The sequence below is a fragment of the Oncorhynchus gorbuscha genome, linkage group LG13, assembly GCF_021184085.1.
Source record: "Oncorhynchus gorbuscha isolate QuinsamMale2020 ecotype Even-year linkage group LG13, OgorEven_v1.0, whole genome shotgun sequence".
NCBI lineage: Eukaryota > Metazoa > Chordata > Actinopteri > Salmoniformes > Salmonidae > Oncorhynchus > Oncorhynchus gorbuscha.
In genome coordinates, this window is record NC_060185.1 from 27,326,606 (window position 1) to 27,398,694 (window position 72,089).

A 72,089-nucleotide genomic window follows, 5' to 3' on the forward strand; every position below is an offset into this window, starting at 1 on the left:
TTTTTAATTGGCAAGATTAGTAAACTTCGGCATGACATGCCAGCAACAAATCCTGACACTACACATCCAAGTAGAACTGACCAAATTATGAAAGACAAGTCATTTTGAAATCCGTAAAGTGAGTGTTAAAGAGGTGAAAAAATTGTTGTCTATCAACAATGACAAGCCACCGGGGTCTGACAATCTGGATGGAAAATTACTGAAGATAATAGCGGACGATATTGCCACTCCTATTTGCCATATCTTCAGTCTAAGCCTACTAGAAAGTGTGTGCCCGCAGACCTGGAGGGCAGCAAAAGTCATTCCACTACCCAACAATAGCAAAGCTGCCTTTACTGGCTCAAATAGACAACCAATTACCAACACTTAGTAAACATTTAGAAAAAAATTGTGTTTGACCAGATACAATGCTATTTTACAGTAAACAAACTGACAACAGTCTTTCAGCATGCTTATAGGTAAGGACATTCAATAAGCACAGCAGTTACACAAATGACTCATGGTTGGCTGAGAGAAATTGATGATAAAAAGATTGTGGGGGCTGTTTTCTTAGACTACAGTGCGGCTTTTGACATTATCAATCATAGGCTGCTGCTGGAAAAGCGTGTGTTATGGCTTTACACTTCCTGCAAAATTGTGGATAAAGAGTTACCTGTCGAACTGAACAGAGGTTGTTCTTTAATAGAAGCCTCTCCAACATAATCCAGGTAGAATCAGGAATTCCCCAGGGCAGCTGTCTAGGCTCCTTACTCTTTAAAATCTTTACTAACGACATGACATTTTGAGTAAAGCCAGTATGTCTATGTATGCGGGTGACTCAACACTATACACATCAGTGAAGAATTACTGCAACACTTAAAGAGCTGCAGTTTGTTTCAGAATGGGTGGCAAGGAATAAATTAGTCAAATATTTAAAAAACTAAAAGCATTGTATTTTGGACTAATCATTCACTAAACCCTTAACTAAATATTCTAATGAATAATGTGGAAATTGAGCAAGTTGAGGTAACTAAACTGCTTGGAGTAATTCTGGATTGTAAACTGTCATGGTCATAACATGTTGATACAACAGTAGCTAAGATGGGGAGAAGTCTGTCCATAATAAAGCGCTGCTCTGCCCTAACAACACTATCAACAAGGCAGGTCCTACAGGCCCTAGTCTTGTAGCACCTGGACTACTGTTCAGTCTTGTGGTCAGATGCCACAAAGAGGGATTACATTACAATTGGCTCAGAATAGGGCAGCACGGCTGGCCCTTAATAAATGTACACAGAGAGCAAACATTAATATGCATGTCAATCTCTCATGGCTCAAAGTGGAGGAGAGATTGACTTCATCAATACTTGTTTTTGTAAGAAGTGTTGACAAGCTGAATGCCCCGGACACCCATGCATAGCCCACAAGACATGCCTACAGAGGTCTCTTCACAATCCCCAAGTTCAGAACAGACTATGGAAGGCGCACAGTACTACATAGAGCAACGACTACATGGAACTCTATTCCACATAAGCAGTAGAATCATAAAAAATAAAAATGCACAATTTATGGAACAGCGGGTACTATGGACACACACACACATTGTAATGTTATATAATGCAATGTTGTATCCTTTGTTTTATATGTGATTTAAGTGCCTTAATGTGTCTGGACCCCAGGAAGAGTAGCTGCGCTGCCTTGGCAGCAGCTAATGGGGATCCCTAATAAATACAAAATACCTCTAGGCTACATTTTCCATATACTTTTAGAAGGAATAAAATAGTGATAGATTCCATTAGTGACGGACTCATGTTGTTGACAGCTCATTCTGACAGGTAGACCACTGCAATAAAACAATAGGGATTAAACAAATCAAAGTGTATTTGTCACGTGCGCCCAATACAACAGTGAAATGCTTACTTACAGGCTCTAACCAATAGTGCAGAAAAAGGTATTAGGTGAACAATAGGTAAGTAAAGAAATAAAACAAGACATTGAATAGACTCAGACGCATACAAGGATCCTGAAATAGTTAGAAAACACAAACATATCCTCAGACACATTGTCTACCTTTACTTACAAGCTAACTAGGCTACACTATAGAGCAAATAAGAAAGAAATGCCTCTAAGATTGACTGAAGCAGGCTGCTAACACGTATTGGAGGTGAAAACGTTGTGGTGATCTCCACATGTAGCAGAGAAATAACAAATAGGGCACTGAGTGACAGCTGTCATTGTAACTAGCTAGCATTATAACCTTTGTCAGCTAATGAAAGTTATTTGTGCAGCATTTCAGTTAAAACGAAATGCTGAAATAATTATTTCATTAAAAGTCTACCAGCCTACCGGTCACGAGATGACTTTACGAGCTGTTGACATTTGACTCTTGCCATTAGATAATTAGGGTGAAACTGTGTCCGATTCCAGACATCATTAATATTTGGACATGCACACAGATATTCTGAAATAGCTATATTCTTTGATATCTCTTATTTCAGCAGGCTAGCCAATATAGCTATAAAAATTCAAATCAAATTTTGTCACATGCGCCGAATACAACAAGTGTAGACCTTGCCGTGAAATGCGTACTTACAAGCCCTTCACCAACAGTGCAGTTCAAGAAGAAAGTATTTACCAAGTAGACTAAAGTTAAAAATTATAATAAAAAGTACCAGAATAACAATAACAAGGCTATATACAGGGGGCACCGGTACCGAGTCAGTGTGCGGGGTACAGGTTAGTTGAGGTAATTTGTAAATGTAGGTAGGGATGAAGTGACTATGCATAGATGATACACAACAAGTAGCAGCAGTGTACAAAAGGGGGGGGGGCCAATGTAAATTGTCCGATGGCGATTTTATTAATTGTTCAGCTGTCTAATGGCTTGGGGGTAGAAGCTGTTGAGGAGCCTTTTGGTCCTAGACTTGTCGCTCCGGGTACAGCTTGCCGTGCGGTAGCAGAGAAAATAGTTTATAACTTGGTGACTGGAGTCTCTGACAATTGTATGGGCTTTCCTCTGACACCACCTATTATATAGGTCCTGGATGACAGGAAGCTTAGCCCCAGTGATGTACTGGGCCGTTCACACTACCCTCTGTAGCACCTTGCCGTGCAGTTGCCATACCAGGTGGTGATGCAACCAGTCAGGATGCTCTCGATGGTGCAGCTGTAGAACCTTTTGAGGATCTGGGGACTCATGCCAAATCTTGTCAGTCTCCAGAGAGGGAAAAGGTTTTGTCATGCCCTCTTCACCGTCTTGGTATGTTTGGACCATGATAGTTTGTTGGTGATGTGGACACCAAGGAACGTGAAACTCTCGACCCGGTCTACTAAAGCCCCGTCAATGTTAATTGGGGCCTGTTAGGCCCACCCTTTTCCTGTAGTGCACAATCAGCTCCTTTGTCTTTCTACATTGAGGAAGAGGATGTTGTCCTGGCACCACAATGACAGTTCTCTGACCTCCCCCTATAGGCCGTCTCATTGTCGGGGATCAGGCCTACTGCTGTTGTGTCGTCAGCAAATGGTGTTGGAGTCGTCTTTGACCCCGCAGTCATGGGTGAACAGGGAGTACAGGAGGGGGACTGATTACACACCTCTGAGGGGCCCCAGTGTTAACGATCAGCGTGGCAAACGTGTTGTTGCCATACATTTTGTTATATATCAAATCAAATGTATTTATAAAGCCCTTCTTACATCAGCTGATATCTCAAAGTGCTGTACAGAAACCCAGCCTAAAACCCCAAACAACAAGCAATGCAGGTGTAGAAGCATGGTGGCTCGGAAAAACTCCCAAGAAAGGAACCTAGGGAGAAACCTAGAGAGGAACCAGCCTATGAGGGGTGGCCAGTCCTCTTCTGTCTGTGCTGGGTGGAGATTATAACAGTACATGGCCAAGATGTTCAAATGTTCATAGATGACCAGCAGAGTCAAATAATAATAATCACAGTGGTTGTCGAGGGTGCAACAGGTGAGCACCTCGGGAGTAAATGTCAGTTGGCTTTTCATAGCTGATCATTCAGAGTATCTCTACCACTCCTGCTGTCTCTAGAGTTGAAAACAGCAGGTCTGGGACAGGTAGCATGACTGGTGAACAGGTCAGGGTTCCATAGCCACAGGCAGAACAGTTGAAACTGGAGCAGCAGCACGGCTGGGACCCAGACAGGAAGATCACATCAGTGACTCAACCCACTCAAGTGACACACCCCTCCTAGGGACGGCATGTAAGAGCACCAATAAGCCAGTGAATCAGCCCCTGTAATAGGGGTAGAGGCAGAGAATCCCAGTGGAGAGAGGGGAACTGGCCAGGCAGAGATGGCAAAGGCGGTTCGTTGCTCCAGTACCTTTTTGTTCACCTTCACACTACACCAGACTACACTCAATAATAGGACCTACTGAAGAGATGAGTCTTCAATAAAGACTTAAAGGTTGAGACCGAATCTGCGTCTCTCACATGGGTAGGCAGACCATTCCATAAAAATGGAGCTCTACAGGAGAAGCCATCCTCTCTTGGGGAATACTGCTTTTTAGTTAGCTTTGCAACAGAATCAAAAATACATTTTGGATTTGTTCTTATTTTCCTCAATTAAGTTGGAAAAATAGGATGATCGAGCAGCAGTGAGGGCTCTTCGATACTGCACGGTACTGTCTTTCCAAGCTAGTCGGAAGATTAGCATTAGAGTCTTTCTATAAATAAGTGGGGCCAATGTGTGACATTGGGATCAACATTTCAAAATGGTTTGAAACAATAATACAAATAATGTTTATGCAGTTTCACATGTCATGTGTACTTAGAGGAATATGTAAATTGGCCCATAATTCCACCCTTACAACATAGGCCTAAGGCTATACATCCTTTAAGCAGGGTTCATACAGACATTGACAATTCAAATTCAAGGCCTTAATTGTAATTTAAGGGTCTTCATGTTATACAATTGTATAACATATATAATTATACATATAGGGGCTAATATAGAAGCCAAGACACCCTTGATACAAATCAGTATTCAACGTCCATCCATGTCTGAGAAATTTGGGAGATAAACCACTGTAACAAGTTGTCCAGCATAGGAAATCCTCACTCGTACCCTAGTTTATAGAAAGACTCATCATCTAAATTGTGCAGCTAAATATCAATGCATTACCTAAATTGTGGTGATTGGTTTTGTAGATAATTAGAGAATTCAAAGATGCACATACTGAAATATTGCCAGCAGTTTCACACTGATGACTCAAGAGGAAACCAGGGTTCCGGTCTAGATGTTCGGTTTCGACTGCTCATACAGTTTTGCTTCGGTACTGCAGTTGAACTTACGCGGACCCAGAAATAAGAACTCCATTGCTGGAACAACAACAATCAGGACTCACATGATATTCTCCAAACACCCCACAGGGCAGACATCCCAATTATTCGCAAAAGGAAGCGACGCAGAGGACGAAGAGCCGGATGACTCGTCCGGACCTGCAGAAGGCAAGTAGGAAAGCTGCCTTTACCGTCAATATTACTCACAAACATGCAATCATTGGACAATACACTAGACTAGAGGTACGATCACGAATATCCTACCAATGGGACATCAAAAACTGTAATATCCTCTGTTTCACGGAAACGTGGCTGAATGATGACATGGATATTCAGATATTCAGGGGGGGGGGGGGTATGTGCATATTTGTAAACAACAGCTGGGGCAGGAAATCTAAGGGATTCTCTAGATTTTTGAGATTAATTGCAGGCCACACTACTTGCCTAGAGAGTTCTCAGCTATACTTTCCGTGGCTGTTTATTTACCACCACAAACAGATGCTGGTACAAAGGCCGCACTCAGTCAGCTGTATAAGGGAATAAGCAAACAGGAAACCACTCACACAGAGGCGGCGCTCCTAGTAGCAGGAGACTTTAATGCAGGGAAACTTAATAAATCAGTTCTACCAAATCTCTATCAACATGTTAAATGTGCAACCAGAGGGAAAACAATTGTAGATCACATGTACTCCACAAACAGAGACTCGTACAAAGCTCTCCCTCGCCCTCCCTTTGGTAAATCCGACCACAACTCTATCCTCCTGATTCCTGCTTACAAGCTAAAATTAAAGCAGGAAGCACCAGTGACTCGGTCTATAAAAAAAATAGTCAGATGAAGCAGATGCTAGGACTGTTTTGCTATCAGAGACTGGAACATGTTCCGGGATTCTTCTGATGACATTGAGGAATACACCACATCAGTCACTGGATTTATCAATAAGTGCATTGAGGACGTCGTCCCCGCAGTGACTGTACGTACATACCCCAACCAGAAGTCATGGATTCCAAGCAATATTCGCACTGAGCTAAAGGGTAGAGAAGCCGCTTTCAAGGTGCGGGACTCTAACCCGGAAGATTACAAGAAATCCGGCTATGCTCTGCGATGAACCATCAAACAGGCAAAGCGTCAATACAGGGCTAAGATTGAATCATACTACACCGGCTTCGACACTCGTCGGATGTGGCAGGGCTTGCAAACTATTACAGACTACAAAGGGAAGCACAGCCGCAAGCTGCTCAGTGACACGAGCTACAGTAAATCACTTCTATGCTTGCTTCGGGGCAAGCAACACTGAGGCATGCATGAGAGCATCAGCTGTTCCGGACGACTGTGTGATCCCGCTCTCCGTAGCCGACGTGAGTAAGACCTTTAAACAGGTCAACATACACAAGGCTGCGGGGCCAGATGGATTACCAGGACGTGTGCTCCGGGCATGTGCTGACCAACTGACAGGTGTCTTGACTGACATTTTCAACATGTCCCTGATTGAGTCTGTAATACCAACATGCTTCAAGCAGACCACTATAGTCCCTGTGCCCAAGAACACAAAGGCAACCTGTCTAAATAACTACAGACCCGTAGCCATGAAGTACTTTGAAAGGTTGGTAATGGCTCACAACACCATTATCCCAGAAACCCTAGACCCACTCCAATTTGCATACTGCCCAAACAGATCCACAGATGATGCAATCTCTATTGCACTCCACACCGCCCTTTCCCACCTGGACAAATGGAACACCTATGTGAGAATGCTATTCATTGACTACAGCTCAGCATTCAGCACCATAGTACCCTCAAAGCTCATCACTAAACTAAGGAACCTGGGACTGAACACCTCCCTCTGCAACTGGATCCTGGACTTCCTGACGGGCCGCCCCCAGGTGGTGAGGGTAGGTAGCAACACATCTGCCACACTGATCCTCAGCATTGGAGCTTCCCAGGGGTGGTTGCTCAGTCCCCTATTGTACTCCCTGTTCACCCATGACTGCATGGCCAGGCACAACTCCAACACCATCATTAAGTTTGCAAACGACACAACAGTGGTAGGCCTGATCACCGACAACGATGAGACAGCCTATAGGGAGGAGGTCAGAGACCTGGCCGGGTGATGTCAGAATAACAACCTGTCCCTCAACGTAACCAAGACTAAGGAGATGATTGTGGACTACAGGAAAAGGAGCACCGAGCACATACCCAGTCTCATCGACGGGGCTGTAGTGGAGCAGGTTGAGAGCTTCAAATTCCTTGGTGTCCACATCAACACCAAACTGGAATGGTCTAAACACACCAAGACAGTCATGAAGAGGGCACGACAACACCTATTCCCCCTCAGGAAACTAAAAGATTTGGCATGGGTCCTGAGATCCTCAAAAGTGTCTATAGCTACAGCATTGAGAGCATCCTGACCGGTTGCATCACTGCCTGGTAAGTCAATTGCTCGGCCTCCGACCGTAAGGCATTTCACAGCAGAAGATATTAAAATGTTATATTCATCCAATGTCTGCCATCTTTTTGGATAATGTGATGATGTCATCGCTGCTTGTGCTGCTCCCTGTGCTATAGCCCAGTACGGACTTGAATTTTAAGCCCGAGCCCTACCCACAATGTTTAGAGCCTACCCTACCCAGGCCCGATTGCTTCTGACAAATTTAAGGCTGGAAGACAAAGCTGGAGATCACTCTGTCATGCTGATTGAGTTTGAATAAAAGACTGGAAGCTTCAAAAGGAGGGTGGTGTTTGGAATCATTGTTCTTCCTCTGTCAACCATGGTTACCTGCAAGGAAACACGTGCTGTCATCATTGCTTTGCACAAAAAGGGCTTTACCAGTAATATTGAACATAAACCAACCATTTATCGGATCATAAAGAACTTCAAGGAGAGTGGTTTAATTGTTGTGAAGAAGGCTTCAGGGCACCCAAAAATGTCCAACAAGCGCCAGGACCGTCTCTTAAAGCAAAGAAGCCATTTTTCTCCAGGAAAAACATCAGGGACAGACTGATATTCTGCAAAAGGTACAGGGATTGGACTGCTGAGGACTTGGGTAAAGTCATTTTCTCTGATGAATCCCCTTTCCATTTGTTTGGGGCATCCGGAAAAAAGCTTGTCCGGAGAAGACAAGGTGAACGCTACCATCAGTCCTGTGTCATGCCAACCGTAAAGCATCCTGAGACCATTCATGTGTGGGGTTGCTTCTCAGCCAAGGGAGTGGGCTCACTCACAATTTTGCATAAGAACACAGCCATGAATAAAGAATGGTACCAACACATCCTCCGAGAGCAGTTTCTCCCAACCATCCAGGAACAGTTTGGTGACCAATAATGCCTTTTCCAGCATGATGGAGCACCTTGCCATAAGGAAAAAGGAACTAAGCGGCTCGGGGAACAAAACATCGATATTTTGGGTCAATGGTCAGGAAACTCCCCAGACCTTAATCCCATTGACAACTTGTGGTCAATCCTCAAGAGGCGGGTGGACAAACAAAAACCCACAAATTCTGACAAACTCCAAGCATTGATTATGCAAGAATGGGCTGCCATCAGGCAGGATGTGTCCCAGAAGTTAATTGACAGCATGCCAGGGCGGATTGCAGAGGTCCTGAAAAAGAAGGGTCAACACTGAAAATATTGACTCTTTGCATCAAATTCATATAATTGTCAATAAAAGCCTTTGACACTTATGAAATGCTTGTAATTATACTTAAGTATATCATAGTAACTGACAATATCTAAAGACACTGAAGCTGCAATGTTTGTGGAATTAATATGTGTCATTCTCAAAACTTTTGGCCATGACTGTACTCTGCTCATGTGGGCTATAAAAATGTGAGTATCCATAGTAACAGGTCCACTTAGGCTGCACTGCTCAATGAAAAGACAGGAGAGAGAAGTTAGCTGTATGCTACTTTGTCACTCCAACAAAACTCAAGGAGCAATATTATGGTCTGTGAAATCTCAGTTTTTTCAGTGCCTTCAGAAAGTATTCCTACCCTTTGACTTATTCCACATTTTGTTGTGATACATCCTGAATTCAGAATGGATTTAATAGATTTTTATCTCACTCATCTATCATGTTTTTAAATGTTTTTATACATTTTTTGAAAATGAATAACAGAAATTGAAGTATTCACAACCCTGAGTCAATACATGTTAGAATCACCTTTGGCTGCGATTACAGCTGTGAGCTGTAAGTCTTTAAGAGCTTTGCACACCTGGATTGTACAATATTTTCACATTATTATTTAAAGAATTCTTCAAGCTGTCAAATTGATTGTTTATCATTGCTAGACAGCCTGTTTTGGAATTTATAATAGTAACTTAGAGCACCTATTAAAACTGACCAAATTAAAACTTGTAATTTAAATTAATTGTTATAGTATTAATGTTTTTCTAAAATGTTGGGTTTCAGGTTCTCCAAATCAGCTCTAACTTCAGACAAGTTATGAATAATGTGAGAACATAAGGCTACATTCCAATATTGATATTAGCATACCACTTAGGATGCATGCATTGCTTCATTCTAAGTGGTATGCTTGTGTGGGTTTTGGAATGTGGAAAAAGAAGTTTACAAGTGACTTTATGTTCCAGAATCCATCCTTGGGACAAGCAGGATGAGGCCTACAGACTTTCTCTAGGGGAGAGAGCTGTGGCTTATGGGGAGAAGGGTGTCTCACTCAATTCACATATCATTGAGGTAAGTCTGATCGCTGTAGTTGTAATGTTTACTTATGTATAGTGTAGCGGTTTTACAGCTCAGGAACTGCATGGGCTGAATGTTGAAATATTTAATTTGTTATTGTGTCAACAGCTTGGAATGTTGTCATGCAGGCTTTTACACCTTGCTTAAGAGAAATGTAATGTAGTAAAAAAATAAAAAAAGGCAACGCCTACTCATTTGTTAGAATCACACAATGCAGACCATTGAGGTCATTGGAAACACTTATCTTTCTCTATCTTTATTGCTATAAAACAGACACGTGCCATTTTCACATATGAATTTGAAATAGATTTGTTCCCCCTTTTAAAGGGATAGTTTGTCAATGAGGCACTTTATCTACTTTCCTAAAGTCAGATGAACTCGTGGATACAATTTTTATGTATCTGCGTCCAGCATGAAGAGGTAGCTTTGCGACTCAATGCTAACTAGCATTGGCGCAATGACTGAAAGTCTGAAGGAACAGATGCTGAAGCTAGTTAGCAAATTTCTTTAAACTGCACATTTTTTATCCACGAGTTCATCTGACTCAGGGGAAGTAGTTATAAAGGATGTCATTGCCAAAATCCCAAACTACCCCTTTAAGCAAGGTGTAAAAGCCTGCATGACAACATGCTGAGTTGTTGACACAAGAACAAATAATTCAACAGATCCAGTACATCAAGCCCTTCCAGTTCATGGTCGGTAGAAATGCTACACTATACCCAAGTACACATTCCAACTACACATTGGCATGTATTCATGGTTGCCAACGGAAGTCAGGCTTCCCCCCAAAAAATGTACCAAGAAAGAAATTGAAATATACAATCTCTTTCGTCTGTGTTTCATAATTTTCCATTTGCAAGAGGCACAGGAGAAAGCATCTGAGCAAGAAAAACAAAGCCCCTCTATCTCTGTATGTGTAGCCCATCTATGTGATGTTGTGTGGTCAAAAAGAGAGAAATTATTGCGAAGAAAGCCAGCGAGGATTTGGTCTCACTTGATAATAAAATGTTTTATAATAAATAGCTAATCAGCTAAGTAAGCTGAGTGAGCTCAACTGTGAATGGTCCTGACGCACCACAAAAAGTGTCAAGGGAAGACAGTTTGGATTTGGCTTCACATCAATCACATGCCAAACGTCATTGACAGAAAATACTTAAATTGTTGCATCGTTGTCCTCCCGTGGATAATAGCTAGCTAAAATTGTCCTTCGTCTAAATTATCCATGGATGGAAATATGGATTTGGACTTTAAATTAATTCTCTGTACTGACCAATGACTATAACGGCAGTTTTGATCCAACCATAGATTCATACATTGTGCCCCTAGCCTGAGAGGATGGAAATTCAATGTAGCTAGATGTTGTAGGCTAATGTTAACTAGCTGGCTCGTCGTTGCCCATGGAAGGAAGTTAGGCTAGCGAGCAAGCATTTCAGCCAGGTACTGTAGCCTAGGACAACAACTACTAAAAGCGTGTTCCTGGAATGCCGCAGGTATTGCAGGATTTTATTCCAACTAGGCACTACATCTGACCAACTGAGCTTGATCAATTGATCAGTTCAGTGATTGCCTAAATACAACATACCTGGTCTTCCGGGTCAGTTAAATCAAAAACATGAAGTGCCTGCGGCACTACAGGACCATGATTGCCTACCCCTGGTGTACTGCATGACAGAGTCATAGACTGTTTCGGCAACATGAAAGAGAGAAGGTTGTCATTGGCATTTCTCCACAAGTAGGGTGAGTCAACATGTTTTAAAAAAAACTTGAAAGCACACACACACACACACACAATCCAGTACCATGGACATCAACATCAAATTTAGCTTACGTTGAATGGACGACATCGTTTTGGTATCTTTTAGTTCTCACTGTATTAGACTAAGCATAGGTGATTTGATGACGTTGAAGTTGAAATGGTGCTGGAATAGTGAAGGTAACTCCTGTTTTCTTTGTGACTTGCAGTAACTCTTCGTGGGTCTAAATCAAAATGACTAGTTATTTAGTCGTTCGAAAATATTGGAACCATTAATTTGCTTTACCATGCTATAGGTAATGTAACTGTTTGTTACATGCAATATGCTTTGTGGACTTCACCGGAGAGATGTTAATCTCCGGTTTTGTGATGAAACAAAGGTGAGGTTGAATTCATTCTACCAGTCTTTTTTGTTGTCTTGGCCTTAGTTCATATGCCTTGTCACTGTGATATCAGCCTAACATATTACACAATTATTACAATCCATAGGTTATAATAGGGCTTCTTATAAAAGTTGTAATATGGCATTTATTTCTGGCTTGGCTTCTCCTGTGATTTTACCCACGCACCGCAAGTACAATCATCAGACTTACCTCAAAGATACACTACCATTCAAAAGTTTGGGTCACTTAGAAATGTCCTTGTTTTTCATGAAAACGTACATGAAATGAATAGGAAATATAGTAAAGACGTTGACAAGGTTATAAATAATGGTTTTTAATTTAAATAAAGTGTCCTTCAAAGAAACCTCCGTTTGCAGCAATGTCAGCCTTGCAGACCTTTGGCATTCTAGTTGTCAATTTGTTGAGGTAATCTGAAGAGATTTCACCCCATGCTTCCTGAAGCTTGATGGGCACTTCTTATGTACCATACGGTCAAGCTGATCCCACAACAGCTCAATAGGGTTAAGGTCCGGTGACTGTGCTGGCCACTCCATTATAGACAGAATACCAGCTGATTGCTTCTTCCCTAAATAGTTCTTATAGTTTGGAGCTGTGCTTTGGGTCATTGTCCTGTTGTAGGAGGAAACTAGCTCCAATTAAGCGCTGTCCACAGGGTATATGGCATGGCGTTGCAAAATGGATTGATAGCCTTCCTTCTTCAAGATCCCTTTTACCCTGTACAAATCTCCCACTTGACCACCACCAAAGCACCCCCAGACCATCTCATTGCTTCCACCATGATTGACTGATGGTATCAAGCACTCCTCCAGCATCTTTTCTGCATCTCACGCATGTTCTTCTTTGTGATCTGAACACCTCAAACTTAGATTTGTCTGTCCATAAAACCTTTTTCCAATCTTCCTCTGTCCAGTGTCTGTGGTCTTTTGCCCATTTTAATATTTTATTTTTATTGGCCAGTCTGAGATATGTCTTTTTCTTTGCAACTCTGCCTAGAAGGCCAGCATCCCGGAGTCGCCTCTTCACTATCGATGTTGAGACTGCCGTTTTGCGGGTACTATTTGAAGAAGCTGCCAGTTAAGAACTTGAGGCGTCGGTTTAACAAACTAGACACACTAATAAAACTCAGCAAAAAAGAAATGTCCCTTTTTCAGGAACCTGTCTTTGAGAGATAATTCGTAAAAATCCAAATAACTTCACAGATCTTCATTGTAAAAGGGTTCAAACACTGTTTCCAATGCTTGTTCAATGAACCATAAACAATTAATTAACATGCACATGCGGAACGGTCGTTAAGACACTAACAGCTTAGAGATGGTAGGTAATTAAGGTCACAGTTATGAAAACTTAGGACACTAAAAAGAGGCCTTTCTATGGACTCTGAAAAACACCAAAAGAAAGATGGCCAGGGTCCCTGCTCATCTGCGTAAATGTGCCTTAGGCATGCTTCAAGGTGGCATGAGGACTGCAGATGTGATCTGGGCAATACATTTCAATGTCCCTACTGTGAGACACATAATACAGGGCTACAGGCCAGACAGCTGATCATCCTCGCAGTGGCAGACTGTGTAACAACACCTGCACAGGATCGGTACATCCGAACATCACACCTGCGGGACAGGTACAGGATGGCAACAACAACTGCCCGAGCTACACCAGGAATGCACAATCCCTCCATCAGTGCTCAGAGAGGGCTTGTAGGCCTGTTGTAAGGCAGGTCCTCACCAGACATCACCCGCAACAACGTTGCCTATGGGCACAAACCCACCGTCGATGGACTAGACAGGACTGGCAAAAAGTCGAGTCGAGGGTTTGTCTCACCAGGGGTGATGGTTGGGATTCGTGAAGGAATGAGCGTTACACCGAGGCCTGTAACTCTGGAGCGGGATCGATTTTGAGGTGGAGGGTCCGTCATGGTCTGGGGCGATATATCACAGCATCATCTGACTGAGCTTGTTGTCTTTGCAGGCAATCTCAATGCTGTGCGTTATAGGGAAGACATTGTCCTCCCTCATGTGGTACTCTTCCTGCAGGCTCATCCTGACATGACCCTCCAGCATGACAATGCCACCAGCCATACTGCTCATTCTGTGCATGATTTCCTGCAAGACAGGAATGTCAGTGTTCTGCCACGGCCAGCAAAGAGCTCAGATCCCAATCCCATTGAGTACGTCTGGGACCTTTTGGATCAGAGGGTGAGGGCTAGGGCCATTCCCCCCCAAAAAATCTGGGAACTTGCAGGTGCCTTAGTGGAAGAGTGGGGTAACATCTCACAACATGAATTGGCAAATCTGGTGCAGTCCATGAGGAGATGCACTGCAGTACTTAATGCAGCTGGTACCGACTATTACTTTTGATTTTGACCCACCTTTGTTCAGGGACACATTAATCCATTTGTTATTCACATGTCTGTGGAACTTGTTCAGTTTGTTTCAGTTGTTGAATCTTTTGTTCATACAAATATTTACATATGTTAAGTTGGCTGAAAAGAAACGCAGTTGACAGTGAGAGGGTGTTTTTTGTTGTTCAGTTTACTTGTCCTTACTTGTTTATTTTCTCAGTTGTGCACCAGGGCCTCCCACTCTTTCTATTCTGGTTAGGGACAGTTTGAGCTGTTCTGTGAACGGAGCAGTCCCTCTCCTCGTTCTATTAGAGCCACTTTGCTCTGTTCTGTGAAAGGAGTAGTACACAGCATGGTATGAGATTTTCAGTTTCTTGGCAATTTCCTCGCATGAAATAACCTTCATTTCTCAGAACAAGAATAGACTTTTGAGTTTCAGAAGAAAGTCTTTGTCCCTTTTCAGCCTGTAATCGAACCCACAAATGCTGATGCTCCAGATCCTCAACTCATGTAAAGACCAGTTTCATTGAGTCTTTGAAATCAGAACAGTTTTCAGCTGTGCTAGATTAATTGCAAAAGGGTTTACTAATGATCAAATAGCCTTTTAAAACGATAAATTTGGATTAGCTAACACAACGTGCCAGTTGCTGATTTTTTTATTTATCCGTTATTTTACCGGGTAAATTGACTGAGAACACGTTCTCATTTGCAGCAACGACCTGGGGAATAGTTACAGGGGAGAGGGGGATTAATGAGCCAATTGTAAACCGGGGATTAGGTGACCGTGATGGTTTGAGGGCCAGATTGGGAATTTAGCCAGGACATCAGGGTTGACACCCCTACTCTTACGATAAGTGCCATGGGATCTTTAATGACCTCAGAGAGTCAGGACAATGGACCTCTGTACAAGGAAGTAGATATTCCATCAGAAAAAAATAATAAAAAAAAAAAAATCAGCAATTTCCAGCTACAACAGTCATTTACAATGTCTACACACTATTTCTGATCAATTTCATGTTATTTTAATGGACAATGCTTTTCTAAGTGACCCCAAACCTTTGAACGGTAGTATTTACATATGTGGCTTGAGTGACAAACTCTCTGATCATGGGTAACGGACTAGGGAAAGGCCCCTGGAATAAGACGCCTTCCTCCCCATAAGCCACAGTTCTCACCTAGAGAGTCTGTTGGCCACGTTCTGCTCGTCTCGGGGATGGATACTGGAACAAAGTCACTGGTAAACATTCTAATACAGTCATTAGTTTACCACATTGTTGCTAGCATGTGAAAGAAACAGTTAATCTGATCTCCCTCTTCAGGTCTCTTTGTGTAGAGCATCTTCAAGTTGACCCGTGTAGATAGAAGTATAGTTGATTTGGTGGACAATATAGATGGACCACGCCTGGCATTTCAATAAAAACCCCACTAACTTGTTTATTTATTTGATGATCAATGATAGAATGAAACAAGGCAAGGCAATAGTGATTGTTCATATTGTATCATTCAACAAGGCAACAGTGATTGTTCATATTGTATCATTCAACAAGGCAACAGTGATTGTTCATATTGTATCATTCAACAAGGCAACAGTGATTGTTCATATTGTATCATTCAACAAGGCAACAGTGATTGTTCATATTGTATCATTCAAAACACATTTCCCACTGCGTAAATAAACATAGAATGCAATATGAAAAATTATAGAACGATTCAGCTTCAGTGCAATTGTAAACAAGCCAAAGAGGTGATTGTTTTTTGTAGATAAATTATGTTCAAGACAATTCAAAGAAACACACCGAAAGACTGCAATCAGTTTAATTTCAGTAATTTCCAGTCTTGACACAAGTGCATCTTGTTAACCACCACACCATTATTGGGTGGAATAATCGATTCCTAGCAGAGGGGGGGTTCTCGTCTCACTGCTTGTCCGGCCAGCGGTTGAGAGTGAAGGGAGGTGCAGGTAGAACCCCATCAGCACTGTAAACAGGACATGCCTTAAAGTCACAAGGCCAGTCCCTCCATGCGTAGCGCAGGCCGGCTACATTGTTCAGGGAACAGTAATTCGTGGACACTTGGATGGCGCTAAGGCCCCACTGCATTATGGGAGCTGGGACCCACAGTGACAGAGAGTCACAGGGTGCCCTCACCACTGAGCAGCAAATCTGAGGAAGAAACAGTTTTGTTAAGAAATGGTTTCCCCTGACACTTTTTTTTTAGCAAGGTGGAAAATCCTGCATGACAACATGCCAAGCTGCTGACAATGACAAATAAAGAATTCAGACCCAGTTCATCCAGCCCAACATGATCATGGTTGGTAGAAACACTAATGATAATAATATTATTGTACTGTCACATACACCAGATAGGTGCAGTGAAATGTGTTGTTTTACAGGGTCATCCATAGTAGTATGGCGCCTCTGGGGCAAATGAGGGCTTATTGCCTTGCTCATGGGCAGATCACATTTTTCACATTGTCGAATCAGGTATTCAAACAGGCAACATTTTGGTTACCAGCCAAGCACTCTAACCACTAGGTTAATTGCTACCCCATACCTTAGAACTCATTACAACTACAGCAATCACACTTACCTGAAATATATCTTTGGATTGAGTGACAGACACTCTCTGGTCATAGGTTACATTGATATACTGGTCGTTGACCAGGACCCGTTTAGGGAAAGGCCCCTGGAATGAGACGCCCTCCTCCCCATAAGCCACAGCTCTCGCCCCTAGAGACAGTCTATAGGCCACGTCCTGCTTATCCCGGGGATGGATACTGGAACAAAGTCACTGGTAAACAGCTTGTTCCATATTCTAATACCCTCATTAGCATACCACTTAGAATGATGCAATGCTGATATTGAAACGTAGCCTTGTATTATCACAGTATTCAAATGTGAACTGCTTAAAGTTTTTACAAGAGTACAGGCTTATCAAATACTGTGGTATCCATTCTATGATTGTTACTTACCTGCCAAAAGGAGACATTTCATCTCCTAAGTCCATAGCAACAGCCATGAATGTGTTCTTCATACGCAGGTTGGGAGCAAAGCCATAGTCTGCAGTCTGGTGCCAGCGTATGTTTGGAAATCCCTCACTTAAGGAAGCCTTTCTAGACGTAGAGACCTCAGGATAAATATATAGACAGAATCAACAGTGGATAACATCCTGGAGTGATATTGTCAAAGCAATGTAGTGATTCTTATGATGCTATATAGTGGCAAGAAAAAGGTATGTGAACCATTTGGAAATACCTGGGTTCCTGCATAAATTGGTCATACAATTTGATCTGATCTTCATCTAGGTCACAACAAGACACAGTCTGCTTAAACTAATAAACAATTATACGTTTTGTCTTTATTGAACACACCTTGTAAACATTCACCGTGCAGGGTGGGAAAAGTATGTGAACCCTTGGATTTAGTAACTGGTTGACCGTCCTTCGGCAGCAATAACCTCAACCAAACGTTTCCTGTAGTTGCGGCTCAGACCTGCACAACGGTCAGGAGGAATTTTGGAGGTCATGCCAAAGCATCTCAAGCAGGTTGAGTTCAGGATTCTGACCGGGCCACTTATTTTAAAACCATTCTGTTGTTTAATTTCTGTTTGGGTTATTGTCTTGCTGCATCACCCAACTTCTATTGAGTTTCAATTGGTGGACATTCTCCTGAAAAATGTCTTGATAAACTTGGGAATTCATTTTTCCAGAGATAATAGCAAGCTGTCCAGGCCCGGAGGCAGCCCCAAACTATGATGCTCCCTCCACCATACTTTACAGTTGGGATGAGGTTTTGATGTTTGTGTGCTGTGCCTTTTTTTCTCCTTCCAAACAACTCAACTGTAGTTTCATCTGTCCACAGAATATTTTGACAGGAGTGGCTTCTCCCATGGAGTCCTCCCATGGAGTCCTCCCATGGACACCATTCTTATTTGGTGTTTTATGTATTGTAGACTCATCAACAGAGATGTTAGCATGTTCCAGAGATTTCTGTAAGTCTTTAGCTCAAACTCTAGGAATCTTCTTAACCTCATTTTACATTCTGCACTGTGCTCTTGAAGTCATCTTTGAAGGATGGCCACTCTTAGGGAGAATAGATAGCAACTGTGCTGAACCTTCTCCATTCATAGACAATTTGTCCTACTGTGGACTGATGAACATCAAGGCTTTTAAAAATAAAGTTGGAAATGGTTACAAAAGTATGAAAGTCAACAATTGTTAATCTTAGGTCTTCTGACATATGTTGTTCGAGGCATGGTTAACATCAGGCAATGCTTCTTGTGAATAGCACTCACATTTTGTGAGTTTTGTTATCAGCAAGGCAGCGCTAACCAACATCTCCAATCTCGTCCCATTGATTGGACTTCCAGGTCAGTGGGTTCCTGACTCCAGGAACCAGCCTAGGTTGTCACATACTTTTTCAACCTTCCTAGATGTAGAGACCGCAGGACAAATATATAGACAGAATCAAATATAACAGCATAAGCAGTAGTTTATAACATCCCAGTATAATACATTGACAAAGCAATGTAGTGATTGCTACTATGCTAGGTAAAGGGACATTGCTTTTTTTGCTGAGATTTAGGACCCTGTCCTTAAAAGATCATTCGTAAAAATCCAAATAACTTCACAGATCTTCATTGTAAAGGGTTTAAACACTTTCTCATGCTTGTTCAATGATCTATAAAACAATTAATGAACATGCACCTGTGGAATGGTCATTAAGACACTAACAGACGGTAGGCAATTAAGGTCACAGTTATGAAAACTTAGGACATTAGGCCTTTCTACGGAATCTGAAAAAAAATAAAAATGCCCAGGATCCCTGCTCATCTCTGCAAATGTGCCTTAGGCATGCTTCAAGGAGGCATGAGGACTGCAGATGTGGCCAGAGCAATAAATTGCAATGTCCATACAGTGAGACGCCGAAAGACAGCACTACAGGGAGACTGGACAAACATCTGATCGTCCTCCCAGTGGCAGACCACGTGTAACAACACCTACACAGGATGGATACATCCAAACATCACACCTGCGGGACAGGTACAGGATGGCAACAACTGCCCGAATTACACCAAGAATGCACAATCACTCAATGCTCAAACTATCTGCAATAGGCTTGTAGGCCCATGGTAAGGTAGGTCCTCACCGGCAACAACGTCACCTACGGGCATAAACCCAGTCGCTGGACCAGACAGGACTGGCAAGAAGTGGTCTTCACTGACGAGTTGCAGTTGTCTCACCAGGGGTGACAGTCGGATTCACGTTTATCGTCGAAGGAATGAGCATTACACTGAGGCCTTTACTCTGGAGAGGGATCGATTTGGAGGTGGAGGGTCCATCATGGTCTGGGGCGGTGTCTCACAGCATCATCTGACTGAGCTTGTTGTCATTGCAGGCAATCAACGCTGTGTGTTATAGGGAAGACATCCTCCTCCCTCATGTGGTACCCTTCCTGCAGGCTCATCCTGACATGACAATGCCACCAGCCATATTGCTCGTTCTGTGTGTGATTTCCTGCAAGACAGGAATGTCAGTGTTCTGCCATGGCCAGCGAAGAGCCAAGATCTCAATCCCATTGAACACGTCTGGGACCTGTTGGATCGGACGGTGAGGGCCATTGCTATTCCCCACAGAAATGTGCCTTGGTAGAAGAGTGGGGTAAAATCTCACAGCAAGAACTGGCAAATTTGGTGCAGTCCATGAGGAGGAGATGCACTGCAGTACTTAATGCAGCTGGTGGCCACACCAGATACTGACTTACTTTTGATTTTGACACCCCCCTTTGATCAGGAACACATTATTCCATTTGTTAGTCACATGTCTGTGGAATCTGTAGAGTTTGTCTCAGTTGTTGAATCTTTTGTTCATACAAATATTTACATGTTAAGTTTGCTGAAAAGAAACGCAGTTGGCAGTGAGAGGATGTTTATTTTTTTGCATTCACAGGGGATTAGTTTACATTCACAGGGGATTAGGTGTTGTCACGATAAGGGCCTTATCACACAGCACTGAATGTTCTGCAAACACCAGCCGAGAGGCTTGTAGGACGTCTCAACATCAGCTGCTACAGAATCACAGATATGTTATCGGCGTCAAACTTTAACCATAACATTTAGTCAGTACCTGTACAAATCCAAAGGGGAAATCTGGTGCAGTCTGTCCCCCTGAGCTCTGGTGGAAAGCCATCCTCCAGTCATCAATCATGGAGGGAAAGGAACAGGAGTATTTCTTCTGATGGTAGTCTGTGTTGGACTCACCTATCACAGGGGTCAAGTCAAGATGTTTTCAGTTTCTATGCTGTTATTGTATGCTAAAAGATGGGAGAAAACAGATGTGACCCCATGCCGTTTTACCTTGGTACCAGATAGCTCCTTTGATGGTCATGTTGAGAAGTGGATGGATCATGGCATTCCACAACAAAGAGTTAGTCCACACAGACAAATACATTGAAGGTGTAAATGGCATGGGGAACCTGGATGAAAAGAAAATAACAGTCCAACTGATATCAAGTACCATAGGTGAGAGGATATTTTAAGGTGCATGCTACCTGTATATTTCTGTAACAATGCTCACATTAACGCAGTCCAAAAGAAACAAGACAGAACTATCCACTAGTCTACTCATCTACAATCCTTAAGAAAATGTATATAATTGCTGACGTAAGATGTTCGGTCGGTATGCTACTTTACATCTCTATTGCAAGAGTATAGCTCCAAGGTCCCTGTACCCTTACCCGTTAATCCTGTCCAGGTCACAGTGTTGGAGTGCTCGTGGGGAGGACCATGTCTCTACAGGTGTGCCTCCCCAGCAGGACGTCACTAGGCCGATGGGGTACTTCAGCGCCTTGTACAAGTGGCGCCCAAACATCCAGCACACTGCAGAGTAGTGCTTGAAATCCCCACCACCCAACAACTCTGTTCAGGAGGTTTAAGATTAATTCTCATTATCAACTAAATGTATGAATACCATTTCACTTTGTCAGTTGGCTGACAGCTATCATTTGCATGACATTTCACATGTAATTGAGCTAATAGACTGTATGAGCCTGTCCATACCTGCTGTGGGGACAGACCAGGGCACCTCCACTCCAGCCAGGTCAGTCAGCTCAGTGTCGCTCTGCTCCAAGGCAGCCATAAAGATCCGCACCTGAGGGAACTTGGAGGCCAGAGCTAGCTCCTCTGATGCATTGAACACCTTGGAGGACAAGACATAATAATGGTTATTATTACAACTATGCAAACTCAAGACTTATTTGAACATTGCAGAGTATACCTGAGAAGTTGTGAAAGCCATGTTGCTCTGTCCCCCACACAGCCAGACATCCCCAAATAGCACGTCTGTGAGAGTGATACTGTGGTTGTTCTGGAGGACTGCAGTCACATTGTAGGGACCGCCAGCTTCCATTGGGACAAGGGTTACCCTCCATATCCCTGGGAAGAGATCCAAAACCGTGGATCAGTGAAGGTTACACTAATCTCTTCATATACAGCGCATTCGGAAAGTATTCAGAACCCTTCCCTTGTTCCACATTGTTACAGCCTTATTCTAAAATGGATTAAATAAACACAATTCCTCAATCTACACGCAATACCCCATAATGACAAAGCAAATTACATTTGCAAACATTTCTAAAAACCCATTTTCGCTTTGTCGTTATAGGGTATTGTGTTGATTGAGTACATTTTTATTTAATCAATTTTAGAATAAAGGCTATAACGTAACAAAATGTGGAAAGAGTCAAGGTGTCTGAATATTTCCAAATACACTGTACAGTACAAGGCATAAAAAGTGGGACACTGAGCACAATTAACTTCAAACATGCTTTTTTTGTCCCTCACACTTCCTCAGCTTTTTCCTCATTCTGACAGACATGTCACAGTCACCTTTACAGTACGATGTTAACATTTGTTAGGAAAATAACTTGACACGAGCTTAGGGTTTTATCAACTGTCCTTGAAATGACAGTTCTGCTACTTCATCCTCAACTTCATGACATGACTGGATAGGCACACTAAACTAAAGGAATTGTTGGGATCAGATAACTCACCGGCAGCCACACTGACAGTAGGTGTATTGTTAGTGACTGGTCCTCCTGATAGAAAGACTGTGACCTCGGCATCATCGGGTCCATAGCCCCACAACACAGCCCTTTCTGGGGCCTTCTGCAGAACCATGTGATCGCCATAATAGGAGGCAAATTGGAACCTACCACCTGGAAACAAAAAACAATATTATTAAATCTACTGTATTAGAAAATATTTATCCAAGTCAATATTGAAGGCAATTAAACAATCAATACACATATTCAAAGTTACCTTTTCAAATGTTATTTGACAGTATACATAAAGCCCAATAAAATATAATCTTGACACATTTACCTGTTCAGTTGCCTTGACAGTAAAATGCATAATTCAATGTACAGTGCATTCAAAAAGTATTCAGACCCCTTGACCTTTTGCTACATTACATCCTTATTCTAAAATTGATTAAATAAAAACATAATTCCTCAACCTACACACACACACACACACACACAACCCCATAATGACAAAGCGAAAACAGGTTTAGAAAAACATTTACGTAAGTATTCAGACCCTTTGCTATGAGACTCGAAATTGAGCTCAGGTGCATCCTTTCCATTGATTATCCTTAAGATGTTACCACAACTTAGAGTCCACCTGTGGTAAATTCAACTGACTGGACATGATTTGGAAAGGCACACACGTCGATATAAGGTCCTACAGCTGACAGCGCATGTCAGAGAGAGAACAAACAAGCCTCGAGGTCAAAGGAATTGTCTGTCGAGCTCCGAGACAGGATTGTGTCAAAGCACAGATCTGGGGAAGGGTATTATGCAGCATTGAAAGTCCCCAAGAACATAGTTCATCATGAGTTGCCCAAAGACACCTAAAGGATTCTCAGACCACGAGAAATTAGATTCTCTGGTCTGATGAAACCAAGATTGAAGTCTTTGGCCTGAATGCCAAGTCGCTCTGGATACGAGCGTCTGCTAAATGACTTAAATGTAAATGGCACATCTGGAGGAAACCTGGCACCATCCTTACGGTGAAGCATGATGGTGGTAGCATCATGCTGTGGGGATGGTTTTTCAGCGGCATGCCCTGGGAGACAAGTCAGGATCGAGGGAAAGATGAACGGAGCAAAGTACAGAGACATCCTTGATGAAATCTGGGGTGAAGGTTCACCTTCCAACAGGACAACAATTCTAAGCACACAGCCAAGACAACACAGGAGTGGCTTCAGGAAAAGTCTCTAAATGTCCTTGAGTGGTCCTGCCAGAGCCCGGACTTAAAGCCCGGACCTGAAAATAGCTGTGCAGCGAGGCTCCCCATCCATCCTGACAGAGGATTGTCGGAACTAGAAGCACAAGCATTTCGCTACACTCGCATTAACATCTGCTAACCATGTGTATGTGACAAATAAAATTTGATTTGATTTGACAGAGCTAGAGAGGATCTGCAGAGAATAAATGGGAGAAACTCCCCAAATACAGGTGTGCCAAGCTTGCAGCATCATACCCAACAAGTCGAGGCTGTAATCACTGTCAAAGTTCTGAGTCAAGGGTCTGAATACTTACAGTAAATCAAAAGTTTGTACACACACCTAATCATTCCAGGGTTTCTTTATTTTTTAGTAATTTCTACATTGTAGATCAATAGTGAAGACAGAAGACAAACTATAAAATAACACATATGGAATCATGTAGTAACAAAAAATACAAAAAGTGTTCAAGTCAAAATATACATTTGAGATTCTTCAAAATAGCCACCTTTTAACTTGATGACAGCTTTGCATACTCTTGGCATTCTCTCAACCAGATTCATGGAAAGCAGTTTAATTAACAGGTGTGCCTTGTTAAAAAGTTAATTTGTTGAATTCTTTCCTTCTTAATGCATTTGAGCCAATCTGTTGTGCTGTGACAAGGTAGGGGTGGTATACAGAAGATTGTCCTATTTGGTAAAAGACCAAGTCCATATTATGGCAAGAACAGCATAAATAAGCAAAGGGAAATGACAGTCCATCTTTACTGGCTCTAATGAGTCCCGCCAAAGGAAAGGAAGACCCAGAGTTACCTCTGCTGCAGAGGATAAGTTCATTTGAGATAACTGCACCTCAGATTGCAGCCCCTGCACTGCAGTACTTAATGCAGCTGGCTGTCACACCAAATACTGACTGTTACTTTTGACCCCCCTTTAATCCATTTCTGTGGAACTTGTTCAGTTTGTCACAGTTGTTGAATCTTATGTTCATAAGAATATTTAAAACATGTTAAATTTGCTGAAAATAAAACACAGTTGACAGTGAGAGGACATTGTATTTTTGCTGAGTTTACATATATACACAGTGCTGTGAAAAAGTATGACCCCTTCCTGATTTTCTCCATTTGTTCATATTTTTGATACGGAATGTTATAAGATCAACTAAAACCTAATATTAGATAAAAGGGAACCAAATAATTTTAAAATACTTAACGTAAAATTAACAAACTCATGCAACACCCAATTCCCTTATGAAAAAGTAATTTCCCCCTTACACACAATAACAGATTGTGCCACCTTCAGCTGCAATGACCGCAACCAAATACTTCCTCCTCGCTGTCGAGGAATTTTGGCCCACTCTTGCAGTCATAACTGCTTTAGCTCAACGACTGTTCATTTCAAGTCCTGCCACAACATCAAATTGTTCCAAAACTTCAAATGTGTTGCTTTTTAACCATTTTCATTTAGACTGGATTGTTTGTTTTAGATCATTGTCTTGCTGCATGACCCAGCTGCGCTTCAGTTTCAGCTCACATATGGATGGCCTGACATCCTCCTGTAGAATTCTCTTATACAGAGCATAATTCATGGTTCCTTCTATTAAAGGCAAGTCATCCAGATCCCGAGGAAGCAAAGCATCCCCAAACCATCACACTACCACCACCATGCTTGACAGTTGGTATCTGGTTCTTACTGTGGAATGCAGAGTTTGGTTTTCGCCAGACATAATGGAACCCATGTCATCCAAAAAGTTGACTCAAGTTTGCCAAAAAGCACCTGGATGACCATCAAAACTCTTGAAAGAATGTTCTATAGACAGATGGACACTTCATTAAGTCAGGACTCGTATTGGATTACCCATGCCTCCTTGCCTGTCCAACATTTCCTCACCTCTCACCCCTTCTAATGCGACTAGCCCCGACGCTCCTCCCTCTTTTTCCCCTGCCCTGCTACGAAGCTTCTCCCTGAGTCAGAGGTGCTAAAGGAGCTCTTTAAACGTGACCCCCAAAAAACATCTGGGTCAGATGGTTTAGACCCTTTTTTCTTTAAGGTTGCTGCCCCTATCATCTCCATGCTTATCTCTGACCCTTTTAACCGGCCTCTCCTCTCCGGGGAGGTTCCCATTGCTTGGAAGGCAGCCACAGCTCCCCCTTTAAATGAAGGACGAAATCAAAAGACTGCAGTGTATAAAGTCAGAACAACTGCTGTCTCAGCCATTGCCTGTCAGCAAGGAAGTACACCAAGGCTCGATCCTAGGCCCCACATTTGTCTCAATTTACATCAACTTATCTTCCTACTGCTTGAGCTCTCTCATCCATTTATATGCAAATGATAGTCTTATACTCAGCTGGCCCCTCCCCGGATTTTGTGTTAAACGCTCTACAACAAAGCTTTCTTAGCATCCAACAAGCTTTCTCTGCCCTTAACTTTGTTCTGAACACCTCCAAAACAAAAGGTAATTTGGTTTGGTAAGAAGAATGCCCCTCTCCCCACAGAGATTACTACCTCGGAGGGTTTAGAGCTTGAGGTAGTCCTCATACAAGTACTTGGGAGTATGGCTAGAAAGCACACCATCCTTCTCTCAGCACATAAAAACTGCAGGCTAAAGTTAAATCTAGACTTGGTTTCCTCTATTGTAAATCGTTCCTCTTTCACCCCAGCTGCCAAACGAACAATGATTCAGTTGACCATCCTACCCATGCTAGATTATGGAGAGGATTAATAGATCGGCAGGTAAGGGTGCTCTCGAGTGGCTAGATGTTCTTTTCCATTCGGCCATCAGATTTGCCACCAATGCTCCTTATAGGACACTGCACTCTATACTTCTCTGTAAACTGGGCATCTCTGTATACCTGTCGCAAGACCCACTGGTTGATGCTTATTTATAAAAAACTCTTAGGCCTCACTCCCCCCTATCTACTGCATCCTTCATCCTCCACATACAACACCCATTCTGCCAGTCACATTCTGTTAAAGGTTCCCAAAGCACACGCATCCCTGGGTCGCTCGTCTTTTCAGTTCACTGCAGCTAGCGACTGGAACGAGCTGCACAAACACTCAAACAGGACAGTTCTCTCCATCTCTTAATTCAAAGACTCAATCGTGAACACTCTTACTGACAGTTGTGGCTGCTTCGTGTGATGTATTGTTGTCTCTACCTTCTTTCCCTTTGTGCTGTTGTCTGTGCCCAATAATGTCTGTACCATGTTTTGCGCTGCTACCATGTTGTGTTGCTACCATGTTGTCATGTTGCTACCATGCTGTGTTGTCATGTGTTGCTGCTTTGGTAATATGTGTAATCCCAGCCCCCGTAGGAGGCATTTCGGTAGGCTGTCATTGTAAATAAGAATGTTCTTAACTGACTTAAAAAGGTAAAACAAATAATAAATGTCAAAATTATAACTTTTTGGATGACATGGGTCCCTATCAACTGATTTGAGCCAGTAACGTAAACTCACCCCATTCCATACAAATGTGCGTAATCGCGACATTCAAACAAGGCTACAAAGAAAACTAATGGGACTGTAGCGACTGTGTTGACTTCAAAATCTGGGATGTGAACTAGGTTTCTATTCAAGTGTTGATCAACATGGTAATGGAGCTATAGTATTGGAAAAAAGTTGGGGGAAAAAAATAAAATAAAATGGACCCTCCATTACATCTTGATGTGTCATAGCATAACGTACAGCAGGCATAAAATAACTAATGTCTTACAATCTCTCTCCACCAGGTGTAGCACTTCTATCATCGTTTAAAAACAAGAAATGGACAGTGGCGGGGTAAGGGGGGATACCTAGTAATTTTTCCCGTCATCATTGCATGCAATCATCATTCTCAAAGCCGCTGTTTACGTCTAAGATCACTTTAGCAACGCCCTAAAACCACGATTCAAATTAGACAAACAGGTATGTACTGACACATATAAACTCTTTAGTGTTTTAGTTACATTAGTGAGGCGATAAGGTGATTGCTTTTTTTCACTCCATCTGTTCAAACCAATTTTCCCACACAACATCTCCTTCTTACTATCACGCATTAGTTTAGCTTCCCCAACCGCCATTTAAAAAAAGACCCGACGGGGCTCATTGCTTGTTTGAATTATGCAGAAACGGGCAGTGTTTAGGTTATGTAATTGATTTTGTTGGAAAGTGGAGAAATTATGCTTTACAATGGTATTGACATTACAGTTGATCTGGAAGTATTACGTTTTTGGGGCGCTAAAATAAGGGCAATTGTACGGACCAAGGCGATGTATGAGTTTACGTTATATGGCTGTGGATTGACTGCATTGTTTGAGTGGAATGTTGACATATTGGCAGTTAATTTGAAAAAGTGTATGGAATCATTCCTCTAAAACTGTCTGGCTAGGTAGCTAACACACATACCGTGCACATAAATTGTTCACATATTATGTTTTACACATCATCTTATCACAGCACTGGCAAATCGAGGTTGACCAACATGGCTGACCTTTGAACCATCATAAGAAGGTTCTAGTATTCCTAAATCCATGGGTAGCAATTAAAATAAGTATTAAACAAGAAATTAACACTCACCATAGGCATACAATGATCCTAAAATAGTGAAAAAACACAAACATATCTTCTGACACATTGTTAAACTTGACCTGCTAACGTTAGCGAGGCTACACTACCATCCAAACAAGGAAGTAATTGCCTTTTAAACGCTAAATGTCACGTGATTTTTCTTCCTATTTCATCTGGAACATTATAACGCTGTTTCTAACAATCTACTGAAGGTCAGTGTGATACGTATCAGTCTGTCGCTCACACATGTTCACATTGATAATAATCAAGCTCGCTACAGTACTATTTATCATAGTTCGGCAACTTTTGTTTTGATTTGTGAACGGGGAAAAATGCAGACTACAGCGGCTGCGAAGGACAAACAGTGCGACAGTGAAAACGTTATGTTAGTAGCCTACAGCTTCATTGGTCCACAACCAACTCTGGCTGACCGAGACAGTTGCTGAATATTCCGTTAAGTGCCTCAGTAGCCTGTGAGTGCATCAGACAAATGTTGCATAAAATTAAAATTGTATGAGCATCATGGCATATTTTTAAGCATATTATTATTAAGCATATTATTATGTTGGCTATCTTAAAAATTGGAGGATGTTGAATGAAGAGGGGGAGTAGGGTAGCTATAGCAGGTTATTACTGTTGCATCAATATTGGTTGACGCCACATGTTTCTTCCAGTTAATATTTAAATAGTGTGACTGTGATTATTGCACAGTAAAACAGACTGAATAAGTCAAACACAATATTAATGTGTTTATGGAAGACATTTTGTTTTTACATGTTGGCCTTTTGTGAAGAAATGAACATGCCATGATTTACTGGCATGCATATAATTAAAATAAACTTCCATTCAGAAGAAATTAGTGATTGATGATGGCACACCTGCAAACCACTTCTAGCAGTAGAGTTACAAAACGTGCCATTCAAATACAGTATAGCTTACCATCATGATAAACAACACACTGTAAAAATGAGGATATTGTTTTTCATTGTGTATTTAGAAGTACAGTATCTCCTCAGAGGATTATACATGTCTGAGAAACTGTGTTCTCTTAGATGTTAGTATATGTATAATTGGATTTTCATTAACGGACAGTGCTTTGAATGTATTTCTTTGTCTGAGCCGGACTATAATATGGCTATACAGACTAATCTTGTTTTTCTAATCCTACACATTTAGAGATTTTTCAGTGCTAGCAAACATATGTGTGTAGGAGCTACAGAAAAGTGCATCACAAGACATCTCAAAAGAAGTGCACTGGTTGCTGGAGGATCTGAAGGAGTCAAAGAGGAACACAACAAAAAAATATTGCAGGAAAGTTTGCAGGTGTTAGTCATGCAGTAAATCAACTTACGTTGGGATTTTGGCGTTGAGGCCCTTAATCTACTTTCCCAGTCAGATGAACTCTTGGCTAGCATTTGTATGTCTCTGTGTGCAGTTTGAAGGAAGTTGCTAACTAGCACAAGTGCAATTGATAACTAGTGTTGCTAGCAGATACACAAAGACTTCCAATTATTCCACTAACGCTAGTTAGCATTGGCTCGTGAATCTGCCTCTAACTTCCTTCATAGTGGGCACAGAGACATAAAAATTGTATCCATGAGTTAAGATGAATGTTTTAGTACACCTTAAATCTGTCTCATAACCTCTTACACCCATGTGTTTCGTCTCCTTAACGTTGGTGGCAGCTCAGTTTTAGTGTTACAAAACACTTTATTTTAACATTGATGTCACTTGTTGAATCCACTTCAATCAGTAGAAATGAAGGGGAGGAGACAGTTAAAGGTTCAATAAAAAAAATCGTTCTTTAACTAAATGTACATTTATTTTGAAATTGAAATGTATTTAAACCTTGAGACAATGGAGTCATGGATTGTGTATGTGTGCCATTGAGGTGTCTTTGAACGGGGTATGGTAGTAGGTGGCAGGCACACTGGTTTGAGTGTGTCAAGAACTGCAAAGCTCCTACGTTTCCCTTGTGTATCAAGATTGGTCCACCAGCCAAAGGACATCCAGCCAACTTGACAACTGTGGGAAGCATTGGTGTCAAGATATACCAGAATCCCTTTGGAACGCTTTCAACACCTTGTAGAGTCCATGCCCGATGAGTTGAGGCTGTTCTGAGGGCAAAAGGGAGTGCAACTAAGTATTAGTAAGGTGTTTCTAATTTTTCATACACTCTGCATATATTACACAGTAAATACAAACAATTTTATACTAACCAATCAATTTATTGTTGTTAACTGAGGATTAAGCTGCCTTTACAGCCACGACCACAAGACTTTATATGAACTGTTTACACCATTCACTCATTCGCTTTGTAGTAATGAGTAACTCACATTTACAGATGAAAGCACACACACATATCAGAGTCAGGTGTATGGAAACAAGTTCTTCCTGCATGGAGGACTGTGGAGGCTAGCAAGATGGCGCCGACAGAGATGGTCGCCTCGCTTCGAGTTCTTAGGAATCTATGCAGTATTTTGTTTTTTTACGTATTATTTCTTACAATGTTACCCCAGGAAAACTTCAGTCTTTTTATACAGCCGGGAAGAACTATTGGATATAAGAGCTACGTCAACTTACCAACATTACAACCAGGAATACAACTTTCCCGAAGCGGATCCTCTGTTTGGTCCACCACCCAGGACAATGGATCTAATCTCAGTAGCCGACCTAAAACAACGGCGCAGCAGATGGGACAGATGGATGGAGCGGCCTCCTGGTCAGGCTCTGTAGACGTGCACATCGCCCACCACTCCTGAGTATACTACTCGTCAATGTCCAGTCTCTTAACAAGGTAGACGAAATTCAAGCAAGGGTTCCCTCCCAGAGAGACATCAGAGATTGTAACATTCTCTGTTTCACGGAAACATGGCTCTCTCGGGATATGTTGTCGGAATTGGTTCAGCCACCGGGCTTCTCCATGCATCGCGCCGACAGAGATAAACACCTCTCTGGGAAGAGGAAGGGAGGGGATGTATGCTTCATGATTAACAAGTCATGGTGTAATCATAACATACAAGGAACTCAAGTCCTTCTGCTCACCTGACTTAGAATTCCTTACAAAATCAAATGCCAGCCATTTTACCTACCAAGAGAATTCTCTGTGTACATTCTATCAAGGCACAAGGCGAGACTCAGATGCAGACACAGGAAGAAGATGGTTGGAGTCTTACAATGTTCAATAATCCAAAGGGGTAGGCAAGAGAATGGTTATGGGCAGGCAAAAAGGTCAAAACCAGATCAGAGTCCAGGAGGTACAGAGTGGCAGACAGACTCGTGGTCAAGGCAGGCAGAATGGTCAGGCACGTGGGTACAGCGTCCAGAAACAGGCAAGGGTCAAAACCAGGAGGACTAGAAAAAGTAGAATAGCAAAAACACGCAGGTTGACTTGACTAAAAATATAAGACGAACTGGCACAGAGAGACAGGAAACACACACATAAATACACTGGGGAAAATAAGCGACACCTGAAGGGGGTGGAGACAATCACAGGAACAAGTGAAACAGATCAGGGCATGACACATTCCCCCTCAAGCAGACACCAAGACGGCCCTCAAGGAACTTCACTGTACTCTATGTAAACTGGGAAACCAAATATCCTGAGGCTGCATTTATTGTAGTTGGTGATTTTAACAAAGCAAATTTGAGAACAAGGCAACCTAAATTCTATCAGCATATTGTATGCACCACACGCATGGGCAATCCACTCGACCACTGCTACTCTAACTTCCGCGATGCATACAAAGCCCTCCTCGGCCCTACCTTCGGCAAATCCGACCACAACGCCATCTTGCTCCTACCGTCTTATAGGCATAAACTCAGGATGTACCAGTGATGAGAACCATTCAATGTTGGTCTGACCAATCGGAAGCCACACTTCAAAATTGTTTTGATCACGCGGCCTGGAATATGTTCCTGTCAGCCTCAGAAAACAACATCATCCTATACGCTACCTTGGTGAGTGCGTTTATAAAGAAGTGCATTGGAGATGTTGGTGCATTGGAGACCGTGGATGGATGATGGCATTCTCGCAAGACTGAAATCACAAACCACTGCGTTTAACCATGGAAAGAGTTCTGGGAATGTGGCTGAATATAATCAGTGTAGTTATTCAATCCGCAAGGCAATCAAACAAGCGACATGCTGGTACATGGACAAGGTGGAGTCACAATTCAACGGCTTAGACACGAGACGTATGTGGCAGGGTCTACAGGAAATCACGGACTACAAAAAGAAAACCAGCCACGTCACGGACACTGACGTCATTTTTCCAGACAAACAAAACATCTTCTATGCCCACGTTGAGGATAATACAGTGCCACCGTCGTGGCCCGCTAACAAGGAATGCCCCCCACCCTTCTCCGTGGCCGAAGTGAGTTAAGCATTTAAATGTGTTACTTGCAAGGCTGCTGGCCCAGACGACATCCCTAGCCGCGTTCTCAGAGCATGCGCAGACCAACTGGCTGGTGTGTTTACGGACATTTTCAAACGCTCCATATCCCAGTCTGTTGTCCCCAAATGCTTCAAGATGGCTACCATTGTTCCTGTACCCATGAAGGCAAAGATAATGCAACTAAATGACTACTGCCCCATAGCTCTCACTTCTGTCATCATGAAGTGCTTTGAGAGACTAGTCAAGGATCATATCACCTCTACCTTACCGGCCACCCAAGATCCACTTCGGTTTGCCTACCTCCCCAACAGGTCCACAGATGACGCAAACGCCATCACACTGCACACTAACATATCCCATCTGGACAAAAGTAATACTTACAGCTCAGCATACAACACCATAGTACCCTCAAAGCTCATCCTCAAGCTGGAGACCCTGGGTCTCAACCCCGACCTGTGCAATTGGGTCCTGGACTTTCTGATGGGCCGCCCCAAGGTGGTGAAGGTAGGAAACAACATCTCCACTTGCCTGACCCTCAACACTGGGGCCCCACAAGAGTGCTTGCTCATCCCCCTCCTGTACTTCTTGTTCACCCACAACTGCGTGGCCATGCATGCCTCCAACTCAATCATTAAGTTTGCAGACAACACAAAAGTAGTGGGCTTGATTACCAACAACGACGAGACAGTCTACAGGGAGGAGGTAAGGGCACTTGGAGTGTGGTGTCAGGAAAACAACCTCTTTCTCAACGTCAACAAAACAAAGGAGATGATCGTGGACTTCAGGAAACAACAGAGGGAGCACCCCCCATCCCCATCGAAAGGACAGCAGTGGAGAAGGTGGAAAGTTTTAATTTCCTCTGTGTACACATCACAGACAAACTGAATGGTCCACCCACACAGACAGTGTACTGAAGAAGGTGCAACAGTGCCTGTTCAACCTCAGGAGGCTGACGAAATGTGGCTTATCACCCAAAACCCTGACAAACTTTTATAGATGCACAATCGAGATCATCCTGTTGGCTGTATCACAGCCTGGTACGTCAACTGCACTCCCCTCAACCGCAACGCTCTCCAGAGGGTGGTGCGGTCTGCACAACGTATCACTGGGGGCAAACTACCTGCTCTCCATGACACCTACAGCACCCGATGTCACAGCAAGGCCAAAAAGATCATCAAGGACAACAACCACCGAGTCACTGCCTGTTCACACCGCTGCCATCCAGAAGGTAAGGAACAGTTGCATCAAAGCTGGGACCAAGAGACTGAAAAACAGCTTCTATCTCAAGGCCATCAGACTGCTAAACAGCAATCACTAACTCAGAGAGGCTGCTACCTACATTGAGACCCAATCTCTGGCCACTTTAATACATGGATCACTAGTCACTTTAAACAATACAACTTTAAATAATGCCACTTTAATAGTGTTTACATATCTTGCATTACTCATGTCACATGTATATACTGTATTTTATACCATCTATTGCACCTTCCTATGCCGCTCGGCCATATACTTCAGCAAAAAAAGAAACTTCCTCACTGTCAACTGCGTTTGTTTTCAGACAACTTAACAAGTTTATATATTTATATGAACATAACACGATTCAACAACTGAGACATAAACTGAACGAGTTCCACGGACATGTGACTTACAGAAATGGAATCATGTGTCCCTGAACAAAGGGGGGTCAATGTAACAGTCAGTATCTGATGTGGCCACCAGCTGCATTAAGAAGCATTCTTGCTGTGAGATGTTACCCCACTCTTCCACCAAAGCACCTGCAAGTTCCCAGACATTTCTGGGGGGATTAGCACTAGCCCTCACCCTCCAATCCATCAGGTCCCAGATGTGCTCAATGGAATTTAGATTCGGGCTCTTTGCTGGCCATGGCAGAACACTGACATTCCTGTCTTGCAGGAAATCATGCACAGAACGAGCAGTATGGCTGGTGGCATTGTCATGCTGGAGGGCCATGTCAGGATAAGCCAGCAGGAAGGGTACCACATGAGGGAGGAGGATGTCTTCCCTGTAACGCACAGCATTGAGATTGCCTGCAATGACAACAAGCTCAGTCAGACGATGCTGTGAGACCCCGCTCCAGACCATGATGGACCCTCCACCTCCAAATTGATCCCGCTCCAGAGTACAGGCCTCGGGGTAACACTCATCCCTTCGACGATAAATGCGAATCCGACCCTCACCCCTGGTGAGACAAAACCACAACTCGTCAGTGAAGAGCACTTTTTGCCAGTCCTGTCTGGTCCAACGACTGTGGGTCAGCTCAAATAAGCAAAGAAAAATGACAGTTCATCATTACTTTAAGACCTGAAGGTCAGTCAATCCGGAAAATAACTTTGAAAGTTTATTCAAGTGCAGTCACAAAAACCATCAAGCGCTTTGATGAAACTGGCTCTCATGAGGACCCCCACAGGAAAGGAAGACCCCGAGTTACCTCAGCAGCAGAGGATAAGTTCATTCGAGTTACCAGCCTTAGAAATTGCAGTCCAAATAAATGCTTCACAGAGTTCAAGTAACAGAGACATCTCAACATCAACTGTTAAGAGGAGACAGTGTGAATCAGGCCTTCATGGTTTAATTGCTGCAAAGAAATCACTAATGAAGGACACCAATAAAAAGGAGAGTCTTTCTTGGGCCAAGAAACATGAGCAATGCACATTAGACCGGTGGAAATCCTTTGGTCTGATGAGTCCAAATATGAGATTTTTGGTTCCAACTGCCTTGTCTTTGTGAAACGCTGAGTAGGTGAACGGATGATCTCTGCATGTGTGGTTCCCACCGTGAAGCATGAAGGAGGAGGTGTGATGGTGTGGGGGTGCTTTGCTGGTGACACTGTCTGTGATGTATTTAGAATTCAAGGCACACTTAACCAGCATGTGTACCACAGCATTCTGCACTGATGCGCGATCTCATCTGGTTTGCGCTTTGTGGGACTATCATTTGCTTTTCAAAAGGACAATGACCTAACACACCTCCAGGCTGTGTAAGGACTATTTGACCAAGAAGGAGAGTGATGGAGTGCTGCATCAGATGACCTGGCATCCACAATCACCTGACTTCAACCCAATTGAGATGGTTGGGATGAGTTGGACCCCAGAGTGATTGAAAAGCAGCCAAGTACGCAGCATATGTGGGAACTCCTTCAATATTTTTTAAAAAGCATTCCAGGTGAAGCTGGGTGAGAGAATGCCAAGAGTGTGCAAAGCTGTCATCAAGGAAAAGTGTGGCTACTTTGAAGAATCTCAAATATAACATATATTTTGTTTTGTTTAACAATGTTTTGGTTACGATTCCATGTGTTTTTTCATAGTTTTGATGTCTTCACTTATTCTACAATGTAGAAAATAGTGAAAGAAAGAAAACCCTTGAATGAGTAGGTGTGTCCAAACGTTTGACTGGTACTGTACTTTGAGGCCTTTCCTGGTTTCCCATCTCTGGCACATCTGGCAACCTCCTGTCAGTAGTTCATAAGATCTTTGGATGGCCCCCGGTGCACCATGTGCCTTATGTCATAAACCTGTACGCCAAGTTTAAAAGCCACTGTAGCAATAACACAGTGGATGGTGTGGTCTTGCCTTGCAAATGTACACACTTTTGCTAGTCCTCCTGGTTTTGACCCTTGCCTGCCTTGACTCTGAACCCGCCTGCCTGACCAAACTGACCAAACTGCCCTGATCTCGAGTCTGCCTGCCACTCTATACCTCCTGGACACTGACCCTGTTTATGATCTTTTGCCTGTACACAACCATTCTCTTGTCTGCCCCTTGGATTATATTAAATATCAGAGACTCAAACCATCTGCCTCCCGTGTCTGCATCTGGGTCTTGCCCTGTGTCCTTATACTTTCACCAGCTTGCCGTAAACACAGGTCACAGATGTGGCGGTCCTGCACACGGTCCTGCACACATTAAACAAATATTTTCAAAAAATAATACATCTACAGCATTGTAACTCAAATTAGAAGTATTCACACATTTTAGTTAATGAATGACATGCTTTGCATTAAAGGGATACTTCGGGATTTTGGCCCTTTATCTACTTTCTCAGAGTAAGATTAAGGTGTTCTGAAACATGACATGGTGTGTTGTAACACCACAATATGCAAAATGCATATACATGAAGCTATGTAAATATAGAAACAAGATAACAATATGAATGTCAAAAGTTGGATGTAATAACATGTGGCGTGGTAGGCCAGTGCTAGAACAGACTAAATGGTCAGTGGTTATTTAGTGTAGCATATAGCATGTGAGGTAAGCATCGGACAATATAAAATCTCCTAAAGCCAGTAGGCAAACAAACCAGCAATATTAACAAAAAACTGCTTTAATTTGCATGAAAACAAGTATACAAATGGTGCAAACAATTATATGTCAATAAACGATTACATTTAGCTTCAAGAAAACTGATCAGTGAATCAAAATGTATGTTTAACTTGGACTACAAACATACAGTGTTTCCCAAACTCGGTCCTCGGGACCCCAAGGGGTGCACGTTTTTGTTTTCCCCTAGCACTACACAACTGATTCAAATAATCTACTAATCATCAAGCTTTGATCATTTTAATCAGCTGTGTAGTATAGGTCAAAAAAACAAAATGTGCAACCTTTGGGAAACACTGCTACACAAAACAAAGGTTCTTGTTGAGTGAATTCCTCTTCTGTTTCCTTGTTCAATGTAATAGCATTTTGTTCTCGCGTTGTCATTGACACATACTTTTTTGGATTGTTTTTCAGAGTTTCATCTGATCATTTGGGGTGCTCTTTCTTGTCTGAGTTCGTGAAGGACCTGACTACAGGGACTACATGCAAATGTGTCCATTTCTATACTTGACTATAGCCTTTGCTAGAGGGACATGAATGCCCTCTTTCCACCACCATGCCCCAGACTGGTGGAATTCTGAACAGTATGGTAGCACAATGTTTGAAGTTCACATTTTGCTTTTAATATAAACATTTGTCTTCAGATATGCCCAAGTTCATCACATGGTGCGTGGCTGTGTGATTGAGTGGGTAAAATTCCAAATATATGTGCCATTTTACTGCCCAAAAATTCAGGGGTTCAATTCCTGATTCTGTTTCTAATCTGTCTAAACAAAGCACAGAAAAAAATAAAAGGTGGAATTCCTAGACTTGAGATTTCAGTTGATTTAACTTAAGTCCATGTTTTGTTAAGTCTAGCGCTGTTCAGCACAAATGTTTAGTCCTGAAGACTGGCAGAGTAGACTAAGGCAGCACTTGGACAAGTAGGAGACCTGGGTTCACAACTCACACGAAGGCCCACTTTATATCTGTTACCCCTGCTGTAATTTATATAGCCCTGAACATTTTGATTGCAACATCATTTACAGTATATATAATATCACAATGGGACTGACAACTGTAGCCTATAATTACTGCCATTGTCTACCCTAGGAAAAGTATTAAATTCCCATTGTCTTCTTTAAAATGTTAATTCAAATTTTGTCTGAAAATCATCAAACATGATTTACACCATAAACATTGACATTTCAAAACCATTTGATTGTATGAGAGACACTGTCTGCCAAAACATGTTTTTTTGTGTTTTGGTGCAGCCTTTTACATGCAATGAAACACCAACAATGGTTTTCACAAGGCTCTCTTGAAAACATCTATATTCAAATTGATGAACCCCTTTCAGTGTTTCACAGTACTTCCATTCGGTTGTTCTTGTCAACAATTATTTTGCTATTGTTTAAAGTAATAAAAGCTTGATATGTACATAATTCTATGAATTATACATTGGTGTTTGATGTGCTATTACACATGAACAGAAGAAAGCTAATTCTTTAATCATTTTGTTGAGTGGACTTGTAGTAATGTAGTTAGTTGCAAGGTAGTTGCTTCATTTTAAGGGGTCCATATCACAGTGTAATTACACTGTAAAAAGCATTGTAGCTAATGAACTCATAATTACACTGTAATAACAACATGGTGGTTATTGTAGCCTGTAATTACAGAGGTGTAGCAACAAATGCTTGTTACCATGCTTATTACAAATGGGCAAGTCTCCACTAAATTCGCCAATTTATTGTTTAGTTTCTTCTCAGCTACATCCGATTCAGTTATAATTATAATAACGTTGCAATCTCTTGCGGACAGAAATGCTGGGTGTCCCAAGATTGTATAGGCTCTAATTACCTATCCGTGAATGTACACTTTGCTAAATCGTTCAGCGGAATGATTTAACGTCAAATGACGCGGATGCTAAACTACATGACTGTTTTGCTAGCACAAACTGGAATATGTTCCCGGGATTCATTCAATGGCATTGAGGAATACACCACCTCAGTCATCGGCTTCATCAATAAGTGGATCGATGACGTCACCCCCACTGTGACTGTACGTACACATCCAAAACAGAAGCCATGGATTACAGGCAATATCCGCAGAGCTGGTTAGTCTGTTTCACATGTAACTGTTGCTGGCAACAATTTATTACACTTTTCTTTACGCTTTTTTTCGCCATGTTTAATGACCCCAGCCAAATTCAATAGGTGTTGAGCTTTTGTAAATACATTATTCTGCGATAGAGGGCTCTGAAATCAAAGTAGATAGCCAGAATTAACCATGTCCATTGAAACACACAGCGACTATACCACTTAGCTATGAATGATGTGAATAATCAAGTCAATAAATTTTGGATTGTTAGTTAGATAGAAGATAGTTAATATACTGCCTGGCAAGTTCGATGTAGCTTGTTATTAGTAGCCAACTAAGGTGAGGTAACTAGCTAACATACAGTACCAGTACATACTGCTGTGTCACGCCCTGATCTGTTTCACCTGTCATTGTGATTGTCTACACCCCATCCAGGTGTCGCTTATTTTCCCTGGTGTATTTATCCCTGTGTTTCCTGTCTCTCTGTGCCAGTTCGTCTTGTTTGTGCAAGTCAACCTGTTATGCTGGTGAATGAGGACCCAAAAGCGACTTAACGAAAACAGAGTCTTTATTCCAGTATATGACAAAAGTAATAATCCTGGAAAAATCAAGAAGAAAACAAAACAGGAAAAAACTTAAATCCACTCGTAGTAACGAGGACAGACTGGAGACTCGACCATTGACTGCAGGTTGCTTCGGGAAGGCACCGACCGTAGCAGACTAAGACACCTGCTCACACGCAGCATCTGAAGGAGACAAAACACGACAGGGCGAGACAAGGACACAGAACAGCGAACATCATACAAGGATCCGACAAGGACAGAAGCGGAAAACAAGGGGAGAAATAGGGGCTCTAATCAGAGGGCAAAATAGGGGACAGGTGTGAAAAGAGTAAATGAGTGAGTTAGGAGAATGAGGAACAGCTGGGAGCAGGAACGGAACGATAGAGAGAAGAGAGAGAGGGAGGGGGAGAAAGAGGGATAGAAAAAGGGAACGAACCTAATAAGACCAGCAGGGGGAAACGAACAGAAGGGAAAGCACAAGGACAAGACAATATATGACAAAACATGACAGTACCCCCCCACTCACCGAGCGCCTCCTGGCGCACTCGAGGAGGAATCCTGGCGGCAACGGAGGAAATCATCAATCAGCGAACGGTCCAGCACGTCCCGAGATGGAACCCAACTCCTCTCCTCAGGACCGTAACCCTCCTAATCCACTAAGTACTGGTGACCACGTCCCCGAGAACGCATGTCCATGATCCTACGTACCTTGTAAATAGGCGCGCCCTCGACAAGGACGGGGGGGGAGGGAAGACGAACGGGGGCGCGAAGAAAGGGCTTGACACATGAGACATGGAAGACAGGATGGACGCGACGAAGATGTCGCGGAAGAAGCAGTCGCACAGCGACAGGATTGACGACCTGGGAGACACGGAACGGACCAATGAACCGCGGAGTCAACTTACGAGAAGCTGTCGTAAGGGGAAGGTTACGAGTGGAAAGCCACACTCTCTGGCCGCGACAATACCTAGGACTCTTAATCCTACGTTTATTGGCGGCTCTCACAGTCTGCGCCCTGTAACGGCAAAGTGCAGACCTCACCCTCCTCCAGGTGCGCTCACAACGTTGGACAAATGCCTGAGCGGAGGGAACGCTGGACTCGGCGAGCTGGGACGAGAACAGAGGAGGCTGGTAACCCAGACTACTCTGAAACGGAGATAGCCCGGTAGCAGACGAAGGAAGCGAGTTGTGAGCGTATTCTGCCCAGGGAGCTGTTCTGCCCAAGACGCAGGGTTTCTAAAAGAAAGGCTGCGTAATATGCGACCAATCGTCTGATTGGCCCTTTCTGCTTGACCGTTAGACTGGGGATGAAAACCGGAAGAGAGACTGACGGAAGCACCAATCAAACGACAGAACTCCCTCCAAAACTGTGACGTGAATTGCGGGCCTCTGTCTGAAACGGCGTCTAACGGGAGGCCATGAATTCTGAACACATTCTCAATGATGATTTGTGCCGTCTCCTTAGCGGAAGGAAGCTTAGGAGGGGAATGAAATGTGCCGCCTTAGAGAACCTATCGACAACCGTAAGAATCACAGTCTTCCCCGCAGACGAAGGCAGACCGGTAATGAAGTCTAAGGCGATGTGAGACCATGGTCGAGAAGGAATGGGAAGCGGTCTGAGACGACAGGCAGGAGGAGAGTTACCTGACTTAGTCTGCGCGCAGTCCGAACAAGCAGCCACGAAACGGCGCGTGTCACGCTCCTGAGTAGGCCACCAAAACCGCTGGCGAATAGAAGCAAGTGTACCTCGAACGCCGGGATGGCCAGCTAACTTGGCAGAGTGAGCCCACTGAAGAACAGCCAGACGAGTAGAAACAGGAACGAAAAGAAGGTTACTAGGACAAGCGCGCGGCGACGCAGTGTGAGTGAGTGCTTGCTTAACCTGTCTCTCAATTCCCCAGACAGTCAACCCGACAACACGCCCATAAGGAAGAATCCCCTCGGGATCGGTAGAAGCCACAGAAGAACTAAAGAGACGGGATAAGGCATCAGGCTTGGTGTTCTTATTACCCGGGCGATAAGAAATCACAAACTCGAAACGAGCGAAAAACAACGCCCAACGAGCTTGACATGCATTAAGTCGTTTGGCAGAACGGATGTACTCAAGGTTCTTATGGTCAGTCCAAACGACAAAAGGAACGGTCGCCCCCTCCAACCACTGTCGCCATTCGCCTAGGGCTAAGCGGATGGCGAGCAGTTCGCGGTTACCCACATCATAGTTGCGTTCCGATGGCGACAGGTGATGAGAAAAATAAGCGCAAGGATGGACCTTATCGTCAGACTGGAAGCGCTGGGATAGAATGGCTCCCACGCCCACCTCTGAAGCGTCAACCTCGACAATGAATTGTTTAGTGACGTCAGGAGTAACGAGGATAGGAGCGGACGTAAAACGCTTCTTGAGGAGATCAAAAGCTCCCTGGGCGGAACCGGACCACTTAAAGCACGTCTTGACAGAAGTAAGAGCTGTGAGAAGGGCAGCAACTTGACCGAAATTACGAATGAAACGCCGATAGAAATTAGCGAAACCTAGAAAGCGCTGCAACTCGACACGTGACCTTGGAACGGGCCAATCACTGACAGCCTGGACCTTAGCGGGATCCATCTGAATGCCTTCAGCGGAAATAACAGAACCGAGAAATGTGACAGAGGAGACATGAAAGGCGCACTTCTCAGCCTTCACGTAGAGACAATTCTCTAAAAGACATTAGGAGTACACGTCGAACGTGCTGAACATGAATCTCGAGTGACGGTGAAAAAATCAGGATATCGTCAAGGTAGACTAAAACAAAGATGTTCAGCATGTCTCTCAGTACATCATTAACTAATGCCTGAAAAACAGCTGGAGCATTAGCGAGACCAAACGGCAGAACCCGGTACTCAAAATGCCCTAACGGAGTGTTAAACGCCGTTTTCCACTCGTCCCCCTCTCTGATGCGCACGAGATGGTAAGCATTACGAAGGTCCAACTTAGTAAAGAACCTGGCTCCCTGCAGAATCTCGAAGGCTGACGACATAAGGGGAAGCGGATAACGATTCTTAACCGTTATGTCATTCAGCCCTCGATAATCCACGCAGGGGCGCAGAGTACCGTCCTTCTTCTTAACAAAAAAAAACCCCGCTCCGGCAGGAGAGGAAGAGGGCACTACGGTGCCGGCGTCAAGAGAAACAGACAAATAATCCTTGAGAGCCTTACGTTGGGGAGCCGACAGAGAGTATAGTCTACCCCGAGGGGGAGTGGTCCCCGGAAGGAGATCAATACTACAATCATACGACCGGTGAGGAGGAAGGGAGTTGGCTCTGGACCGACTGAAGACCGTGCGCAGATCATGATATTCCTCCGGCACTCCTGTCAAATCACCAGGTTCCTCCTGAGAAGAGGGGACAGAAGAAACAGGAGGGATAGCAGACATTAAACACTTCACATGACAAGAAACGTTCCAGGATAGGATAGAATTACTAGACCAATTAATAGAAGGATTATGACATACTAGCCAGGGATGACCCAAAACAACAGGTGTAAAAGGTGAACGAAAAATCAAAAAGGAAATGGTCTCACTGTGGTTACCAGATACTGTGAGGGTTAAAGGTAGTGTCTCATATCTGATACTGGGGAGAAGACTACCATCTAAGGCGAACATAGGCGTGGGCTTCCCTAACTGTCTGAGAGGAATGTCATGTTTCCGAGCCCATGCTTCGTCCATAAAACAACCCTCAGCCCCAGAGTCTATCAAGGCACTGCATGAAGCAGCCGAACCGGTCCAGCGTAGATGGACCGACATGGTAGTACAGGATCTTGATGGAGAGACCTGAGTAGTAGCGCTCACCAGTAGCCCTCCGCTTACTGATGAGCTCTGGCTTTACTGGACATGAATTGACAAAATGTCCAGCAGAACCGCAATAGAGGCAAAGGCGGTTGGTGATCCTCCGTTCCCTCTCCTTAGTCGAGATGCGAATACCTCCCAGCTGCATGGGCTCAGTCTCTGAGCCGGAGGGAGGAGATGGTTGCGATGCGGAGAGGGGGAACACCGTTAACGCGAGCTCTCTTCCACGAGCTCGGTGACGAAGATCTACCCGTCGTTCTATGCGGATGGCGAGTGCAATCAAAGAGTCCACACTGGAAGGAACCTCCCGGGAGAGAATCTCATCCTTAACCTCAGCGTGGAGTCCCTCCAGAAAACGAGCGAGCAGCGCCGGCTCGTTCCAGTCACTAGAGGCAGCAAGAGTGCGAAACTCTATAGAGTAATCCGTTATGGATCGATCACCTTGACATAGGGAAGCCAAGGCCCTAGAAGCCTCCCTACCAAAAACTGAACGATCAAAAACCCGTATCATCTCCTCTTTAAAGTTCAGATAATTGTTAGAACACTCAGCCCTTGCCTCCCAGATAGCTGTGCCCCATTCTCGAGCCCGACCAGTAAGGAGTGAAATGACGTAAGCAATCCGAGCTCTCTCTCTTGAGTATGTGTTGGGTTGGAGAGAGAACACAATATCACACTGTGTGAGAAAGGAACGGCACTCAGTGTGCTGCCCAGAATAACATGGTGGGTTATTAATCCTAGGTTCCGGAGACTCGGAAGACCAGGAAGTAGCTGGTGGCACGAGACGAAGACTCTGAAACTGTCCTGAGAGGTCGGAAACATGAGCGGCCAGGGTCTCAACGGCATGACGAGCAGCAGACAATTCCTGCTCGTGTCTGCCGAGCATAGCTCCCTGGATCTCGACGGCAGTGTTACGAGAATCCGTAGTCGCTGGGTCCATTCTTGGTCGGATCCTTCTGTTATGCTGGTGAATGAGGACCCAAAAGCGACTTAACGAAAACAGAGTCTTTATTCCAGTATATGACAAAAGTAATAATCCTGGAAAAATCAAGAAGAAAACAAAACAGGAAAAAACTTAAATCCACTCGTAGTAACGAGGACAGACTGGAGACTCGACCATTGACTGCAGGTTGCTTCGGGAAGGCACCGACCGTAGCAGACTAAGACACCTGCTCACACGCAGCATCTGAAGGAGACAAAACACGACAGGGCGAGACAAGGACACAGAACAGCGAACATCATACAAGGATCCGACAAGGACAGAAGCGGAAAACAAGGGGAGAAAGAGGGGCTCTAATCAGAGGGCAAAATAGGGGACAGGTGTGAAAAGAGTAAATGAGTGAGTTAGGAGAATGAGGAACAGCTGGGAGCAGGAACGGAACGACAGAGAGAAGAGAGAGAGGGAGGGGGAGAGAGAGGGATAGAAAAAGGGAACGAACCTAATAAGACCAGCAGGGGGAAACGAACAGAAGGGAAAGCACAAGGACAAGACAATATATGACAAAACATGACACAACCAGCATGTTTTTTCCTGTGCTCCTGCTTTTCTACTTTCTTTTACTAGTCCTCCCAGTTTTGACCATTCCCACCTGCCTGACCATTCTGCCTACCCTGACCTCGAGCCTGCCTGCCATTCTGTACCTCTGGAACTGAACTGGTTTTGACCTTTTGCCTGTCCAACACCATTCTCTTGCCTACCCCTTTTGGATTGTTAATAAACATCTTGGACTCTAACCATCTGCCTCCTGTGTCTGCATCCGGGTCTTGCCTTGTGCCCTTACACTGGTGTAATGTTATGTGGTTTGTAAGGATAGTGTATCTAACAAATTGTCTGCCTACATAATGTGTAACTTATTTGAGAAGACATTACTTTCTTATATTGCTCAACATTTTCTTAACATTTGTCATAATTAGTTAAAGCAATGAATTGTATCCAGTCTTGCATATTTTCCCGCCATTTTGTTAAAATCTGAAAAGTTGTTACATTTTCAGAAAAATTGCATTATGGACCCTAAAAGCACTTAAATAGTGTCCACTGCATGTGTACTTTGTATTTAGGCTAATTTAGTATGACTTTTGGCATACTAACTATAGCCAGACTATGACCAATAAGCATAATATATACTCAATTCACGTCACAAATAGTATTGTTAGTGCGGTTAGCATGAATATTCAAACACAGCTACAGTGACATACACTCTGAATTACCAAAAATGAAAAATCCCATATTGGTCCTTCACAGTCCGACCAACCCAAGCTGTACTGTGCAAGTAGGCTAATAGTAGGCCTTCAACTGAAATCAAAATGTATTCCTTCCTGTAGGCTGTCTCATCGTTGTCGGTGATCAGGCCTACCACTGTTGTGTTGTTAGCAAACTTAATGATGGTGTTGGAGTCGTGCTTGGCCATGCAGTCGTGGGTGAACAGGGAGTACAGGAGGGGACTAAGCACGCACCCCTGAGGGTCCCTGTGTTGAGGATTAGCGTGGTAGATGTGTTATTGCCTACCCTTACCACCTGGGGGCTGCCCGTCAGGAAGTCCAGGATACAATTGCAGAGAGAGGTGTTTAGTCCCAGGGTCATTAGCTTCGTGATGAGCTTTGTGGGCACAATGATGTTGAACACTGAGCTGTAGTCGATTAACAGCATTCTCACATTAGGTATTTCTATTGTCCAGGAGAGAAAGGGCATTGTGGAATGCGATTGAGATTGCATCATCTGTGGATCTGTTGGGGTGGTATGCGAATTGAGTGGGTCTAGGGTTTCCGGGATGATGCTGCTGATGTGAGCCATGACCGGCCTTTCAAAGAACTTCATGGCTACTTTCAAAGAACTTCGAGTGCTACTGTGCTGTTGTCATTTAGGCAGGTTACGTTCGCTTTCTTGGGCACAGGGACTATGGTGGTTTGCTTGAAACGTAGGTATTACAGACTCGGTCAGGGAGAGGTTGAAAATGTCAGCGAAGACACTTGTCAGTTGGTCTGCGCATGCTCTGAGTACACGTCCTGGTAATCTGTCTGGCCCCCTGGCCCTGTGAATGTTGCTTGCCCAAATTGGGAAAGCAAGCACTTTTTGCTGTCTGCCCAGATGGTGGGTGGTTGGACACCCACACACACTTACACAAACATGAACTTCTCTGAAAGCAAGAAGCCATCATTAATGTTTTTTAGCAAGTGTCTATGAGAAATCAGGACAGGTCATTTCACTGAGCAGCCATTATGAACACAGCCTGTACAAAACTGATCACTAAGGGCATTACAGAAAACACCAGGCTGATACCTATCAGGATTATTTGTGAGGATAACACCGAGGAGAGTAGCCTTTTCTGGGTGTTTGAAGTCATACATTGTGGGATTAGTAATAATCTGAGAAAGATTTATGGTGTCCTATTGTTTCTGGACTTGGTCAGGTGGTTTAAGCATGTCCTAGTTTAAGTCACATAGCAGGACAAATTCAGACTTAGTTTAAGGGGCCATGAGAGGTGTTAGTGCAGGTAGGGTACAGGCCGGTGCTGATGGAGTATGATAGAACCCAGCAACAGTAAACAAAGAGCTATTTGAAAGTTTAATGCTTAAAACCATAAATCACATTGTTTGGGGACAGACTTGGTACAGACAACTGAGCACTGAAGGTGATCCTTGGTAAAGATTGCCACTCCCCCACCTTTGGAAGATCTGTCTTGCTGAAAAATATTATAACCAGAAAAGGTTAACAACAATATTCAGAACACTCTTCCTTAAGCACGTCTCAGTAATGACCAACACATCTGGATTGGAGCTGTGAACCCACACTTTCAATTGATCCATTTTAGGTAATACGCTTCTAGTGTTAATGTGCAGAAAACCCAGGCTTTTGCAAGAGCAGAAATCAGTGAAGCAGATTAAATCTTTTTTAATTTTACTGGGCAAGTCAGTTAAGAACAAATTCTTATTTTCAATGACAGCCTAGTATTGGTGAACTGCCTGTTCAGGGGCAGAATAACAGATTTGTACCTTGTCAGCACGGGGATTCAAACTTGCAACCTTTCGGTTACTAGTCCAACGCTCTAACCACTAGGCTACCCTGCCGCACTTAGAGAACAAGTCAGAATTGGAGCTAGCAACAGTATATGGGCCAGGGTGTACATGCACATTTCCAGATTTCATCATCAGTAATACAATCAAGGCACGGCAGAGGACAGGGAGAGCTCTGCAGTGCTGATTTATGACATTCGAATGTGCATTAGATATCAACAAGATCATATTGTACAGTTTAAGCTTTCCTTATTTCAAGCATTTGCGCCGATGGGTATATGTTGACATGATGCCGTAAATCCTGGGATAAATAAATAACTTTATCAATGAATCCCATTGAAAAGTGAGAATGTTTGTTAATAGTGAAACCCTTGCAAGGTTACATGATTAAGAGTGCATTTATAAACCATTATTCAACCAAGCTTAATACATGTACAATTTGTCAAGCATGAATGACAATCTCACAATTTTAACCATAACTACTTATTAATTTGTTCTTAAAAATATATATAGAGCCCATTATTGCAGAGTTGTGTCAATGAGGTGGTGGTTCTGTTACTGTAATTTAGTTATTCCAATATATTTTCCTTAATTGAATTACCTTAATCTATTTTATGAGAATTTGTAAGATTCTTGAGCGCGCTGCCACGTTACCACGAGCAACAGTTTATAGACAATAACATGCGTCATTTCATTGCTTCTAGAATGAATCCCCTCCTCCCGACCTAGAATTAAGTGAGTTTAAAGTTCATTCCAACTCACTAACACACTCACAGGTCACACAACATAACTGAATTAACTCTTGATCCCTCACCATTATCGATCACCACTTAGCTGACAGTTCTAATTAACAGAAAACCTAGGAATGCACTCACTGCCTTATCTAAAACACCCCAGAGCTAAGTTTCTTCGGTTCAACCATAGGTTAAGGACCCTATCTGCTTACTTAACCCACTCCTCTCCAGACTAGTTTGGAATTATGTTCGTTATATTTAATTATTCCTTGTCCGTGTCACACAATCCCTTCTTATGAACTCATGTTGTTAATCAGATATAATAAAACAGAGTATAAGTTTACTTAGTTACAGTTCCATTTAAAATGAGAATATTGTTTAGTAATTTATTCCTAATTTTCCTAACAGTTTTCAATTGGCAAACACTTTTTTATGGTTTGTGCAGGCTGAAATATGGTGCATTGGGATACATGGTTGGGATACTATCGGAAACTTAAAATTTGTAGCAAGCATGGTAGCAAGCATTGGTTGTTATATCTCTGTAATTACAGACTGAAATTACCACTAGTTACATGTTGTTATTAAAGTGTAACTATGTAACTCCCGCAGCGCGCCGCCACCGTCCTCGAGGACGACCCGGAGGACGAGGTGCTGGGCGATCCGGGTGGAGGCGGTGGAATTCTATCAGGAGAGAAGGGTCCAAAATGTCCCTCACCGGAACCCAGCATCTCTCCTCCGGGCCGTACCCCTCCCAGTCCACGAGGTACTGTAGGCCCCCCACCCGACGTCTAGAATCCAGAATGCCTCGAACAGTATACGCCGGGGGCCCATCGATGCCCAGAGGGGGTGGAGGGACCTCAGACACCTCACCTTCTTGCAGGGGACCAGCCACCACCGGCCTGAGGGGAGACACATGAAACGAGGGGTTAATACGGTAATACCTAGGAAGTTGTAACCTATAACACACCTCGTTTATTCTCCTCAGGACTTTGAACGGCCCCACACACTGCGGCCCCAGCTTCCGACAGGGCAGGCAGAGGGACAGGTTTCGGGTCGAGAGCCAGACCCTGTCCCCCGGTGCAAACACGGGGGTCTCACTGCGGTGCTGGTCAGCGCTCCTCTTCTGCCGTTCTCCCGCTAACCGTAATGAGTCCTGAACGGCTTTCCAGGTGTCCTTGGAGCGCTGTACCCATTCCTCCACCGCAGGAGCCTCGGTCTGACTCAGATGCCATGGAGCCAGGACCGGCTGGTAACCTAACACACACTCAAAAGGAGACAAGTTAGTAGAGGAGTGGCGTAAGGAGTTCTGGGCTAGTTCGGCCCATGGAACATACCTTGCCCACTCACCAGGCCGGTCCCGACAGTAGGACCGCAGAAACCTGCCCACATCCTGGTTAACGCGCTCCACCTGCCCATTACTCTCGGGGTGAAAACCTGAGGTTAAGCTAACCGAGACCCCCAGTTTCTCCATAAACGCCCTCCACACTCTGGACGTGAATTGGGGACCCCGATCAGAGACGATGTCCTCAGGCACCCCATAGTGCCGGAAGACATGGGTAAACAAAGCCTCAGCAGTCTGCAGGGCCGTAGGAAGACCGGGCAACGGAATAAGACGACAGGACTTAGAAAACCGATCCACAACGACCAGGATCGTAGTACTTCCCTGGGACGGGGGAAGGTCGGTAAGAAAATCCACCGATAAATGTGTCCACGGCCGTTGTGGAACGGGGAGGGGTTGTAATTTCCCTCTAGGTAGGTGCCGAGGAGCCTTGCTCTGAGCACACACTGAGCAGGAGGAGACATAAAATCTCACGTCTTTAGCCAGTGTGGGCCACCAGTATTTCCCTCTCAGACTCTGCACTGTCCTCTTGATACCAGGATGACCCGAGGAGGGAAGAGTATGAGCCCACCTAATCAGCTTGTCCCGAACCACCCTCGGCACGTACTTGGTCCCTACTGGACAGTTAGGAGGAGCCGGCTCTGACCGTGAGGCCCTCTCTATCTCAGCATCTACCTCCCATACCACCGGCGCCACAAGACATGACGATGGAATGATGGGAGTTGGCTCTACTGACCGTTCCTCTGTATCATAGAGGCGAGACAGTGCATCAGCTTTGGTGTTTTGGGAGCCTGGCCGATATGTGAGGGTAAACTGGAACCTAGTAAAAAACATGGCCCATCTAGCCTGACGTGGATTTAGTCTCTTAGCTTCCCGGATGCACTCGAGATTACGATGGTCAGTCCAGATGAGAAAAGGGTATTTAGCCCCCTCAAGCCAATATCTCCACACCTTCAGAGCCTTGACTACAGCTAACAACTCCCGGTCCCCCACATCATAGTTTCGCTCAGCTGGGCTGAGTTTGCTCAAAAAGAAAGCACAGGGGCGGAGTTTGGATGGCACGCCCGAGCGATGGGACAGCACGGCTCCAACCCCAGCCTCGGACGCATCCACCTCCACTATGAACGCTAAAGAGGGATCCGGATGCGCCAACACGGGCGCATTGGTGAACAGCTCCTTCAGACGACTGAAAGCCCTGCCCGCCTCTGCTGACCAGACTGAAAGCCCTGCCCGCCTCTGCTGACCAGCGCAAGCGCACCGGTCCTCCCTTCAGCAGTGAGGTGATGGGAGCAGCCACCTGACCAAAACCCCGGATAAACCTCCGGTAGTAATTGGCAAACCCTAAAATCCGCTGCACTTCTTTCACCATGGTCGGAGTCGGCCAATTACGCACGGCTGTAACGCGATCATCCTCCATTACCACCCCGGAGGTGGAAATACGATACCCCAGGAAGGAAACGGACTGTTTGAAAAACTCACATTTCTCAGCCTTGCAATACAGGTCATGCTCCAGTAGTCGCCCAAGTACCTTACGCACCAGAGTCACATGCTCCGCGCGTGTGGCAGAATAGATCAAGATGTCATCAATGTACACTACCACTCCCTGACCGAGCAGGTCTCGGAGAATCTCATCTACGAAGGATTGGAAAACGGCTGGAGCATTCTTCAAACCGTATGGCATGACGCGGTACTCATAATGACCAGAAGTAGTACTAAATGCGGTTTTCCACTCATCTCCTCCCCGGATACGTACCAGATTATACGCGCTCCTCAGGTCCAGTTTTGTGAAGAATTGCGCCCCGTGAAATGATTCCATTGCCGTAGCGATGAGAGGTAGTGGGTAACTAAACCCCACTGTAATGGAATTTAGACCTCTATAATCAATACACGGACGCAGACCTCCATCCTTCTTCTTCACAAAAAAGAAGCTTGAGGAAACAGGTGATATGGAGGGCTGAATGTACCCCTGTCCCAGCGATTCGGAAACATATGTTTCCATCGCAACTGTCTCCTCCTGGGACAATGGATAAACGTGACTCATAGGAAGTGCAGCGTTTTCCAGAAGGTTTATCGCGCAGTCCTCTCGACGATGAGGTGGTAATTTGGTCGCCCTCCCTTTACTGAAGGCGATAGCCAAATCGGCATATTCAGAGGGAATGCGCACGGTGGAAACTTGGTCTGGACTCTCCACCGTTGTCATGCAGGTGAAAGAGGACCCAAAAGCGACTTGGCGAAAACAGAGTCTTTAATCCAGTAAAGTGAATACAAACAAAAAAACACAACTTTCACTCGAAATGACGAGGACTAACTGGAGACTCGATCTTGAACAGCAGGTGAACAGCAGGTTGCCTCGGGAAGGCACTCGAACCAGACAGACTCAGACACCTGCTCACCACGCAGCATCTGAGGAAAACACGACACGACAGGGCGATACACAATCACAGCACGGTGAATTCTAAACAAGGAACCGACAGGACAGGAACGGAACACAAAGGAAGAAATAGGGACTCTAATCAGGGGAAAGGATCGGGAACAGGTGTGGGAAGACTAAATGATGATTAGGGGAATAGGAACAGCTGGGAGCAGGAACGGAACGATAGAGAGAAGAGAGAGCGAGAGAGTGAGAGAGGGAGGGGGAGAGAGAGGGATAGAAAGAGGGAAAGAACCTAATAAGACCAGCAGAGGGAAACGAATAGAATGGGAAGCACAGGGACAAGACAAGATAATAAATGACAAAACATGACAGTACCCCCACTCACCGAGCGCCTCCTGGCGCACTCGAGGAGGAATCCTGGCGGCAACGGAGGAAATCATCGATGAGTGAACGGTCCAGCACGTCCCGAGACGGAACCCAACTCCTCTCCTCAGGACCGTAACCCTCCCAATCCACTAAGTATTGGTGACCCCGTCCCCGAGAACGCATGTCCATGATCTTATGTACCTTGTAAATAGGTGCGCTCGACAAGGACGGGAGGGGGAGGGAAGACGAACGGGGTGCGAAGAAAGGGCTTGACACAGGAGACATGGAAGACAGGATGGACGCGACGAAGATGTCGCGGAAGAAGCAGTCGCACAGCGACAGGATTGACGACCTGGGAGACACGGAACGGACCAATGAACCGCGGAGTCAACTTACGAGAAGCTGTCGTAAGAGGAAGGTTGCGAGTGGAAAGCCACACTCTCTGGCCGCAACAATACCTTGGACTCTTAATCCTGCGTTTATTGGCGGCTCTCACAGTCTGTGCCCTGTAACGGCAAAGTGCAGACCTCACCCTCCTCCAGGTGCGCTCACAACGTTGGACAAACGCTGAGCGGAGGGAACGCTGGACTCGGCAAGCTGGGATGAGAACAGAGGAGGCTGGTAACCCAGACTACTCTGAAACGGAGATAACCCGGTAGCAGACGAAGGAAGCGAATTGTGAGCGTATTCTGCCCAGGGAGCTGTTCTGCCCAAGACGCAGGGTTTCTGAAAGAAAGGCTGCGTAGTATGCGACCAATCGTCTGATTGGCCCTCTCTGCTTGACCGTTAGACTGGGGATGAAACCCGGAAGAGAGACTGACGGACGCACCAATCAAACGACAGAACTCCCTCCAAAACTGTGACGTGAATTGCGGGCCTCTGTCTGAAACGGCGTCTAACGGGAGGCCATGAATTCTGAATACATTCTCGATAATGATTTGTGCCGTCTCCTTAGCGGAAGGAAGTTTAGCGAGGGGAATGAAATGTGCCGCCTTAGAGAACCTATCGACAACCGTAAGAATCACAGTCTTCCCCGCAGACAAAGGCAGACCAGTAATGAAGTCTAGGGCGATGTGAGACCATGGTCGAGAAGGAATGGGAGCGGTCTGAGACGACCGGCAGGAGGAGAGTTACCCGACTTAGTCTGCGCGCAGTCCGAACAAGCAGCCACGAAACGGCGCGTGTCACGCTCCTGAGTCGGCCACCAAAAGCGCTGGCGAATAGACGCAAGAGTGCCTCGAACACCGGGATGACCAGCTAACTTGGCAGAGTGAGCCCACTGAAGAACAGCCAGACGAGTGGAAACAGGAACGAAAAGGAGGTTACTAGGACAAGCGCGCGGCGACGCAGTGTGCGTGAGTGCTTGCTTAACCTGTCTTTCAATTCCCCAGACTGTTAACCCGACAACACGCCCATAAGGAAGAATCCCTCGGGATCAGTAGAAGCCACAGAAGAACTAAACAGACGGGATAAGGCATCAGGCTTGGTGTTCTTGCTACCCGGACGGTAAGAAATCACAAACTCGAAACGAGCGAAAAACAACGCCCAACGAGCTTGACGGGCATTAAGTCGTTTGGCAGAACGGATGTACTCAAGGTTCTTATGGTCTGTCCAAACGACAAAAGGAACGGTCGCCCCCTCCAACCACTGTCGCCATTCGCCTAGGGCTAAGCGGATGGCGAGCAGTTCACGGTTACCCACATCATAGTTGCGCTCAGATGGCGACAGGCGATGAGAAAAATAAGCGCAAGGATGAACCTTATCGTCAGACTGGAAGCGCTGGGATAGAATGGCTCCCACGCCTACCTCTGAAGCGTCAACCTCGACAATGAATTGTCTAGTGACGTCAGGAGTAACGAGGATAGGAGCGGACGTAAAACGTTCTTTTAGAAGATCAAAAGCTCCCTGGGCGGAACCGGACCACTTAAAACACGTCTTGACAGAAGTAAGAGCTGTGAGAGGGGCAGCAACTTGACCGAAATTACGAATGAAACGCCGATAGAAATTAGCGAAACCTAAAAAGCGCTGCAACTCGACACGTGACCTTGGAACGGGCCAATCACTGACAGCTTGGACCTTAGCGGAATCCATCTGAATGCCTTCAGCGGAAATAACGGAACCGAGAAAAGTAACGGAGGAGACATGAAAAGAGCACTTCTCAGACTTTACGTAGAGACAATTCTCTAAAAGGCGCTGTAGGACACGTCGAACGTGCTGAACATGAATCTCGAGTGACGGAGAAAAAATCAGGATATCGTCAAGATAGACAAAAACAAAGATGTTCAGCATGTCTCTCAGAACATCATTAACTAATGCCTGAAAAACAGCTGGCGCATTGGCGAGACCAAACGGCAGAACCCGGTACTCAAAATGCCCTAACGGAGTGTTAAACGCCGTTTTCCACTCGTCCCCCTCTCTGATGCGCACGAGATGGTAAGCGTTACGAAGGTCCAACTTAGTAAAGCACCTGGCTCCTGCAGAATCTCGAAGGCTGATGACATAAGGGGAAGCGGATAACGATTCTTAACCGTTATGTCATTCAGCCCTCGATAATCCACGCAGGGGCGCAGAGTACCGTCCTTCTTCTTAACAAAAAGAACCCCGCCCCGGCCGGAGAGGAAGAAGGCACTATGGTACCGGCGTCAAGAGACACAGACAAATAATCCTCGAGAGCCTTACGTTCGGGAGCCGACAGAGAGTATAGTCTACCCCGAGAAGGAGTGGTCCCCGGAAGGAGATCAATACTACAATCATACGACCGGTGAGGAGGAAGGGAGTTGGCTCGGGACCGACTGAAGACCGTGCGCAGATCATGATATTCCTCCGGCACTCCTGTCAAATCGCCAGGTTCCTCCTGAGAAGTAGGGACAGAAGAAACGGGAGGGATGGCAGACATTAAACACTTCACATGACAAGAAACGTTCCAGGATAGGATAGAATTACTAGACCAATTAATAGAAGGATTATGACATACTAGCCAGGGATGACCCAAAACAACAGGTGTAAACGGTGAACGAAAAATCAAAAAAGAAATAGTCTCACTGTGGTTACCAGATACTGTGAGGGTTAAAGGTAGTGTCTCAAATCTGATACTGGGAAGATGACTACCATCTAAGGCGAACATGGGCGTAGGCTTATCTAACTCTCTGAAAGGAATGTCATGTTTCCGAACCCATGCTTCGTCCATGAAACAACCCTCAGCCCCAGAGTCTATCAAGGCACTACATGTAGCACCCGAACCGGTCCAGCGTAGATGGACCGACAAAGTAGTACAGGATCTTGATGGAGAGACTTGAGTAGTTGCGCTCACCTGTAGCCCTCCGCTTACAGATGAGCTCTGGCCTTTACTGGACATGAATTAACAAAATGTCCAGCAACTCCGCAATAGAGGCACAGGCGGTTGGTGATCCTCCGTTCCCTCTCCTTAGTCGAGATGCGAATCCCTCCCAGCTGCATGGGCTCAGACTCTGAGCCAGAGGAGGGAGATGGTTGCGATGCGGAGCAGGGAAACACCGTTGATGCGAGCTCTCTTCCACGAGCCCGGTGACGAAGATCTACCCGTCGTTCTATGCGGATGGCGAGAGCAATCAAAGAGTCCACATCTGAAGGAACCTCCCGGGAGAGAATCTCATCCTTAACCACTGCGTGGAGTCCCTCCAGAAAACGAGCGAGCAGCGCCGGCTCGTTCCACTCACTAGAGGCAGCAAGAGTGCGAAACTCAATAGAATAATCCGTTATGGACCGTTCACCTTGGCATAAGGAAGCCAGGGCCCTAGAAGCCTCCCTACCAAAAACTGAACGGTCAAAAACCCGAATCATCTCCTCTTTAAAGTTCTGGAACTTGTTAGAGCAATCAGCCCTTGCCTCCCAGATAGCTGTGCCCCATTCTCGAGCCCGGCCAGTAAGGAGTGAAATGACGTAAGCAACCCGAGCTCTCTCTCTAGAGTATGTGTTGGGTTGGAGAGAGAACACAATCTCACACTGCGTGAGAAAGGAGCGGCACTCAGTGGGCTGCCCGGAGTAGCAAGGTGGGTTATTAACCCTAGGTTCTGGAGGCTCGACAGGCCAGGAAGTAACAGGTGGCACGAGACGTAGACTCTGGAACTGTCCAGAGAGGTCGGAAACCTGAGCGGCCAGGTTCTCCACGGCATGGCGAGCAGCAGACAATTCCTGCTCGTGTCTGCCGAGCATGGCTCCTTGGATCTCGACGGCAGTGTAACGAGCGTCTGAAGTCGCTGGGTCCATTCCTTGGTCGGTTCCTTCTGTCATGCAGGTGAAAGAGGACCCAAAAGCGACTTGGCGAAAACAGAGTCTTTAATCCAGTAAAGTGAATACAAACAAAAAAACACAACTTTCACTCGAAATGACGAGGACTAACTGGAGACTCGATCTTGAACAGCAGGTGAACAGCAGGTTGCCTCGGGAAGGCACTCGAACCAGACAGACTCAGACACCTGCTCACCACGCAGCATCTGAGGAAAACACGACACGACAGGGCGATACACAATCACAGCACGGTGAATTCTAAACAAGGAACCGACAGGACAGGAACGGAACACAAAGGAAGAAATAGGGACTCTAATCAGGGAAAGGATCGGGAACAGGTGTGGGAAGACTAAATGATTGATTAGGGGAATAGGAACAGCTGGGAGCAGGAACGGAACGATAGAGAGAAGAGAGAGCGAGAGAGTGAGAGAGGGAGGGGGAGAGAGAGGGATAGAAAGAGGGAAAGAACCTAATAAGACCAGCAGAGGGAAACGAATAGAATGGGAAGCACAGGGACAAGACAAGATAATAAATGACAAAACATGACAACCGTAGTCGCACCAACGGCAATTTCTATACACCTACCCGAACACTCCTCTGACCACCCCTTAAGAGCCCCCTTTCGCCAGAAAATCACCGGGCTGTGTTGAGTTAACCAGGGAACCCCCAACACCACTGGAAACGCAGGTGAATCTATAAGGAACAGGCTAATCTGCTCCTTATGATCACCCTGCGTTACCATGTCCAGCGGCACCGTAGCCTCCCTAATTACTCCTGACCCTAATGGTCGGCTATCTAAGGAGTGCACGGGGAAAGGTTGATCTAACGACACCAGGGGAATCCCTAGCCTTAATGCAAGCCCACGATCCATAAAATTCCCAGCTGCGCCTGAATCGACTAGCGCTTTATGTTGTAGAGAGGGGGAAAAACCCAGGGAAAGAAATCAATACAAACACATGACCGACAGGAAGCTCTGAATGAGTTTGGTGCTTACTCACCTGGGGTGATCGAGCAGTGTTCTGCCTGTCCTCCCGACTCCTAGAAGAGTTCCTCCAGCACCGGTCGGACTTGTGCCCTCGTCGACCACAACTGGTGCAGGAGGACACTCCTCCTCCGGTCCCCCTCGAAGCCGTACCTCCTAATTCCATAGGGATAGGATCAGGGGGGGCTGGGGATTGGAAACGACAGGACCTGATCCGAACGCCCGCGAGCAGCCAGCAGGTTGTCGAGACAGATAGCCAGATCGATAAGTCCATCCAGTGAATATGTGGTTTCCCGACATGCCAGCTCCCTGCGGGCGTCCTCCATGAGACTACATCTAAAATGATCAATCAAGGTCCTGTCGTTCCATCCTGCTCCTGCTGCCAACGTCCTAAACTCTAGGGCAAAATCCTGTACGCTCCTCGTCTCCTGACGCAGGTGAAACAGCCATTCACCCGCCGCCCGACCCTCGGGTGGATGGTCAAAAACAGCTCCGAATCGGCGGGTGACCTCTGGGTAATTATCCTTAGCCGAGTCCGGACCATTCCACACAGCGTTGACCCACTCGAGGGCTCGCCCAGTCAAGCAGGAGGCGAGGTTGTGCACGCTCTCCTCTCCAGAGGGAGCAGGACGCACGGTAGCCAGGTATAATTCCAGTTGAAGGAGGAAACCCTGGCACCCAGCCGCCGATCCGTCAAACTCCCATGGGAGTGTCAGCCGAAGAGCCCCAGAGCCAGATGTGGTCGCAGAAACAGGAGGTGCTGGAGAAGGGGTTGCTAGAGATGAGGTGGGGAGGCCACTCCTCTCCCATCGATCCATTCTCTCCATCATTTGGTCCATAGCAGAACCAATCCTGTGAATCACGCTGGTATGATGTAGGACCCTCTCCTCCATCGATAGGAGAAGAGACGCTGCTGCTCCTGCTGATTCCATGGGCGGGTGCGGGATTCTGTCACGACTAGTCAAGGTGGGTGGAATCAGGCGCAGAGAGCAAATAATGAATAGAGGTTTATTCTCCGGTGAACAACAATAAACACGGACAACCCAAAATACAACCAGGGTGAAAAATATCCAAAACAGGAAATAACAGACAAACCGGAGAAATAAAACACAAAAACACCGACAGCCGAAACGAAATGACAAAAACAAACAATCCCGCACAAAACAAGGGCGGGACAACCTACATTATATACAGATACTAATTAACTAACACACAGGTGAAAACAATCAGACAAAACCAACAGATAACCGAAAAGGGATCGGTAGTGGCTAATAGGACGGTGACGACGACTGCCGAGCACAGCCCGAACGGGCAGGAGAGCCAACCTCGGCGGAAGTCGTGACATGTAAATTGTTGGTCCCATGATTCATGAGCTGAAATAAAAGATCCCAGAAATTTTTCATACACACAAAAAGCTTATTTCTCTCAAATGTTGTGCACAAATTAGTTTACATCCCTGTTAATGAACTGTTTTCTCTGCTACCACACGGCAAGCGGTACCAGAGCGCCAAGTCTAGGACCAAAAGGCTCCTCAACAGCTTCTACTCCCAAGCCATTAGCCTGCTGAACAATTCATAAAAATCGCAAAAGGGCAATTTACATTGACCCCCCCCTTTTGTACACTGCCGCTACTCGCTGTTTGTTTGTTACCTAAGCATAGTCACTTCGCCCCCACCTACATGTACAGATTACCTCAACTAGCCTGTACCCCTGCACACTGATGGTACTGGTACCCCCTGTATGTAGCATCAATATTCTTATCGTGTTACTTTTTATTATTACTTTTTATTTTAGCCTACTTGGTAGATATTTTCTTCTTCTTGACCTGCACTGATGGTTAAGGGCTTGTAAGTAAGCATTTCATTGTAAAGTCGACACTGATGGTTAAGGGCTTGTAAGTCAGCATTTCATTGTAAAGTCTACACTGATGGTTAAGGGCTTGTAAGTAAGCATTTCAATGTAAAGTCTACACTGATGGTTAAGGGCTTGTAAGTCAGCATTTCATTGTAAAGTCTACACTGATGGTTAAGGGCTTGTAAGTAAGCATTTCAATGTAAAGTCTACACTGATGGTTAAGGGCTTGTAAGTCAGCATTTCATTGTAAAGTCTACACTGATGGTTAAGGGCTTGTAAGTCAGCATTTCATTGTAAAGTCTACACTGATGGTTAAGGGCTTGTAAGTAACCATTTCATTGTAAAGTCTACACTGTTGGTTAAGGGCTTGTAAGTAAGCATTTCAATGTAAAGTCTACACTGATGGTTAAGGGCTTGTAAGTCAGCATTTCATTGTAAAGTCTACACTGATGGTTAAGGGCTTGTAAGTCAGCATTTCATTGTAAAGTCTACACTGATGGTTAAGGGCTTGTAAGTAAGCATTTCATTGTAAAGTCTACACTGATGGTTAAGGGCTTGTAAGTCAGCATTTCATTGTAAAGTCTACACTGTTGGTTAAGGGCTTGTAAGTCAGCATTTCATTGTAAAGTCTACACTGTTGGTTAAGGGCTTGTAAGTCAGCATTTCATTGTAAAGTCTACACTGATGGTTAAGGGCTTGTAAGTCAGCATTTCATTGTAAAGTCGACACTTGTTGTATTTGGCGCATGTGGCAAATAAAGTTTGATTTGATTTGACACGGTGAATAGAGAGAACACATGCAAGACCCTTGACTATAGAACTTTGATAGATTCAAAAGCACCGCGGAACGTTAACTCTTAGGTGCAGTTAATGTTTCCATTAGCAACTGTATCATATGTATTTAACTGTGATATTTGATGTGAAGTGATTGCTTTATGATTTCTGATGGACTACTGATTGTGGCTAGAAATGCGTTGGTGGATACAATCATTGTAGTGGCTAATTTGTCCAATATAAATGTCTCAATACAATTTCCATTCTAATCCTTTACCTACAATGGAGAGTGATGAAATGTTCATCTTTATCCATACAAGTCCAATGTCCAGTTTGATTCAAGTTGAAAAATGATAATACATTTATTTGTTGTTCTTATGAATACAAAAATGTAAAGATAATTCTATCAAAACTAATTCTGATCATTAAAACTAAAGAAACAAACAGCATGGTAAACATTGTCTGGTAAGGTCAAAAGACTGTTCTGCCATTCCAGTCACTTCCTGTAGGCCTTGGAGCATGTATGCCTATTAACTGTATTCTCCATTGATCTGTAGAGGGGGAACACACACTTGACAGGGGATTAGTGGCGAACACACACACAACTGAAATGCGTCATGAATTGGAAACATACTGTCACGCCCTGATCTGTTTCACCTGTCCTTGTGCTTGTCTTCACCCCCCTCCAGGGGTCACCCTTCTTCCCTACTTATCCCCTGGGTATTCATACCTGAGTTTTCTGTCTGTCTGTGCCAGTTTGTCTTGTTTGATCAAGTCAACCAGCGTTTCCTCAGCTCCTGTTTTCCCCCAGTCTCTCTTTTTCTCGTCCTCCTGGTTTTGACCTTTGCCTGCCCTGACTCTGTGCCAGCCTGCCTGATGACTCTGCCTGCCCCCGACCCTGACCCCTGCCTGATGACTCTGCCTGCCCCCGACCCTGACCCCTGCCTGATGACTCTGCCTGCCCCCGACCCTGACCCCTGCCTGATGACTCTGCCTGCCCCCGACCCTGACCCCTGCCTGCCGTCCTGTACCTCTGCCGCTACTCTAGATTATTGACCCCTGCCTGATGACTCTACCTGCCCCCGACCTTGACCCCTGCCTGATGACTCTGCCTGCCCCCGACCCTGACCCCTGCCTGATGACTCTGCCTGCCCCCGACCCTGACCCCTGCCTGATGTCTCTGCCTGCCCCCGACCCTGACCCCTGCCTGCCGTCCTGTACCTCTGCCGCTACTCTGGATTATTGACCCCTGCCTGCGTTGACCTGTCGTTTGCCTGCCCCTGTTATTGCAATAAACATAGTTACTTCAATACAGTCTGCACTTGCATCTTACCTGAAATATACAAATATACAATATGACATATTTGGCTCCTACAGTCATCCATAACAATTCCAGTTGAAAACAGTTTCAGTTTCATTATTTCCTCAAGCACAAAGGAAAATATCCAGTAATAAATTAGATAGATTAGTGTATGACATCTAATTGAAAAGGAGAATTTAATTAAAATCAATATGAGATCTCTTCAGTGGCATCAGTGACCTCAAACTGCAGTCTCCCATCCAAGGAGAATTGTATAACTTTGAAGCAAGATTTAAAGCAATTCTTGTTCCACATCCAGCATTAGTTTAATGTGTTGAATACAAATATCTTGTGACATCATTCTGAAGTGTTTATGTGTGTTCAAGATAAATGGTATCATGATTGCATGCCTTGAAATTGTTGAACCAGATGCATAACTTAAAACCTGCCCATGGACTACCATACGCAGTGTGAAGCAGCAGTTCTCCCATGCTCCAATTTTGCTTTCCTTTCAACTGTACAGACTGCCTAACTCAAACGGATATGACAGTAAAACTACATTCCATGTGAATAATGTGGGAACAGTCCCCACTACAGGCCAGAAGCCAAATCAGTGTTCACATTAGATCGCTAATATTGGTTTGAAAATGGTTTGAAAATAGCCGTTCCTCCTCTAGCCGCCCATGGAATAGGCTAGAATGTTCCTTCACATTTTACAGCTAATTTCACATGGATGAGATGGAAATGCGTTTGTGGCTTCATGCGCGAACCCAAGATTAATGGGCAACGTCGCAGGTTTAATAACGCAGCGGCTCTAATACATCATGTGATAAATTAAAGCCTCCCTTTAGTTTCTCCACCATGTCCATACAGCATGCCGTGCCTGGTATGTATCTGTAGCAGGTGAAACACTGCACTGCCTCATGTTGATGACAGCCTATTAGCGTCAGTCAGACACACTGCTGGTTTGATAAATGGCCTCAACATGGATACGCACTTCGATAAGCTATAAGGCTGAAATATAGCTACACTATCAACAGACTGGGGGTAAAGCAGGGCTGTTTATATTTAAATGGGGATATTTTTGTAACGTTTATTCAGAACAAGAATTAGCATTTACACTAGTAAGACTAGAGGAACAGTCATCTCTATCCAGCTCAAAGGTCCATCAACAAGAGTTGTTGGACATGCAAGGAGCAAACTGAAAACTGTGGTTGTTATTGCATGCAGGTTAAAGGGAGGTAACTTAAAATAATTTATTTACACTACATGACCAAAAGTACGTGGCCATCTGCTTGTCGAACATATCATTCCAAAATCATGGACATTAATATGGAGTTGGTCACCCCTTTGTTGCCATAACAGCCTCCACTCTTCTGGGAAGGCTTTCCACTAGATTTTGAAGCATTGCTGCGGGGACTTGCTTTCATTCAGCCTCAAGAGCATTAGTGAGGTTGGGCACTGATGTTGGGAAATTAGGCCTGGCTCGCAGTTGGCGTTCCAATTCATCCTAAAGTTGTTTGATGTAGTTGAGGTTAGGGCTCTGTGCCGACCAGTAAAGTTCTTCCACATGATCTCGACAAACCATTTCTGTATGGACCTCACTTTGTGCATGGGGGCATTGTCATGCTGAATCAGGAAATGGCCTTCCTCAAGCTGTTGCCAAAATGTGGAAGCACAGAATCGTCTAGAAAGTCATTGTGCACTGTGGCATTAATATTTAGGGAAATAAGGGGCCAAGCCTGGACTATGAAACACAGCCCCAGACCATTATTCCTCCTCCTCCAAACTTTACAGTTGGCACTATTCATTGGGGCAGGTAGCGTTCTCCTGGCATCTGTCAAACCCAGATTCTTCATTGTAAGACTCCAACCATCTGCCTCCTGTGTCTACCAGATGGTGACGTCTTTACGTCCGTCCCCTCGCCCATACCCGGGCGCGAACCAGGGACCCTCTGCACACATCGACAACAGTCACCCTCGAAGCATCGTTACCCATCGCTCCACAAAAGCCGCGGCCCTTGCAGAGCAAGGGGACCTATTATTATTATTATTATTATTATTACTACTTCAAGGTCTCAGAGCAAGTGACGTAACCGATTGAAACGCTATTTAGCGCGCACCACTAACTAAGCTAGCCACTTCACATCCGTTACACTCACCCCCCTTTTGACCTTCCTCCTTTTTCCGCAGCAACCAGTAATCCGGGTCAACAGCATCAATGTAACAGAATAACTTTACGTCCGTCCCCTCGCCCATACCCGGGCGCGAACCAGGGACCCTCTGCACAGTCACCCTCGAAGCATCGTTACCCATCGCTCCACAAAAGCCGCGGCCCTTGCAGAGCAAGGGGAACTACTACTTCAAGGTCTCAGAGCAAGTGACGTAACCGATTGAAACGCTATTTAGCGCGCACCGCTAACTAAGCTAGCCGTTTCACATCCGTTACACCTACAAAGCTAAATGCAAATGGCTGGCAAACCATTATTAATGACCTTTTATATTTCAATGGCTAACCATTAGATCATAAGAAAAGACTACATTGATATGATTCCCCAGGGAACTATTCTACGTGAATGACAATCAATTGAATAAATAGCAGCGTCTGACTCATCAACGATGAACCCTGCATTCGGAACACATGCATACATTTATTTACAAGTCGTGCCACACACAAATCAATTGAGGTTTTGAGATGTTGGATGACAGACAGATGTTAAAAACACTTTCTTGTCCTTCCCGTCTTTATATTACAAAGCTATAAATCTGATTAACGCAATCAGTGTCAGGTACATTACCTACTATATGCCTTAGCATCAGTTTGAAGAAGATGTCATTGGCCAAGCATCAATAACCAACTTTTTTTCCTTTTTTTATATGTATGTTTTACCAAAGATGTACTCTGCAGCCCTGTTGCCAAGCAACCCCCTCTCTGCTCCAGGGAAGAGGAGAGGGTAGAGCTGCAATAGATTGTCAGGTAGATAATTAGAAGTTGGCATGCATAAAGAGAAGGAAGATGTGAGGGAAGCGTTGTCACTCTCAATTATTTTCTTTCTACACCCATGTCCATGCACAATTTATTAAGGAGTGGTTTCCTGACACAAAATATTGAGTTCAAAAATGTTTTTAAGGCAAATTTTCTCCCTGGTAGTGCTTTTGTTAGCACTTAGGTGAGATGTAGGCCACAGTATGAAGTAATGTACTTGAGCTCATGAGGGTTATATGGGCACTGTTGAGACTTTACATAGGCAAGAAAAAAGTGTACTTCAAAGGCACCAGTGTATTGAGAGTCCACCCTTACAGCAAGCTCTGATGGTTGGATTACTTCTAGGTCTAAGAAGTAGCTCAAGTGGGGTGGAACTAATGCATCTCTATCAAGAAGGATTTATTAATAAGGGTTATTTTTCTCAACACTACAGTCTGAAAGTGTTTTAAGTTCAGAGCTAAACTATATTTTGAAATCCTTGATCATCTATGCATCTCAACGTTATGGGCATTAGACATACTGTATGTCATCAAAAGGAAATCCCTCAGGAATTACAACTCTATTCTTTCATCCTTGAGTCCAAAAAAAGAAACATCTCTTTACCCCATGTATTATTAATAGACTGCATCAAAGCCCGTGGCAATTAGGTTGGGTGGTGGATTTACTGCTACTATTCCTCTAATTTATTTTAAAATCACAATGTCCCTTTGCAGGATGATAAATGATTCAGTGCTTTAAAATATAAAACAACCTAGGGGTATTAATAAAATAAATAGCTGTGCAAACAGCTGAAGCAGCCTCTTTCTGTTGCACCGCATTAAACATGCAGGGGACACATAGTACTCACATCAGTGAATTATGCGAGAGTGGGCATGGAAAGGCATATTATATTTGTATTTGAGCAGAGAAAGGTGCGTCAGACTACTGTAGATCTCAGAGGACTCGAGGAGGACCTGCAGATGGCGGTGTAACAACAGTAAATAGGTATTACTGTACTGTGCTATACCGCCTTAATCTAGCACTAAAGGAGCTGCTGTCTTTGCATCCCAGTTCAACTGACGCCTCTCAACAGAATTTCAGAGTGAAAGAGACGACAATAGCCAAAGAAATAAATATTCATATATATATATATATATATAGATATATTTGTCCCATGCACTGAATACAACAACCTTACCGTGAAATGCTTACTTACAAGCCCTTAACCAAGAATGCAGAGTAAGAAAATATTTGATAACTAAATAAAGTAATTAGCATAGTAAAATAACAATAACGAGGCAATATATAGGGGGTACCAGTATCAATTACAGGTTAGTTAAGGCAAATTGAGGTAATCTGTACATGTAGGTAGTGGTAAAGTGACAATGCATAGATAATAAACAGTAGCAGCAGCGTGAAAAAGGGGGTCAATGCAAATAGTCAGAGTAGCCTATTGATTAACGGTTCATCTGTCTTATGGCTTGGGGGTATTTGAAGGCCAGACACAATGCTATTCAAGCTATTGGACTAGTTTTAAATAAGCATCATGAATATTTAACATTACCCTGTCTTTGTGTTAAGGAATTCAAACAAATGCTAGCAATTCAGTTTATACATGGTTCCCAGAACACCTGTTGTTAGCTAGTTTATGTTTTTATTTTTTTATTTCACTTTTATTTAACTAGGTAGGCTAGTTGAGTACAAGTTCTCATTTGCACCTGCGACCTGGCCAAGATAAAGCATAGCAGTTCGACATGTATAACAACACAGAGTTACACATGGAATAAACAAAACATACAGTCAATAATACAGTAGAAAAAAAGGGGGGGAAAGTCTATATACAGTGAGTGCAAATGAGGTAAGATAAGGGAGTTAAGCACCAGCTGTCAGAGCAGCTCACAGATCACTGCACCTGTACATAGCCAATCTGTAAACAGCCCATCCAACTACCTCTTCCCCATACTGTACTTATTTATTTATCTTGCTCCTTTGCACTCCAATATCTCTACTTGCACATTCATCTTCTGCACATGTACCATTCCAGTGTTTTATTGCTATATTGTAATTACTTCTCCACCATGGCCTATTTATTGCCTTAACCTCTTGTTTCTAGCCATCCCGGATCCGGGATCGTGAATACAGCCTCAAGCTTATTACCATAACGCAACATTAACTATTCATGAAAATCGCAAATGAAATGAAATAAATATGCTACCTCTAAAGCTTAGCCTTTTGTTAACAACACTGTCATCTCAGATTTTCAAAATATGCTTTTCAACCATAGCAAAACAAGCATTTGTGTAAGATTATTGATAGCTAGCGTAGCATTTAGCGTAGCATTCAGCATGCAACATTTTCACAAAAACAAGAAAAGCATTCAAATAAAATAATTTACCTTTGAAGAACTTCAGATGTTTTCAATGAGGAGACTCTCAGTTAGATAGCAAATGTTCAGTTTTTCCAAAAAGATGATTTGTTTAGGACAAATCGCTCCGTTTTGTTCATCACGTTTAGCTACGAAAAAAACCTGTATCCAGGAGTGTAATTATCCCGCAATCTCATTAGCATAACACAACGTTAACTATTCATGAAAATCGCAAATGAAATGAAATAAATATATTAGCTCTCAAGCTTAGCCTTTTGTTGAAGCTAGTGAGGGAGATACGAGTCTCCAGCTTCAGTGATTTTTGCAGTTTGTTCCAGTCATTGGCAGTAGAGAACTGGAAGGAAAGACGGCCAAATAAAGAATTGGCTTTGGGGGTGACCAGTGAGATATACCTGCTGGAGCGGAGCTCGTGCTATGAGTGGGTGCCTCTATGGTGACCAGTGAGCTGAGATAAGGTGGGGCTTTACCTAGCAGAGACTTGTAGGTAACCTGGAGCCAGTGGGTTTGGCGACGAGAGTGAAACGAGGGCCAACCAACGAGAGCGTACAGGTCGCAGTGGTGGGTAGTATATGGGGCTTTGGTGACAAAACATCAAATTCCTCATTCACCTAACATGCACAGAGGAAGCCTGCAGAATCAAAACATTTATAAGGAGTCATGTATCCATTTCTGTGAGTGTGGTTGCCTTGTTGACAAGTCAGGTGACAGGTCGAGGAGCTTCGAAATTATATTTTTGTACATAGACTTCACAGTGTGCCGTTGTGCACCTGCAGAGACTTGAGGGCTGGAAGAATAATTGCTTCACACTCCCAAGCCTTGTTGGAATTAAGGCAATAAAGGTATGAGGCACGGTAAAGTTCATGCACTGCCTGGAATTAGCCCGTATTCCAATTTTGCTTCGGAACCCGACTCCTGCTGTTTAGAGTCAGGCAGGGTCATATCCACCTCTCTCTCTCTCTCTCTCTCTCTCTCTCTCTCTCTCTCTCTCTCTCTCTCTCTCTCTCTCTCTCTCTCTCTCTCTCTCTCTCTCTCTCTCTCTCTCTCTCTCTCTCTCTCTCTCTCTCTCTCTCTCTCTCTCTCTCTCTCTCTCTCTCTCTCTCTCTCTCTCTCTCTCTCTCTCTCTCTCTCTCTCTCTCTCTCGCGTGCATAACACAAGTCATTTTTCCAACAATTGTTTATAGATAGATTATTTCATTTATAATTGACAGTGTAACAATTCCAGTGGGTCAGAAGGTTACATACACTAAGTTGACTGAGCCTTTCAATAGCTTGGGAAATTCCAGAAAATGATGTCAATGTTTTAGCAGCTTCTGATAGAGAAATTGACATCATTTGTGTCAATTGGAAGTGTATTTCAAGGCCTACCTTCAAACAGTGTCTCTTTGCTTGACATCATGGGAAAATCAAAAGAAATCAGCCAAGACCTCGTTTAAAAAAATGTAGACTTCCGCAAATCTGGCTCATCCTTGGGAGCAATTTCCAAATGCCTGAAGGTACCACGTTCATCTGTAAAAACAATAGTACGCAAGTATAAACATTATGGGACCATGCAGCCGTCATACCGCTCAGGAAGGAGATGCATTCTGTCTCCAAGAGATGAACATACTCTGGTGTGAAAAGTGTAAATCAATCCCAGAACAACAGCAAAGGACCTTGTGAAGATGCTGGAGGCAACAGTAACAAAAGTATGTATATCCACAGTAAAACGAGTCCTATATCGACATAACCTACACTGTCAACTGTGTGATCTTCTATAGACAGCTGTCTGCTTTTCCAAATCATGTCCAATCAATTGAATTTAAAAAGTTGGACTACAATCAAGTTGTAGAAACATCTCAAGGATGATCAATGGAAATAGGATGCACCTGAGCTCAATTTCAAATCTCATAGCAATAAGGTATCTGTTTTTTAATTTTTTAATACATTTACAAAAATGTTTTAAAAATATATTTAAAAAACTTTCGCTTTGTCATTATGAGGGATTGTGTGCAAATTGCTGAGGATTTTATTTTATTTGATACATTTTAATATAAGGCTATAACTTTTTTTTAAAGTAGAACAAGTCAAGGGGTCTGAATACTTTCCGAAGGCACTGTATATATACAGTATAATGATCAAGGGGTTCCATGAGCAATTTTCTTCAAATTAAATTATACCTGTGTAAAGTGTTATGCTGCAGTGGAAAGAAAAAAGCCCTCAAATTGAATTTATAGGACACTTCTCAACATTGATAAAGTCCCATAAGGTTACGTGATGCCCGGTGTCATGTAAAGTGGTCAAAACTTCTTGAAGTAGAAAATGCAGAAATATGTCTCTTGAAGATAAGGCAATTTAGAATTTCTGTTTGTATTCATGGTTATACTTCGGGGATATGTGTTAGATGAAGCCGTCATACCGCTCAGGAAGGAGATGCATTCTGTCTCCAAGAGATGAACATACTCTGGTGTGAAAAGTGTAAATCGTATGGTATAGGCTCAAACCTGGGACCCTATATTGTGTCCACAGCAAAGCATAGCAAGTGCCAAAGACACAACACAAGCATAGGCAAGTTCCTCCACTATTCACCAATTGACAGGCTCTTTTCCAAACCCAATATTTCCACAAATCTTACCTAAAAGCCTAGGTCAATACATGAAGGGATGATGGCATAAACCCTGTTTATTTTAGAACTTATCTTCTATCTCACCAACGTATTGTGGAGCCAACAGAGCAAATAATTAGCTGATGTGGTAATTAGGAGATTGGTTGGAGGCAAAACACCCTCTGTGGATGGACCTCACACAGAGTGGGCAAGACTGCAGCAGAACATACTGTATCAAATCAAATCAAATTGTGTTTGTCACATGCGCCAAGTGCAACAGGTACTTGGCGCAATAGGTGCAGTACTGCAGTCTTCTGTTTGAGGGGTCTATTGGAGCTCCTGTGCAGTGACTGAAATAGTGGGTCCGGTTATTCAGATACAGATAAAATGTGATTCAGAGTGGCAAGGGATAAGGAAGCTGAAATGAATCCAAATTAAATTAAGTTTTATGGAGACTCAGACAATTATTAACACTACATACTCTACTCAATATTAATGTTGTTTTCTTTCCTCCTGGAATTGTCTGTCAAATAACTGACGCATCAACCTCAACCCAACCAATTAAACCAGAGGATTGGGACTGAACAGTGAAGGTGGACTGCCAATCAATATAGTGCAATATATTATTCAGTGGCAAACTTAAACTCTGTTTCCTGCAACTGCTGATTCTAGTTTACACTAGAAACTGCATCGTGAGTCTCGTGCAGTGTTCATAATGTTCTTCAAATCGGACAAAGAAAATATATTTTTTTTCTTTCGTTCACGTATCAAAGACATGCATGCATGTTAAGGAGTTTTATTTGTATTATTCATTGCACACTATATTTGAGCTCATGGTATATCCTAATGAGTATTCCCCCAAAGCATTTTCTGAGCAATCATCCATGATCAAATGATCAGTTTATTTTGCAGAGAATACTCTATGGTATATAAGGTTACTTAACTAAGCATCCTCTTGTGTTAATACCCTCCTAATTTTCTCATTTTGTTAGCTGGGAGGTGAACAAGCTGAATCAAAGGTAGAGAATGCTCTCCTTTTGGTCTCAGGGAAACGAGTGCTCATGGCTTTGAATCTTCGGATTTGCATTCTGTGAGCTTGCCAACTCCAAACTCCAGTCAACCACCGGAGATGTGATTAATGTGCTGACTGAATGGCAGTTCTCCGTGTTACGAGAGCTAAAGCACTATCTAATGAGCACAGTATAGTGCCAGAGTGGATCCAGTTCAACCCCAGAAGGGATACTATCTCACCACCCGTACCCAACTCTCAAGTAGCCCCAATTTACAGTGAAGACATGACAAGCTTTGAAAGTCATGAACGGAAAGTACCCAGGCTTTACTTCATCTAATTATCAATAAAGTAGTTCACAGAAGTATTCATACATTAGCCCAGCTAAGCGTTACAATCTCTGCACGTAAACAAATCTAGCAGTAAATATCTGTTCTCAAGGACTCCACAGAAGTTATAGCAGTGAGAAAATCTCAGATCAATCTCTGTTATCACTGGTAAAGGGGATACCTAGTCAGTTGTACAACTGAATGCATTCAACTGAAATATGTTTTCCGCATTTAACCCAACCCCCCTGAATCAGAGAGGGGGGCTGCAATAATCGACATCCACATTTTCAGCGCCCGGGGAACAGTAGGTTAACTGCCTTGCTCAGGGGCAGAACAACAGATTTTTACCTTGTCAGCTCAGGGATTCAATCCAGCAACCTTTCGGTTATTGGTCCAACGCTCTTACTACTAGGCTACCTGCTGCTGGGTGCACTGTATTTGCAAACATTGTCATTAGCACCACAGAGTTTAAATCAACCTGTACTCACATCAAGGATTTATGAATCCAAGCCTTTTAAATCTCCCATTACCTTCTAAAATGGAATGATGCAGGGATGAAAACAGGCTGTTAAATTTTGTTTTTTAAAAGGAGACAAGCTTTGCGAATATGACAGCGAGAGAATCCCTGTAGATATGCTCGACATACTGCTGGCACTTTATCTTGGTTATGTCTGACAGCGCTATCATGTAGGCAAATAAAATAACACAAACAGTGATAAGGCCATCATAAATCAAACTAAGGGGAATAGGCTTGTTGATCCCCATCTAATGGCTGCTATTCAGCTCATGAGGCAGGCACTGCTAACTGTGGAAGCTACAGTTGTTCCATTTCTCAGCAGAACACCCATCATCCCTGTCGTTGTGATATTACTGTACAGTCAGATGAAAGCTAACATTCATTCAAGTTACGTTAACATTATCGTCATTGTTTAGAGATTACCAGGGCTGTGGACGTCAGCATCTCAGTAGGCTAAGAGGATTAATGGTTGTTATGTACATTCTCAGAGGTTATTGTTCATATAAAACGTGAGGCTAATGCATATGCATACACCATTTACAGACACACAGTTCCCAAGGGTTAGTATTGAAAACACCATTATATGAGCCTGGCACCATTACTGAGGCCCGTTCAAACGCCCTATCTGTGAACGATAAGCAGATTAACTAAAAGGAAAGGCAGGCCTGGAGAGCGGGTGCTCATTCAGATACTGTGTCAGAGTCCATTTGCAATGTGACCTGCTGAGATTTATATAAAAAGAGGTTAATAACCAAAAGAGTGAAAATTAATTAGGAGATTTTGACAGATTTTAGAGAGGTCAGTAAAGAGGC

The 72,089-nt window shown here is 44.1% G+C and overlaps 1 protein-coding gene across 2 annotated transcripts; it reads right to left on the reverse strand.

The window, feature by feature from the left end:
- Positions 1-15,875: 15,875 nt before the first annotated feature.
- siae (sialic acid acetylesterase) lies at positions 15,876-28,620 on the reverse strand. 2 transcript variants are annotated; one of them, XM_046293969.1, is made up of 10 exons: positions 28,306-28,620; positions 22,516-22,680; positions 21,741-21,898; positions 21,524-21,662; positions 21,202-21,382; positions 20,822-20,940; positions 20,592-20,725; positions 17,439-17,575; positions 17,057-17,243; positions 15,876-16,629 (listed from the first exon to the last, which is right to left on the reverse strand). In XM_046293969.1, the coding sequence occupies exons 1-10, from the start codon at positions 28,361-28,363 to the stop codon at positions 16,384-16,386; spliced, it is 1,524 nt and encodes a 507-aa protein (XP_046149925.1). In that variant the 5' UTR covers positions 28,364-28,620; the 3' UTR covers positions 15,876-16,383. The 2 variants fall into 2 exon arrangements, with proteins under 2 accessions (XP_046149925.1, XP_046149924.1); XM_046293968.1 differs by having other exon boundaries at positions 17,439-17,593; positions 28,306-28,619.
- Between the last annotated feature and the right edge of the window lie 43,469 nt (positions 28,621-72,089).

Excerpts from the sequence above, each read along its gene's own strand:
- siae (XM_046293968.1), bottom strand. The coding sequence starts at position 28,363 with ATGTGTCAGAAGATATGTTTGTGTTTTTTCACTATTTTAGGATCATTG. Across the intron at positions 20,726-20,821 it reads AGGAGCTATCTGGTACCAAG|GTGAGTCCAACACAGACTAC; the intron begins GTAAAACGGCAT and ends CCCCTGTGATAG. Across the intron at positions 17,594-20,591 it reads TCCCCTTTGGATTTGTACAG|GTCTCTACGTCTAGAAAGGC; the intron begins GTACTGACTAAA and ends ATTTATCCTGAG.